The following is a 72089-nucleotide window of genomic DNA, read 5'->3' as shown; positions in this document are numbered from 1 at the left end:
CATCAAGTCATACCATGTAAACTGAGTTTATCTTGTTGGGCAGACTCTATATTTCTGAAGTTCCTTTATTTGAATAGCATGGCATAGAGAATCCGTAATTCTGAGAAGACAGTAGCTCAGAGCTGGGTGACTGGAGTGCCATATCTCTTCAGTAAGATATACACAAGGTAGAAAACCAAGTACATTAACAGGGGGTATGGCAGGAAAGGGTGCTGTCTTAACAAGATGGAGACTGCCTCCATGTGAGAGGGATAGAGAAGGACACACGCTGGCCCAGGGAGCAGGGGGAGACCCACCAATGGGAACAGAGCCTGCCATCTAGCAACAGCACAACCAATAACAACAGTTTTATGCAGGCAAGGCAGTGTAGCTACATTCCCTGAGAACCACACCACCCACAATGCATCGTTCATGTGACTCTGCAGTGAGAATGACAGCAAAGGTATCAAACTCATCTGCAGGGCCACATTATAAATGAGGGTAAAGCTGTCAGAGGACAGAACACTGACTCCCTTCAAACTTGTCCCTGCTTGGTGCTCCACATTCACTGTGCCACCTATCAACAGAGTTTACTGTTACTGCGCCCTCCTGTTGCTCATTACCCACTAAGGTGGTTGGCTTAACAGGGTTTAAAGGGGGGGGGGGGTTGAATGGCCTCCTAAAAGAAAAGTCCATAGACCATTATTAAAATGGACTTGGGGAAAATCCTCTGTTTATTTCTGGGCTATGCAGTATAAAATGTTTTGTACTTTTTTGGGGACCTTGCCAGGTATTTGTGACCTGGATTGGCCACTGTTGGAAACAGGATGCTGGACTTGATGGACCTTTGGTCTGTCCCACTATGGCAACACTTATGGACGTAACCTATTCAGGGCAGCTCAGCCATGTTATACCAGCTTGGCGTAAAATCCAGGGTGGAACCTCTGCTTCATGTTCTGAGTATTTTCTCTTTACTTTTCTTTGGAGCTGTGTCAGTCAGATATCATTGTGACCATACCAAAAAATCTCCCAAAAATCCCTTAATGAAAAACATGAAAACTGAATTCTAAATTAAAAAAAATATATATATATATCCATTAGACAGAGGTTGATATTTAGCATTTAGAGAACTGTTGTTTGCCTGAATAGTGCATTAAGGTTAAGTGTGCCTTGCGCTGGCAAGATAGCAGAAGGCACGATCATAATCATCATTTTACTCTACAGGTAATTGCACAAGCTGCATTTTTATGACCTTATCACAGGATCCTATTATATTTTAAGGAGTTATTTTAGATTTTGAAACCTTCCCACGAAAGGTCATTTCACAAATGCCCATCAACATTTTGATACTTGAAAAACAATAAATGCAAAATTAGAATAATTAAAAACACAAACAAACCATAATATTATTCTCTCTATTTCCGCATGCACTGGGGTATAAAGTTAATGTCATGTAAGCTTTTGTTACCAATGGGTTCTCCTGTCCGAGAATTAGATGATGTTTTCAAATGCAGCACAAATGCATGAAGTCCCTTCAAGAGTTTTATTTTTAGACAAGCGTTTTAACACATTTTCCTTGAATTTAGGGTACTCAGAAAGGAAAGGATGAATTTTGGTGATACAATAGAGAAGGAAATGACTGGTTTTAGCAGTCTCTTGGATATATTCAGAGAGAGAGAGAGAGAGAGAAGTAAAAGATAACCCCAAGGTTATGAGTTGATGAGAGAGGGAGGATGAGAGTGTTATCCATAGAGACAGAGAATGGGGGAAGAGGAGAGGTGGGTTTAGGAGGAAAGACAAGAAGCTTACTCTAGGTCAAGTTTACTTTCAGATGACATCCAGGCAGGAATGCCAGACAGGAAGGCTGATACTTGGGCCTGGATTCCCGCTGAGATTTCTGGTATGTGAGTCATCAGCATAAAGGTGATAGTGAAAACCATGGGATGAGATCAGAACACCAAGGAAAGAAGTATAGATGAAAAAAATGAAGAGGTCCCAAGACAGAGCCCTGGGATTTGTAGTATGGAGTGTCACCACAATTTGGGTTTCTGCTAGGTACTTGTGACCTGGCTTGGCCACTGTTTGGAAAATAGGATACTGGGCTAAATGGACCATTGGTCTGACCCAGTAAGGCTACTCTTATGTTCTAACACAATCCTGGTGGAGATCTGCTGGTAATTTACTGTTTGAACTGAAGATATTACCACTACAGAGAAATGGAGGATGAACTACATCTCTGCATCTAAGTATGTTTCACTTAAACATGAAAGGTTTCTTTGAGTTTAAGAACAGAAGATAATTTACATGCTGTGAAGGGCCCTTTTACTAAGCCGCATAGGTTAACGTGAGAGACCTTACCGCTAAGTCGATGGCTGGCGGTAAGGTGTCAGACCCAAAAAGGACGTGCGCCAATTTTTATTTTGCCGCATGTCCATTTTCAGCAAAAATGTTAAAAGGCTTTTTTCACAGGTGCACTGAAAAAGTCCATACACGCGCCTTCACTACCGCAGCCCATTTTTCAGCTTACCTTTGTAAATGCCTAATTTCTACGATATTTCCACTATTCATGATGTATTGTAAGCCACATTGAGCCTGCAAAGAGGTGGGAAAATGTGGGATACAAATGCAATAAATAAATAAATAAATACGTTTATATCAGTTTATAACCAGAAACACAAAAAGGAAAACATGCATATACCTAAATCTTCACTACCCAAGCTGCAAAGGACTAAAATATAAATCAACCTACGCATCCAGTTTCTCCTACATAAGCACGCAACTTTGGAATGCAGTACCAAACGTCTTGAAAACAATGCATGACCTAACAAACTTCTGGAAATATTAAAGACCAACTTGTTCAAAAAGGCATACCATAACGATCCAACTTAAACACCAGAACCACGTAACACAACAAAACCTATACTAGAACTGGACAAAACTCAACTCTTCTTCTTGATTACCTAATTTACTCTGTCACTCATGAACTCTAACGCAATACCACTCTGTATTTCTCATACCGGAATTGGCGATCGCCATAACGGTACTATGTAAGCCACATTGAGCCTGCAAATAGGTGGGAAAATGTGGGATACAAATGCAACAAGTAAATAAAATAAATATCAAATCACTTTGGGTATATGGACTCAATGTGGAAACTCAAACGCGTGAAACCATTCTTCCCGAGGGCTATATTTTGCAACCTGATACAATCAATGGTACTAAGCCACGCAGATTACTGCAATGGAATTTATGCGGGATGCAAAGAACAAATTATAAAGAAACTTCAGACCGCCCAGAACATGGCAGCCAGGCTTATATTTGGAAAAACAAGTTATGATAGCGCCAAACCCCTCCGAGAAAAACTGGACTGGCTCCCAGTCGAAGAACGCATTGCTTTTAAGGTCTGCACCATGGTTCATAAAATTACATACAGCAAAGCCCCAGGATTTATTTATTTTTTATTACATTTGTATCTTGTACTTTCCCACTCATGGCAGGCTCAATGTGGCTTATATGGGGCAATGGAGAGTTAAGTGACTTGCCCAGAGTCACAAGGAGCTGTCTGTGCCTGAGGGGGAATTGAACTCAGTTCCTCAGGACCAAAGTCCTCCACCCTAACCACTAGGCCACTCCTCCACACATGATAGACCTCATAGACCTACCAACCAGAAATACAACAAGATCAGCACAAACTTACCTAAATCTCCACTACCCAAGTACTAAAGGACTCAAATACAAATCAACTTATGCATCCAGCTTTTCTTACTTAAGCGCACAACTATGGAACGCTCTGCCAAAGATAATAAAAACAACGAACGACCACCTAAGTTTCCGGAAAGAACCCAACATAAAAACCTAAGTTCCTGCGACACTGCAAAACCAAAGACTGTAATGGACATACCTTAACCCTCATCCCCCCTACCTAACGTCCCCAATGTATCTACCAAACACAAACCTTCTTTTACCACAATAACACCTGTATTTGTTCATGCTGCAACTGGCGAACGCTGTTGCGGTACCATGTAAGTCACGTTGAGCCTGCAAATAGCTGGGAAAATGTGGGATACAAATGAAATAAATAAATAAATAAATAAATACTGTTGAAGCATTTAAGAGTCTGAGGTATGTTTCTAGAAAATTGGTCCAAAAAATCTTTTTTCTAGAAATATATGAATAGTGATTTAATGCTTTGAGGTATTGTTCACAAGGTCAACAGTATGTTCCTGCCAAATGAAAAAGTTCCACTAATAAACCAAAGCTGAACTGGCATATAAAAATAACATAGTAGATGACGGCAGAAAAAGACCTGCACGGTCCATCTAGTCTGCCCAACAAGATAACTCATATGTGCTACTTTTTGTGTATACCCTACTTTGATTTGTACCTGTGCTCTTCAGGGCACACACCGTATAAGTCTGCCCAGAACTATCCCCACCTCCCAACCACCAGCCCCGCCTCCCACCACCGGTTCTGGCACAGACCGTATAAGTCTGCCCAGCACTATCCCCACCTCCCAACCACCAGCCCCACCTCCCACCACCGGCTCTGGCACAGACCATATAAGTCTGCCCAGCACTATCCCTGCCTCCCACTATCCCCGCCTCCCACTGGTGGTTGGGAGGCGGGGATAGTGCTGGGCAGACTTATACGGTCTGTGCCAGAGCCGGTGGTGGGAGGCAGGGATGTTTAACTTATTCCTTAATAAATTTCACTATGTAGTTTGAAACCAGATAATCATTCTTACTGGCTATACCCTTTGACACAGCATCCCCTTTTTGACATAAAATTACTTAAACATCCAGATTTACAGTTTCATCCCTGTATAAGTAAATGTTAAAAACGTGTTTAATGTGCATTAAAAAATACATATTTCTGTTGTTGCCCACAACAGCGTACCTTTAACACATTTAAATGTGAAATTAGTGTAGCGTGTGGTTTAACGTACTGGCTGTATGAATGTATGCAAATAGACTCTCCTAATGACTCTCATTTTTGGTAAAGCAAATTAGACTTCTGTGCTTCACTGTACAAAACATTTCAGTTTGTATTTACCGTACTGACAATGTTGGCCTAACCCCTGCACAATACTGACAGGCTTCTTGTATTTTAGCTTAATCTAATTTTCATGAGCAGAAATTGCATCTAAAAGTAATGTAAAATTATAATTTGTTGTATGTCAAATAATAAAATGGCCTTTACATTCTCGACGACTTTGACCTTTGGAATCTGCGTTTTAATTAAATCCTTGCAAACTGAATGTAATGGGTGCAGCGCCCAAGATTATTTTAGGTAAATACATGTCATTTTGACTTTACAGTTCATTTTTTTATGCTTCTTTCTTTAGCCCTTGCTTTTTTTTTTTTAATTATGCAAAACTTTAGTGAAATTGGATGCATACAAAATGTTCTCCATCTCTTTCCCTCCCCCTTCTCTGACCCTAGTTTTTCAAGTAAGAGTAATCTGACACATTTGTTGGTAAGAAGTCCTACTCTGAGATTTATACTGATTTTTAAGGGTGCCACAAAGAAATCAACTTTCCCGAAGCTTGATTAATTTCTACCTGAAGCCTTTAGCTGAGGATATAAGAAATAATAATACTTCCTCATGTGTGACCAGGTGTTACCAGCAGAAGAAAGGAGGTTTTAATGCCCCTGTATAAGTCGTTGGTGAGGCCCCACCTGGAGTATTGTGTTCAGTTATGGAGGCCGTATCTTGCGAAGAATGTTAAAAAAAATGGAAGTGTTGCAAAGAAAAGCTACGAAAATGGTATGGGATTTGCATTACAAAACGTATGAGGAGAGACTTGTTGACCTGAACAGGTATACCCTGGAGGAAAGGAGAAACAGGGGTGATATGATACAGACGTTCAAATATTTGAAAGGTATTAATCTGCAAACGAACCTTTTCCGGAGATGGGAAGGCGGTAGAACGAGAGGACATGAAATGAGATTGAAGGGGGGGCAGACTCAAGAAAAATGTCAGGAAGTATTTTTTTCACGGAGAGAGTGGTGGATACTTGGAATGCTCTCCCGCGGGATGTGGTGGAGATGAAAACAGTAACGGAATTCAAAAATGCGTGGGATAAACATAAGGAATCCTGTTCAGAAGGAATGGATCCTCAGAAGCTTAGCGGAGATTGGGTGGCGGGACTAGTGGTTGGTAGGCAGGGCTAGTGCTGGGCAGACTTCTACGGTCTGTGCCCTGAAAATGGCAGATACAAATCAAGGTCAGGTATACACATAACGCACATATGAGTTTATCTTGTTGGGCAGACTGGATGGACCGTACAGGTCTTTCTCTGCCGTTACTACATTACTAAGTTACTATGCAGGTGTCATCCAAACTGTAGTACTGACAATCAGCTATACTTTGACGCTAACTTTGACGCCTGGCTTGCCTTCTTCCATGATCCTTCCTCCCCCTCTCTCATCCTTGGTGACTTTAATATTCCTGCTAATGATCCTTCCAACTCTTATATTTCCAAGTTACTCGCTTTAACATCCTCCTTTAATCTCCAACTATGCTCCACCTCCCTCACTCATCAAAATGGTCACTGTCTTGATCTCATCTTCTCTTCCAACTGTTTACCCTCTAGTTTCCTTGCCTCTGATCTTCCCTCCTCTGATCACCATCTTATAACTTTCACACTTAAATCTCCTCCCTCTCAGTCCCGTCCTATCTTATCTAATTTATCTAGGAATCTTCACGATATTGACCCTTCATCTCTATCCTCCCATGTTTCAAACCTCCTCTCTACTGTGGCACCATCCACGTCTGTCAACGAGGCTGTTTCTTCTTACAACAATACTCTATCCTCTGCCTTAGACACTCTTGCACCTTTGATGACCCGCCCTGTAAGGCGTACAAAACCCCAACCCTGGCTGACTTCCAATATCCGCTACCTACGTTCCTGTACCCGCTCCGCCGAACGCGTCTGGCGGAAATCTCGGGCCCTTGCTGACTTCCTACACTTTAAATTCATGCTGACCTCCTTCCAATCTGCTCTTTCACGTGCCAAACAGGATTATTATATCCAACTGACCAACTCTCTTGGCTCTAATCCTCGACTTCTCTTCACCACATTGAACTCTCTCCTCAAGGTGCCCCCTCCCCCAACTCCCCCATCATTATCTCCTCAGACCCTTGCTGAATTCTTTCACAACAAGGTTCAAAAGATAAACCTTGCTTTCTCTACCTCACCACCTCTCCCTCCACTAGTCCGTTCCCCTCTCTCTCCTTCCCCTCATTCCCTTTCCTCCTTTCCTGAAGTTACTATTGAGGAAACTACACTTCTCCTTTCTTCCTCAAAATGTACCACCTGTTCCTCTGATCCCATTCCCACCCACCTTCTTAATGCCATCTCTCCTACTCTTATTCCTTTTATCTGTCACATTCTCAACCTCTCACTTTCCACTGTGACTGTCCCTGCTGCCTTTAAACATGCTGTGGTCACACCTCTCCTTAAGAAGCCTTCACTCGACCCTACTTCTCCCTCTAATTACCGACCCATCTCCCTCCTTCCTTTTCTCTCCAAATTACTTGAGCGTGCTGTTCACCGCCGCTGCCTTGATTTTCTCTCCTCACATGCTATTCTTGACCCACTACAATCTGGTTTTCGCCCTCTCCACTCAACCGAAACTGCGCTTACTAAAGTCTCCAATGACCTATTACTGGCTAAATCCAGAGGTCAATATTCCATCCTCATTCTTCTTGATCTTTCCGCTGCTTTTGACACTGTCGATCACAGCATACTTCTCGATACCCTGCCCTCACTTGGATTCCAGGGCTTTGTCCTTTCCTGGTTCTCTTCCTACCTCTCCCTCCGCACCTTTAGTGTTCACTCTGGAGGATCCTCTTCTACTTCTATCCCTCTGCCTGTCGGCGTACCTCAGGGTTCTGTTCTTGGTCCCCTCCTCTTTTCTATCTACACTTCTTCCCTTGGTTCATTAATCTCATCCCATGGCTTTTCCTACCATCTCTATGCTGATGACTCCCAAATCTACCTTTCTACCCCTGATATCTTACCTTGCATCCAAACCAAAGTTTCAGCATGCTTGTCTGACATTGCTGTCTGGATGTCTCAACGCCACCTGAAATTAAATATGACCAAAACCGAGCTTCTCATTTTCCCCCCCAAACCCACCTCCCCGCTCCCCCCGTTTTCTATTTCTGTTGATGGCTCTCTCATTCTCCCTGTCTCCTCAGCTTGAAACCTTGGGGTCATCTTTGACTCCTCTCTCCTTCTCTGCTCATATCCAGCAGATTGCCAAGACCTGTCGTTTCTTTCTTTACAACATCCGTAAAATCCGCCCCTTTCTTTCCGAGCATTCTACCAAAACCCTCATCCACACCCTTGTCACCTCTCATTTAGACTACTGCAATCTGCTTCTTGCTGGCCTCCCACTTAGTCACCTCTCCCCCCTCCAGTCGGTTCAAAACTCTGCTGCCCGTCTCGTCTTCCGCCAGGGTCGCTTTACTCATACTACCCCTCTCCTCAAGACTCTTCACTGGCTCCCTATCCGTTTTCACATCCTGTTCAAACTTCTACTACTAACCTATAAATGTACTCACTCTGCTGCTCCCCAGTATCTCTCCACACTCGTCCTTCCCTACACCCCTTCCCGTGCACTCCGCTCCATGGATAAATCCTTCTTATCTGTTCCCTTCTCCACTACTGCCAACTCCAGACTTCGCGCCTTCTGTCTCGCTGCACCCTAAGCCTGGAATAAACTTCCTGAGCCCCTACGCCTTGCCCCATCCTTGGCCACCTTTAAATCTAGACTGAAAGCCCACCTCTTTAACATTGCTTTTGACTCTTAACCACTTGTAACCACTCACCTCCACCTACCTTCCTCTCTTCCTTCCCGTTCACATTAATTGATTTGATTTGCTTACTTCATTTTTTGTCTATTAGATTGTAAGCTCTTTGAGCAGGGACTGTCTTTCTTCTATGTTTGTGCAGTGCTGCATACGCCTTGTAGCGCTATAGAAATGCTAAATAGTAGTAGTAGTAGTAGTATACCTTCAGTGACAACACAAGGGGGATCTTTTACTAACAGCGGTAAGCCCACCGAGGTCTTACCATGCGGCAATCCGGAACTACCGCCAGCCCAACGTAGGTGCCGGCAATAGTTCCACCCCCAGCATGTGGCATTTCTGGACCTAGAAAAAATAGGTCCCTATTTTTACTGCAGCGGTTACCTGGTGGTAATTGGGCAATGCTGCGCACCTCAGTGTGTGGCGGTAACTGCTCCCTCCTACATAGCCACGCGGCAAGTGCAATCTTACCACATGGCCATTTCTTTTTTTTACCTTTTTACCTGCTGTGGTAAAAAGGGACTCAGCACAAGACAAAAAAAAAATGGCTACCACTGCTAGTGCAGGGCCCCTTTTATTGCATCTTAGTAAAAAGGCCCCAACATTCTTCAAAGAATTCAGATAAATTTCCAGAATATGCTAAGAGCTCTTACAGAAAAAGGAACATAATAACATAGTAACTGAAAGCAGACAAAGATCAGCATGTGCACCCAGTCAGCCTATAAAGGCAGTCCAGGATGTACCTGCACACCTTAGTAAAGAGGGCACTGAGGCTGATATTCACAGGGCACAATATTCGGCTACGGTGAACAATGTTTTGCTGGCCGCCACTAGCGTTGTATCAGGAAATTCAATGCCGTGCCACATCCAGAATGCAGCATCAAATTTGTGGGTATAAGTAGCCGGCAAAAACATGACCAGTTAAGTGCAATATTTGGCACGCAATCAGCTATGAAGAACCACATGGGCATAGGACTGTATTTTTCATGTGGTCCTATTTATGCAGTTATCTTAGTGAGGTAAGTGCCGAACATCAGTACTTAACTAAGGAGTCCATTTACTAAGCTGTGGCAAAAGGAGTCCTGCGCTAGCATGTGTTTTTGATGCGCGCTGACGTCCCCTTTTAATGCAGCGGGTAAAAGGCTGGACATTTTGGGGGAAAAGAAATGACCATTTCAGGGGGGGAGCACTTACTGTCATCCATCGAGGTGGCGGTAAGGCTCCCATGTTAACCTGGCGGTAACTGGATTACCACCAGGTAAGCACAAGTGCCACAAAAATACCCAGCATGCGCAACATGAGGGGAAGCAGCCGCAGGGCAGGCAATGTGGTGGAGAACAGCGCTGGTGGAAGGCTTCTGCTGGCAGGGCTTGGGGACCCCCGCTGGCCTGAAGCTGAACCCAGTTTGGAATCCTGTGTCTGCTCCTCCCTAGCCTCTAAGGGGTGCCTGGTGCCGGAGTCTGTCTCTCTCCTGCTCCAGTCGGGACCCGGGTGATTGCGTTATCGTGAAAGACTCTGGGGCTGGGGCCCCTTGGAGGCCGGGCCTGGGGGAATCTTGCCCCCATGCCCCTTGAATTTAATTGGGGTAATATGTCCCCTAAATCTACAGCTCTGCCTGGTTTTGCAGAGAGAACTCGGAGAAGGTTTTTACCAATTCCATCTGACCCCTATCATTTTGACCCTTCTACCTTCCATCCAGTACTCAGTAAATATGGACCAGCCATGTCACTGAGTAGTGGAGAAAACTTTAAGGCTGCCTGCTAAGATCTATCGACTCCGGCAAAGGCATGCACTTCGTTTGCCAGAGCAAAAGACAGTCAAGAGATATTAAGATCCAGTTACCCTTTTGTCATGCCTAAACCAGATCCCATTCATTGTTGGAGAATCCCTATAAGGAGAAATAAAGAGAGTGAGGAACAGATTCTTTTAAAGGATTTATTACTTACCAAAGCCAGGTTACATATGAAGCATGGATTATAAGAATATGGATATATATTCTTAGGGAAGATCTTTCTGACAGAGCAACACGCAGGTCTGGCTCTTGCCTCAGACTCTTCCGTACATATCAGCTGTCAGTCTTATTTATATTCTTTTGATTAACATAGGATTCTATGAGCTCCCCTAAAAAAAACTTGTTTTTACCCAGATGGCACAAGACTAACAGCAGATTTTGATATTTTTACTCTGGAAAAATTCCCCTCCTTTTTCCAGCAGACGGCCAACTGTCTTTGACCACAAATGTTTTTCCCTACTTCTGCTTTTCCCATTCACCTGGCACAAGGTTCTCCCCTGCTATTCCTGTGGTCAGAGCCTGGTTGCACCATTCTTAACTGTCAAATTGTTAACTCTTAGAAAATTCTGTTACAAACAGGCTCTTTTGATTTCAATTAGATTTTACTTGACCTATCTTTCCCAGCAGCCCTTTAGGCTGGGCCAAGCTCTTCCAGCAGGCCCCAAGCTGGGCAGCAGGCCTTAGGTTGTACCATTTTTCTACACCCCCCCCCCCCCCCCCATTGGCGACCCTGCTGTGTACAGCTAGAGCCCTGAAGGTGAACCAATTCATCACCCATCTGATGCAGAAGCTGCAGACTTCTAAGGGTGAGAGAATGGGATTTCTTCTATAGTTCAGGGGCACTAGTTACTTACTTGTCTTTAGCTTGCTAAGGATTGCTTATTCTCAGGAATATGGTCTATACCAGGCGTGTCCAATGTCAGCCCTCACCAGGTCAGGTTGTCAGGATTTCTTCCCCAATGAGTATGCATGAGATCTATTTGCATATAATGGAGGGGAAAATCCTGAAAACCCAACAGGGCTGTGTCCAGTGGTGTGGTGGGAAATTTTTTAACAGCGGGCTCTCTCTCCTGGTGTAGACATTCCTCTCTCCATCCCCCTCATGCGAGTATGCTAGGCATACCTTTGCTGACAGGGATGCCGAGCCCCACCAGCCTAATAACTGAACTGCTTCTGCTCCCTACTGCTTGTTTCTGACTCGGAGCAGCATGACGGGACTTCTCGTGAGCATTCGGTACAGTCCTAGTGGGTTCTGGGCAATCTTCAAAATATTTTCCATTTGAAAACTATTTTAAGGACTACAGCTAACAAGCACCCATTGGTTTTGTACCAGTGCAGATGGGTGGCAAATTGCCCTCCAAAAGCACAATTAAATATCATAAATATCAACAAGCCTTCTAATCCCCTAAACTTCTTGCAGTCTTAAACGCAAATCATGCAGTTCATTACGACTCCAGTGAGGAATCATAAAACCTCTCCCTTAAAGTATATTGTTTCCTCAATAACACCGTCCATCTTGTCTTCCCAATCCCACTGCCACATGCCACTTTTTCCCTCCCGCACTGCCAAATACCATTTTTTATTACACCGTCTTTTTTTCCACAATGCCTGTCTACACCAGAGGTGATAAATGCCAAAATTCTTAGGAGCTGGGGGGATGGGGCAGGGAGAAAGGAGACTAAGGGACAAAGTTATCAGTGTGGGCTACTGTTAAAATGGGTTATTAATAACAAGGTCTCATTCCACATAATGGGACCTTGGTAAAATAGCACAAGTTGAGGTAAAATAACCCTTTTTAATGATTGTCCACATTGATAATCCCCCCCCCCCCCCCCCCCCCCCCCATATCTTAAAGCATTTTTTAAACTCTCTTTCAATAATCTTCTAGCCCAGGGCACCATCTGAGTGGGTAGGGACTGGCACTCCACATCCTAAACCTCTGGAGATATATTGGGAAGGGAGAAAGCTAAGCATCAAGGCCATATCTTTGTGAATAGTTTAGCATGGTCAGATGAAAAATAAATAAAATCTTAGGATTACAAGATTTGAGTATTGTTACAGAATAGGCAATCAAACTGAAAGTTACAGCAGATGATTTTCCAAACCTCTTGGTAAAGAGTAAGGATTTTTTAAAATAATAATAATAATAATAACAATAATAAAAAGGCACATTAGCCAAAGTACTTTGTTCTATTTTGCAAGACCAGCAAAGAGGAGACTAATTCAGTTTTGCATTATACTGTATACTACTACTATAACGCTACTAGACATATGCAGTGCTGCACACTTGAATATGACGAGACAGTCCCGTAGCTTTATTTCAATATCAACCAATCAAAAAATAATTACAAACTACTAGTTAACAAGCGACCTTCAAATGACCTTACCATCTATGTTGCTAGATGGTGCTGAACTAGCTGCCCAAATGCCATCAAATATATTTAGCTATTCATCATATGTAGTCCAGTTAGACCTGTGGTGTCGACATGGCCTCACCTCGGCTTCTGGAGGTCTCGCACACAAGCATCTCAAACCTCAAAGAAAATAGTAATCCAGATGATAAATGCAGGCTCCTTGCCAATTGTTTATTGTATTTTCCCCGCTGCTGTGACCCCCTACCCCCAACCCCAAAAGAAACAATCCCACCAATACATGCAACACAGTTCAAAAACAAGAAAGTTAAACACATATCCCCAGCAAAATTTGAAAACAAAACTAATACCCCCAAAAAAAGGGGTGGGCCAGGTGGGAGCAAAATTATCAAATTTAACACCTCCATGTTCCCGCTCCACTACCCACCACCCCAGCCCTTCTTCACAGAATATCTCCTCAGCCTCAATGTTCCATTTCCTCCTTCCCACCTTCCCAGAGTTCCAATCACAACCCAGCTTCCATTTACCACTTCCTTCTCAGCACTCCTCCCAATGCCCCTAATTAAATTTTACATTAAGTTCCCTAAACTCCTCTTAAATGCATTTAACTTAATTCTAATTTCTTTTAATATAATTTTAATGTTATAACCAGCAGCTGCACATACATTAATTAATTAGCTTTACTTGGATCTCCCAATCCTGTTGTTAAATGCTTCCTTCTTACAACACGAATAAACTTTTAAACTAATTTTTGTGCCATTAATCCTCCTTTTTTTTTCATTTCACCCTTTCTCTCCACCCTATCCCCACATCATGAATGTACTACCCAGATGGCACATACTTCAGCTGGAGCAATGCTAATGTTCACATGGCCCTTGGGTAATTCCTCATGCTTCCTAAAATATTATTTCCCATACTTCGGGCATTTGTACATACTGCTTTGCAGACATTGTCCCCTTTTCCCATGTGTGTAGAGGTATTTAATGCTTCACTTGCCTAATAGCTCATACTTACCTGAGGGCTTTGATCACTGCCCCAATGATTCTAGTTTAAAGCCCTCTTCAGCAGGTTAGCCAGTCTGCGGCTGAAAACATTTCTTTCCTTCTTTGATAGATTGACACCATCATTGCTCAGTAGCCCTTTGAAAAGCATTCCATAGTCCTGGAAGCCAATATTACAACTACTACTACTACTTAACATTTCTAAAGCGCTACTAGGGTTACGCAGCACTGTACAATTTAACATAGAAGGACAGTCCCTGCTCAAAGAGCTTACAATCTAATGGACAAATATACAATCTAATGGACAATATACTCTTGACGACACCATCTGTGCTGCTATATATTTGTCTCCAAGATGTGAGGTTCTCTACGTTGGTCTTTATCCTTAATAGAAGAATTGACGAGAACACCACCTGTCTACTTCACCCTCCCTCCCAGAGCCATGAAGTCACTTGTGATATATTTGGAGGGGTATCTAGCAGTATCATTTATGCCAACATGGATGAGCAACATTAGATAATAGTCATTAGGCTTGATGAGTTTCAGCAAGCTCTCTGGAACAAGCACTTTGATCCAACAAAATTTGGTAATCAGCAGCAGTCATTTGTGTCACATTATATTTGAAAAATGTCAGGTAATACAGAATGCCACATTTCGAGGCATCAAATCATCAGACACAATATCTGATATATTTTTTTTTTTTTGCAGATGAATCAGTTTTTATACTGTGCCTAACCAGGTGGAATTCGACATGTGATGCAATAGCTAGACTGCTTAAGTTGAGCGATAAGCTGGCCAACATTTATGAAAAGCTGGGACTGCTGAAATTTAGTTGTGTGGAGTTGGAATTTTTGAAAGAATATGCAAGAGCTATGGAACCACTTGCATACTGTTTAGACGAATTACAAGAAGACTGTGAATGTTTCTATGGCATATTATTGTCAACTAAAAATATCAAAACCAGGTTTAAGCCAGGTTTACACCATTACTTCCTAGTAAGCCAGTGGGACTACTACAGAAAACCCAAATAAATAAGCATGAGGTATATTTGAATATAATGAAGGAGGCATATAAAAATACATCTGATGCATATTAAGTAATGCCACACTGAGAAAAGACCAAGGGTCCATCGAGCCCAGCATCCTGTCCACGACAGCAGCCAATCCAGGCCAAGGGCACCTGGCAAGCTTCCCAAACGTACAAACATTCTATACAATCAAGCCATTGTGACATCACTAATGAGGTTGGCTCTTATTGGTGGAATGAGCCACTATGACATCACAATAGGTTAAATCACTGCTCTATGTAATAAAAGTGAGCCAAGTAGAAGACATAAGTACATAAGTAATGCCACACTGGGAAAAGACCAAGGGTCCATCGAGCCCAGCATCCCATCCACGACAGCAGCCAATCCAGGCCAAGGGCACCTGGCAAGCTTCCCAAACGTACAAACATTCTATACAATCAAGCCATTGTGACATCACTAATGAGGTTGGCTCTTATTGGTGGAATGAGCCACTATGACATCACAATAGGTTAAATCACTGTTCTATGTAATACAAGTGAGCCAAGTAGAGGACATAAGTACATAAGTAATGCCACACTGGGAAAAGACCAAGGGTCCATCGAGCCCAGCATCCTGTCCACGACAGCAGCCAATCCAGGCCAAGGGCACCTGGCAAGCTTCCCAAACGTACAAACATTCTATACATGTTATTCCCGGAATTGTGGATTTTTCCCAAGTCCATTTAGTAGCGGTTTATGGACTTGTCCTTTAGGAAACCGTCTAACCCCTTTTTATATTATTGTCAACATCAGTTCAACTTTATTTTAAACTTAGGAAATTAGCTTTTGACAATTTTCAGTACTGTATTCCACCACTGAATGCTTTGTTGTCAAGAAACTATAACTCATTTCAATCATTTACTGGCCTTTGATCCAAATGACACGACTGATACAACTATCAGATATGCCATACTGGTCGCTATTTATTTATTTATTTGTTTGTTTGTTTCATTTGTATCCCACATTTTCCCACCTATTTGCAGGCTCAATGTGGCTTACATGGTAACCGCAACGGCATTCGCCAGTTGCGGTATGAACAAACACAGGTGTTATTGTGGTAAAAGAGGGTTCGTGTTTGGTAAATACATTGGGGAAGTTAGGGAGGGGGGATGAGGGTTAAGGTATGTCCATTACAGTCTTTGGTTTTGCAGTGTCACAGGCAGGGGCGTAGCCAGACTACAGATTTTGGGTGGGCCTAGGCAAGAAGTGGGTGGGCACCAAGTGTTCCCCCCCCCCAAAAAAAAAAAAACACAAAATCTCAGCAGGTGGGAAAACGCTTCTTTCCACCTTTTCAGTCTGCAAAAGGCATGTGCAGAAAACAGAACATGAGCAGGTGCTGGTATCATGGAGAGTACTGTTTTCATTACCATCAAGGGGAAGTCTTCAGCTGGCTGAGCTTGGGATCCCCACCAGCTACCACCAAATGTGTGCTACTGTTGGGTGGGCCTGAGCCCTAAGTTGTTGGGCCCTGGCCCACCCAGGCCCACCTGTGGCTACGCCACTGGTCACAGGAACTTAGGTTTTTATATTCCACAGCACATACTGAAGTAGATTCCTACAGAAAATAAAAAAAGAGAAGAGTTTACCCAATTGTTTATTGGCACTGTTGTGAGGGCTAATGGATCAGACAGCTAGTCTGTACAACTAGACTATGGTTACAATGGTCCAGCAGCAGAGGAGACCAGTAGCACTCCAAAAACTGTTCTATTTCTTTTTTTTTAAAATTCCAGACTATGAACTATCTTGTTGATCAAAATTCTGCAGTTGATAGTACGTATTCATTTCCTGCGATAAAGAAATTCTTCATTAAGGTCAGTACAATGCTCCCTTCATCAGCTCCAGTGGAATGACTCTTCAGTATGGCTGGGCAGATAGAAATTCCATGTCGTAACAGACTAACATACCACATGTTTGATAAACTGCTACTATTGCAACAAAACAAACTTTAGAACAATTTATTATGTTTCAAAAGACAATAATTTCTGATTTAAAATCATTTGTCGACTGATTTTGATTTGAAATCGCAACTGGCTTACTGATTTTGATTTCAAATTTACTTTGTATTTTAAAGATTTTGATTTCAAATCTTTGTCGAAATGATTGTACCCGACACTGCTGTAATTTACTTGTTGGAAAAGGATCATGGGCTAGATGGGTTCTTGGTCTGACCCAGTATGGCAATTCTTATATAACTTGAAGACTTTCCCCTTGATAAGAAATCTCTTACAAAGAGCAGTAGGTGCTAGGGACAATGTATAAAATTATACAGTCAAAGGTTTTTAGTGGTTCCTCTTTTGAACTGAATTTTCTTATTAAATCACCAGGCTTAATGGTCTAGTACTTATTTATCCACAGCAAATGATCTGCAAATGGGGAAATAATGTTCTTTGAAGATATCATATACCAATGTGACAGTGACAGTATCCTAAAATTATGTACTAATAGGACAATCTTGGTCAAACCTGAAGCACAGGAATACCCAGACAGTTCATTATCCATAAAAAGAGAGATCCATATAGGGGAAATTGTTGTCATATGTATATATAGGTAGAACTACATAAAATATTCATATTTGATTTGATTCGGCCCCAAATAGTGCTATTCGGCCGAATAGCGATTTAAATTTAAGTACAAATAATCCAGAGTTCTACTGTGCTAAATCCTACTGAATTAAACCTTCTGTTCTGATTTCACATTGCTTCTTTTATTATTTCATATGTTAAGGCTCAATGCCCATCACTCGTATTCGGCCGAATAATATTTTTCATTATTCATATTCTGCCAAATTGTAAAATATGTCATTTGCTACAGCTCTTATATAGTATTCTAGCATGCCAATGAAAATGTCCTAAATTCATGCCCTGATAGAACAATACCATTCAAATCCTAGCCACCACATTACCTCAACAATTTTTCATCCACAGAGATAGAACCATATAGAGCCGTTGAGCCCGTAAAAACGGGCTGGTATTGAGGTTTTCCTACCCCCGCGGTCACTACCGCTCCCCTCCCCCCCCGCGAAGTCGCCGCCGCCGCCGCCACCCCTCCACCTGGCCCGGGCCCTCTCTTTACTTTTGAACTTACACATCCATTCGCCGAACGCAGCAACGCACATCAGCTGAGCTGCCCCTTCCTTCTCTGCCTGTGTGTGTCCCGCCCTCGCTGACGTTACGTCACAGGAGGGCGGGGCCACAGGCAAAGAAGGAAGGGCTCAGTGCAGCTCAGCTGATGTGCGTTGCTGCGTTCGGCGAATGGATGTGTAAGTTCAGAAGGGAAGAGAGGGCCCGGGCCGGGTGGAGGGGTGGCGGCAGCAACCTCGGCGGCGCAGTTTCCTTCTCTGTCCCGCCCCCCCCCGTCATCACGTATTGACGTGGGGGCGAGACAGAGAGGGAAGTCTCTACTGCGCATTTGCGAGTGAGTCGGTCACTCGCCATTTATATGTTTGATTGTATACTGGGGTATCAGTGACAATGCCCTAAATTTACATACAATTGTGAACAAAACGTTTGAGGGTATATAGTTATGCTGTGCTCAATGGTCCTACAGGGCACTCATATATAGGATACGGGTTATGAGATTAAAACTCAAAGACATACTCCGACTCCAAATTGTACAGAATACAGTGTAAGCCACATTGAGCCTGCAAATAGGTGGGAAAATGTGGGGTACAAATGCAGCAAATAAATAAAATACTGCTATCAGGTTAATATGATCATATTACTCCTGTCTGAAAGCTGCCCACTAGCTCCCACTCACTCACTGTATCACTTCTAAACCTCTTCTATTGGTATTCAAAACAATGAACGCTGGAGAAGCTTTACACCTCTCACGTCATCTTCCCTAAAACTCCAGTTGAACCCTTAGATTTGCCCAACAAAACCAACTCACAACTCCCAGCTACCGCAAAATTATGCACGAGTGTATTAAATATTGTGCCTTTTCAGTTCATGGCCCCCTCCTGTGGAATGCCCTCCCATTTTCCCTTTGTCGCCTGTCTTTGCTAGCATAGTTTAAGATTGATCTTAAGACTTCCTATTCTAAGACACTTTCTGCTAATTTCTCTTTCACCAGTTTCTGCCATGGGACTGGTTCTAATCACACTTGGAGTACCCCTTTTGTTCTTTTCCTCCCTCTATCCTATCCAATTTTGTAGTTCTACCCCCTTACCTTTCCCCAATGTCCTGTCTGTGTTAAGTACTAGTTTTCAACCCATTCTCTGTCTTAGATTGTAAGCCACCCTGAAGTTACTCCATAGGTCAAGAAAGTAAGTTCTAAGTAAACTTGGAAAAATGAGAATATGTAAAGGTCCATCTGTGTCTGAAAATCTTATAATATATTGAGTGCATAACTGACAACCCCTTTTTCAAGTCACCATCTATTAAAGTCAATAGTACCAAATCCAGCACATTCACAACAGAAGATTCGTCTTCACCTGATGCCTGGATGATTCCATGACTGACTGAACCTGTTTTCCCCAATAGCCTTTGTTCCATGTTTGACATGTATGTCTGTTGTTGATACACATGTTTAAGCCAGGTTTACACCATTGCTTCCTAGTAAGCCAGTGGGACTACTAAACGATCAGGTTTACAGAAAACCCAAATAAATAAGCATGAGGTATATTTGAATATAATGAAGGTGGCATATAAAAATACATCTGATGCATATTCACTGTCAATTTCTTAGAAAAAAACTAGCTGGGTGTTCCGGAGGACTGTTTGAAATCTACTGACATAGACTATATGAAATAGATTGATAAACTGTAGAAAAATATTCTATATAGGTCTTTCATGAAAAAATAAATTCTCAATTTTTCCTTGTATAATTAACATAAGAACAGCTGTCTTGGGTCAGACCAGTGGTCCATCTAGCCCAGTATACCCTGCTTCCAACAGTGGCCAAACCAGATTATAAGCACCTGACAGAAACCCAATTAGTAACAACATTCCATGCTATGATTAATGTGCAGCACTGTAGTCAGCAGGATTTGAACCTGCCTAGAAAAACCCTAATGGATTTCAAGTCCGACACCTTAACTACTCAGCCTTGACTACCACCACCAGTTTAGTAGTCTTTCTGGCATTAGTTTTGTTGATTGCAACATGACAACATTAAACAGGAAGACAATCCTTATTCAAAGATGGAGCATATATGCCCAGGAAAAATACAATCAAATCTATAAAAATAATATGCTTGTTAACTTTCTGTGTCTATGAAAGTATACAGCAGTGGTCACAGGGTGGCAGTGTCCTATTATTATAAATGATACTGACACCTCTTGGCTACTCTACGTACTACAGTTTCTTGCGTTTTCTACTACTACTACTACTGCTACTATTTAGCATTTCTGTAGCGCTACAAGGCATACGCAGCACTGCACAAACATAGAAGAAAGACAGTCCCTGCTCAAAGAGCTTACAATCTAATAGACAAAAAATAAATAAAGTAAGCAAATCAAATCAATTAATGTGAACGGGAAGGAAGAGAGGAGGGTAGGTGGAGGCGAGTGGTTACAAGTGGTTACGAGTCAAAAGCAATGTTAAAGAGGTGGGCTTTCAGTCTAGATTTAAAGGTGGCCAAGGATAGAGCAAGACGTAGGGGCTCAGGAAGTTTATTCCAGGCGTAGGGTGCAGCGAGACAGAAGGCGCGAAGTCTGGAGTTGGCAGTAGTGGAGAAGGGAACAGATAAGAAGGATTTATCCATGGAGCGGAGTGCACGGGAAGGGGTGTAGGGAAGGACGAGTGTGGAGAGATACTGGGGAGCAGCAGAGTGAGTACATTTATAGGTTAGTAGAAGAAGTTTGAACAGGATGCAAAAACGGATAGGGATTAACACAAGATTTCTATCACAATGAGTAGGTTTGCAGGGAACAATGGTCAAAGGTTTTCATTAATCGATATTTTCAAGGAAAATGGGTCATACATGCCGGAAATTCAACTGCCTCAGTTTGGAAGCAGAATATGCTATTAGCCAGTGGAAAAAGATACAGATCAGAGATACAGTATATGCCGTTGTCATATATTGGATCAGTGGGCTTCACTGGCAGCATGGACCACATTCATGATGAGATTGAGGGCAAGATAGAAGGAAGCCACAAATGCGGAAGCTGAGATGGCAGTGGAAATTGGTTGCCTTTTGTGGTGAGGGAGAAAGGATTCAGGCCTTACCATAGCACTGAGAGATTTTTTATTAGCTTTATCAGATGATCATCTCATTTGAGCGGATTGAGGTTAGAACATAAGAGTGATTCAATTAGACCTCTTTATGACATTTGATATTGTTAAGCATCATATATTGCTCTAGTGATTAAAACATGCAGGTCTAGAGGCAAAGTGTTAGAATGGTTCAACTTAATTTTCCAGAACAAACAGCGGAGACTGAGATTGGAATGAAACAGTTGAATGTCCTGGTTTTGCTTTTTGGTTTTCACATGGGTTTGCTCTTTTTTAATTCCTATTTAATATTTATTTCAGACAACTCAGTGATATTAAGCTAATGAATGAGGTCTATCACTTTTCTTTTTTTTTTTTTTTTTTTGCTAATTACATCCATATTTTTTCCTTCTTTGAGAAAAAGAAAAAGAATACTGTGCTTTAGAGTGGTAACTGTTGAATTTCTGCTATTTCTCAATGGTTAAGTAAAATGAAGCTCAAACTAGAGGAATCACTCTTGGTGGAACCTGCGGTTCATTTTGTGATGGCCAAAAGACTACTACTCATCACAACTGTAGGTCATGATATGATGAATCAAATGCACTCATGTTTGCGCAAAACCCCTACGAGAGAAGCTACACTGGTTACCACATAAAGAACGCATCACGTTCAAAGTGTGTACCCTAGTACATAAAATCATCCATGGCGAGGCCCCAGCCTACATGTCAGACCTGGTAGACCTACCACCCAGGAATGCTAACAGATCATCTCGCACATTCCTTAATCTTCATTTCCCCAACTGTAAAGGCTTAAAATATAAACTAATGCACGCATCAGCCTTTTCCTATATGAGCACGCAACTCTGGAACGCATTGCCACGTAACCTAAAAGCGACCCATGAACTGACCAACTTCTGCAAACTACTAAAGATCCATCTCTTCGACAAGATATACCACAAAGATCAAAACATGTGATACTCCTACATATACCCAGAATTGTCAAGAATGTCTTTTGTTATATCACTATCATGTATTCCATTACCATGTAACCCATCATCCTACTGCAACACCAAATGTCCATTCTCTTCTCATTTCCACTATCCATAATGTATTGTAAGCCACATTGAGCCTGCAAAGAGGTGGGATAATGTGGGATACAAATGCAATGAATAATAATAATAATAATAATAATAATAATAATAATAATAATAATAAACCAGCACCAGCATTGAACATCTGGGGCTAATCGAGCATGCAGTGACAGCTGAAGCATATGCAAGGCCTGGTCAATATTCAGTAAGAGAACTTAAGACTATTATGTGGTCCCCAAATGAATATCGGCCAGGACCCATTTAACATAACAAAGTGCCCTCTAATTTTCTTATCTCCTACTGCTCTGGTCCTGATCCTTCCTCAGCAAGGCCTAGACCCCCCTTCTCACTGCCCTCAAGTAAGGTTTATATCACTGCCCTTCCCTCCCACTCCCTGGCAAGGTCTACACTCCTCCCACTCCCTCACAGATTCAAAACCCCGGCTCAACCACCCCTCATGGGCCTACCTAAATTCCCTGTTGGTCCAGTAGTGCAGTGGAAGCAGGAGAGAACTGAAGTACTACTGAAGTACCATGAGGTTACCGTGAGAGGTGTGGCAGTCATTTTGTAGAGGCAGCTGCTAAGGGCAGGAGTGAGTGGGGTTCAGTCCTGCCTCCATCACACCACTGGACTCACCAGGGAAATTAGGTAGGCCCAGATGCTCTATCTTAACTAGGGGGGGGGGGGGATGGGAGAAGATCTAGACTTGTACGAGTAGGGTGGAAGGGGTTTTCTAGCTTTTTTGGGGTGTGTGTAGACCTTGCCATAAGGGTGGAGGCGGAGCTAAGATGTCGTGCCCCTGTACCTTTACATGATGGAGGAGAGAGTGCTGCCTCCAAAATTGGGGTGCCCTGCCCAGTGTATCCTGTGATGTGCTAGGTGGGGCTTCACTACCATGTAAGGGAGAAACTCCATTATGTTGTAGTGAAACCCAGTGGCGTACCAAGGGGGAGGCGGTCCGCCCTGGGTGCACGCCGCTGGGGGGGTGCCGTGGCACGCGCCTGTCACCCTGTCTCCGAGTTTGCATGTGTTCACTGCTCCCTCTGCCCTGGAACATTCCTATTCCGGGGCAGAGGGAGCAGTGAACACATGCGAACTCGGAGGTGACAGGCGCGCGCCACGGCACCCCCCCCCCTCCCCAATGGCATGCACCCGGGAGGGGAGGGGGTTGCGCTGCACCCGGAGGGGGTGCATCGGCGATCCACCCCGGGTGTCAGCCAGCGTCGGAACGCCACTGGTGAAACCCTACCCAGCACATTCGAGGATGCACTGGGCAAGGTAGGGTGCCACCATTTTGGAGGCAGCACTGGACGGAGTGCTACTCCCTCCTCCATCATCTAAAGGAACATGGGGGATTTGGGGCATCTAGACCACCAGGTTTGGAGGGTGCTAGACCACCAGGTGGGGACTGGAGTTGGGGGGGTCATGGGTCAAGGCTCCTAGGGTAAAGGGGGTCAGGGTTGGGTCTATTGCTGGGGGGGAAGGCTGTGGCTCTTCTGTTAGGGGAATGGGGTCCTGCTGAAATGCAGATGCATGCTGGACAGGACTCCCCATGCTTCCCGAATGTTCTGTAAACCCTAATGCCAGCTTCAAGCTGGCATAGGGTTTACCCATGTACCAATGCACTAGTTTGGTGTGCTGCCCAATGAGCATCGGGGAGGAATACTGATGTCCCTGTTTAGCATGCATTTGCATGCTATTCACATTCAGATCTGGTGAAAGAGCTGTTACACACACTCACCAGCTCTGATCCTGCAAAGTAGGCAAATGTGGGCTGTAGTCCAGCGCTAATGACCTCTAGCACTTGTGTTTGCTTTTGATAATCTGGGCTTCAGTGAGTGAGTGTTGTTCCTAGGGACACCTGGCACTGTACCACTCATTCCCTCACACATTATTAAAAAAAAAGGTTTGGACAAATTCCTGCAACTGAATCAGTAGGAGAGAGGGAGGAGGAGAAGAGTTTGAGAGAAAGAAGGTTGAAGAGAGAGGGAATATGATAAAGAGAAGAAGAAAAAGAGAAGGGAGGGGTGGTGGAAAAAGGTAGAAAAGAGAGGAACTAGGAAAGATATTAGGAGAAATCTAGAGGTAGGAGCAGAAAAGGACAAAGGGAATAGGTAGTTGGGGGGAGAGGAGAGAGGTATATCAAGAAAAGTTCATTTGGCTGCAAATCTATTGCCGGTTTCAGCTACTAATATTAGAAATTAGCATCTTCCTTTTACATTTCTTCTCAAGTGCTGAAACAAAATGAGGTGAAGAAAATGCCAGTGGCTTTTGTCTTAGCAAAACAGTTTTGTGCTTAATGGGAATGTCAATGGAATAGAAGGTCAGATCAGGAGAAAGGTCTCCTGCTATAATATAAAATGTCAAAGCGAAGTTGAGACACTTATAAGAAATAAATGTTGTGAAGAAACTCAGACATTTGGCAGGAGACCATGTTATGACAGCTTGCCTTTCATTGCCTTTGGTAGAGCAAAAAAATGATTCAGATCAAGAACACAAAGAAATTCTGATTTGTCCTGTATTTTTTTTAAGTACTACAAAAACCATTACCTTGATTTCTTAATCCTTTATACACCAAGAAATACTGTATTTTCTCATTTCTAGGCAGTAAAATAGAATGAAAGCACACTTTTTCCTCTGATGAAAAAGGAAAAAATCAACTTTGGCTGGGATGGTAAAAGTGATGACATTTAGCATCGTTCAGCATTTATTGGGTTAGTTTCCTTTTCACTAATTTTATTTTTGACAGGCTAGTTCAGTATTAGTTCTTTCTTTTTGACTATGGTCTCTAAGGTCAAACTATCACACATCCCTAAATCAATAAAAGTCACCGAAAATTGCAAGCAGAATTTAATTGAATAATGAGCTAATTAGCACTAATAATTGGCTTTTAACAAGAAATTATTGGCACTAATGAGATGTAATTGGCAATGATGCCCCTAAATGTTACATGTGTCCTGTAAAAGGGGGCATGGAAATAGGAGGGTTATGGGCAGTTTGGGGTGGATCATGGGCATGATTTTTGGTTATACATGCAATTATAGAATAAGAGGGCTTCACACCTAAATTTAAGCATGGGTATTTGCACCATATTTTCGTTGGTGCAAATGGGCACACCTAAATTTAAGAGCGACACCCAGGACTTAAGTGCTATTCTATAAATTGCACCTAACTTTAGGCATGGCTTATAGAATAGCACTTATGCGTTTTTTTCAGAGCCGATGGTTTAGACACCAATTATAGAATTCACCCCACGGTCTGTACGCCTTACTACTACTACTTATCATTTCTATAGCGCTACTAGACGTACGCAGCGCTGTACACTTGAAGAGACAGTCCCTGCGCCACAGAGCTTACAATCTAATTAGGACAGACAAACAGGACAAACAAGAGCTAAGGACAAAGAGTAGCAAGATTCCGGAATCCCAAAGAGTAGCAAGATTCCGGAATCCCAAACCCTACTACTACCACTTATCATTTCTATAGCGCTACACACTTGAACATGAAGAGACAGTCCCTGCTCGAAGAGCTCTGAATATCTGCTTTTCCCAGGAGGGGGGGGGGCAGGGATGGAGGGAAGATTCACTGCATGTCCTGATCATTTCTATTTTTCTAAATGGGCAAAAAAACAAACAAACCCACACAGAACTAAAGCCGTTTTGGAGATCACATTGGTCCCCTTCAGATGTCATTCACACCCTAAGAAACTTGGCTTCTGGTTTAGCTAGCATACAAAAGTTAACCATGTATTTATGTATGTCTTTTATTTATTGAATGTATTTATTTTTATTGACTCTTACCATCTACTCTTACTGTAGTAATGGAACCAGTTGTTCCATTGGCATATGCCATGGACAGTAAAGTTATTGATACGTTAAAAGTCATTACTCATTATTGTATTTAAGAAGGCTTTTCTACTCCTTGTGCCTTTTTACTTCTTTATTTGGTCCTCAGCAGTCTCACTGTGTGTGTCTATTTCTGCATTTCTTTGTAGCTGTCTACATTTACAGTTATCTAGCTCCCTTGCCATGAACTCTCTATGGATGTGGGTACATTATGGAGCTTCTGAGATCTCGTGCAACTCAATGCAGTTACTTCTGTTCATTCTGAACAGAGGGAAGATGTTTCTTCAGGGCTCAAATTTCATCTCTTTCACTGGTCTTATCCCTCTTATAATTATCATGTACTTCCAACCAAAATATGGTTAACTGAAATAAAGTTATGGTTCTGAACTGTTTCTCCTCCTTCTTGTCAAACAGATCATTTAGGGTAGTCACTAGTTCTTCCACCGCTTCCCCTTACCCTCACACATGTGGTGTTCCTTAGGGATCGGTTCTGTCCCCTCTGCTCTTTAATCTTTTTCTAAGTCTGCTCGCCACACTAATCCTTCCCTACACCTCTTCCCGTGCACTCCGCTCCATGGATAAATCCTTCTTATCTGTTCCCTTCTCCACTACTGCCAACTCCAGACTTCGCGCCTTCTGTCTCACTGCACCCTACGCCTGGAATAAACTTCCTGAGCCCCTACGTCTTGCCCCATCCTTGGCCACCTTTAAATCTAGACTGAAAGCCCACCTCTTTAACATTGCTTTTGACTCGTAACCACTTGTAACCACTCGCCTCCACCTACCCTCCTCTCTTCCTTCCTGTCCACATTAATTGATTTGATTTGCTTACTTTATTTTTTGTCTATTAGATTGTAAGCTCTTTGAGCAGGGACTGTCTTTCTTCTATGTTTGTGCAGCGCTGCGTATGCCTTGTAGTGCTATAGAAATGCTAAATAGTAGTAGTAATAGTAGTAGTAGTAGTCGGCATAATGTTCCACTTCTATGCGGATAATATTTTCCTTCTCTTCCCAACCGATCCATACAACCCAAACTTAGGTCCACTGCAGGCTTGCTTCATACAAATATCGGTTTGGTTAAAATGACACAAATTGGTGTTGAACAAAGAAAAAATGGTCACATGTTGGTTCACTGGTGGTTCATTCGTTCCTTCTACCCCCCCCCCCCCCACCCCAATACTTTTTGATGAACCCATTGTCCCAGTCGACTCCTTCAAATACCTGGGTGTCATCCTGGATTCCCATTTAACATTTACCCCACAAATTTCTGCACTGTGCAAGGCTAGCTTCTTTTTCTTATGTCAACTTCAAACCCTTAAATTTTTTAAACAAAAAAACCCCTTATCTTGTTGCTCCGTATCTCGAGACTTGACTACTGTAATATAATTTATCTAGGCTGGTCACGTATCAACAACTTGAGTCTTCATTTACTACAGAACACAGCTGCTAAACTCATCCACCATGCCCACAAGTTCGATCACGTTTCCCTCCTGTTCCAAGAACTGTACTGGGTCCCAGTGGAAAAACATTTCCTTTTTAAACTATTGGCTCTTACATTTGAACCACACAGATTCAGTACAGCTGTCTATCTGTCCATTTTCACTATCCCATATTCTCCGGCACATTTGTTACATTCATTAAATGGCCATCGGTTAGTACTCTGTAGCCCGAAACAAGCCCGATTAGAATTTACCTGCCATTAACAGCAGCATGATCCGAGAGATATCTGGTAAAAGAATCATGGACAGCAGAAAAAAATGAGTAAATCTCTCTCTGTCCCATGAATAGTTACCATGCATATTACCTTGGGGGTTGGCCACTCCTCCACATACACCCAAACCATAAAATCTCAGTCTTGATCCTATTTTAAGGGCCCACTGGGCTGAACACTAATGTGTGCCTACTGCAGCATAAGAGAACTTACCGAGGGACACCCTGAGGTGTCCCACAGTAATTTTGCACTCTGTTCATGTACACCATACGCTAAAAAAGTGTTTTTTTTTTTCCACAGAGGGAGCATCATTGCCGTGTGCTAACTGATTAGCTTGTGATTAGCACGTGAGCCTTTCTTGCCTAGAAAATTAGGGCTCTGTTTACTAAGGGGCCCTTTTACAAAGGCACGTAAGCGCCTACACACGTCCAACATGCATCAAATTGGCACTACTACTCTGCTACCGTGTGCCCTGGGCGGTAATTCCATTCTTGGTGCACACTCAAAACAAGCGGTAGAAAATATGTTCTAATTTCTACCATGGGGCGCTTACCCAGCAGTAACTGGAAGTTGGCATGAGCTGGATGCTTACCGCCCAAATAGCTTGTGAGACCTTGAGGGGCATAATCGAATGGGGACGACCATCTCTAAGGGTGCCCATCTCTAAGGACATCCCCGTGAAGGGGCGGTGAAATCCGTATTATCGAAACAAGAAGAGCGTCCATCTTTCGTTTTGATAATACGGTCGGGGATGCCCAAATCCCAACATTTAGGTCGACCATAGAGATGGTTGTCCTTAGGTCGTCCTTAAAGATGGTTGTCCCCTGTTTTCGGTGATAATGGAAACTGAGGACACCCATCTCAGAAATGACCAAAGCCAAGCCATTTGGTAGTGGGAGGAGCCAGCATTTGTAGTGCACTGGTCCCCCTGACATTCCAGGACACCAACCGGGCACCCTAGGGGGCACTGCAGTGGACTTCATAAATAGCTCCCAGGTGTATAGCTCCCTTACCTTGGGTGCTGAGCCCATCCAACCCCCCCCCCCAAAAAAAAAAAAAAAAAAAAAAAAAAAAAACACTACCCACAACTGTACAAAACTACTATAGCCCTAAGGTGTGAAGGGGGGCACCTATATGTGGGTACAGTGGGTTTCGGGTGGGCTTTGAAGGGCTCACATTTACCACCACAAGTGTAACAGGTAGGGGGGATGGGCCTGGGTCCACCTGCCTGAAGTGCACTGCACCCACTAAAACTGCTTCAGGGACCTGCATACTGCTGTCAGGGAGCTGGGTATGACATTTGAGGCTGGCATAGAGGCTGGCAAAAAAAAAAAAATCATTTTTTTTTTAGTGGGAGGGGGGTTGGTGACCACTGGGGGAGTAAGGGGAGGTCATCCCCGATTCCCTCCGGTGGTCATCTGCTCAGTTCGGGCACCTTTTTGAGACTTGGTCGTGAAAAAAAATGGACCAAGTAAAGTCGGCCAAGTGCTCATCTAGGACGCCCCTTCTTTTTTCCATTATCAGCCAAGGACGCCCATCTGTTAAGCATGCCCCAGTCCCGCCTTCGCTACACCTTCGACCCGCCCCCGGGAACTTTGGTCGTCCCCGCGACGGAAAGCAGTTGAGGACGCCCAAAATCGGCTTTCGATTATGCCGATTTGGGCGACCCTGAGAGAAGGACGCCCATCTCCCGATTTGTGTCAAAAAATGGGCGTCCTTCTCTTTTGAAAATAAACCTACTTACCACTAAGTCAATGGGTGGTTTTAAGGTCTCAGGCTGAAAATAGACACACACTGGTTTTCATTTTGCCACACGTCCATTTTCCAGCACATTTTAAAAAAATCCCTTTTTTCTAGGTGCGCTCAGGAAATGGATCAGTGAGCATCCAAAATGCACACCTACACCAGTACAGGCCACTTTTGGGCACACCTTAGTAAAAGGGCCCCTAATCTACACTTTAGGCACACAAACATTTTAGCACATGCTAAAAATTAGTGCGGCTTAGTAAACATGGCCATAAGTGACGGTAAAGGCTCACGTACTAATCTTTTTTAATGGCCATGGCATTAGACCGTGAGCTAAATCAAAACAAAAGGGGGAGATCCCTACACATTAGTCAATCTACTTAAATATATCCACCAGGCCAGGGATACTCGTTCCAGTGTTTGACTTGCAAAATTATTAAGGAGCGATAGGAGGAAAAAAAGCCTCAAGAAGCTCCCAGCGTTATTAAACATCGGGAGCAGGACTGCTTCATCATCGGCTCAAAAAAAGCTCCTATTACGTGCAGAGGTTCCATGCTGTATGTTTAGATTTGTTGAGAGTGGAGACTGTTTTAAGTATAGTGTGTTTTTGCTTTGTTTGGTTTGTCATGAGCTGATTTTTATCCTCTTTCATGACAATTTTGTGACCGACAGACCTTGAAGCAGGCTGACGAAATGCTGGCCACCGTAGGTCACGGTCTCTACTTGTGGAAAAGGAAGCACTATATTAAGCTAAGTAAAAGCTGAAATTACTATCTTTATATATTTAGCAGTGAGCGCAAACATTACAAACTTGTTGGCCTTACATTAAGGAGCGTTACAGTGTTAATAGCAGGGCCGTAGCTATTACGGGGCTACGGGAGCCTGGACCCCTGTAGATTTGGCCCTGGACTCCCTGCCGATGACCCTCTCAACCCCACTCCCGCCGCCAACCCGCCATCGCTGTCTGCTACCTTTGCTGGCGGGGGACCCCAACCCCCGCCAGCCGAAGTCTTCTTCCTTCGTTTTGTTTCTAAGTCCGACGTCCTGCACGTACAATGTGCAGGACGTCAGACTCACAGAAACAGAACAAAGTCCTGCAGATTGCAATGCTTTGTTCTGTTTCTGTGAGTCTTACGTCCTGCACGTTGTACGCGCAAGACGTCAGACTCAGAAACAAAATGAACGAAGAAGAGGACCTCGGCTGGCAGGGGTTAGGGTTCCCCGCCAGCAAAGGTAGGCGATGGTAATGGCGGGAGGGGGGTCTAGAGGGTCGTCGGCAGGTGGGGGTCAAAGTTGTTGTTGGTGGTGCTGGAGGTGGTGGTGGGGGGTGTCAGCAATGGCGGCGGGGGGCAGCACTGGGGGGGGCTAAAATGTGCCCCCTCACCTCGGGCTCTGGACCCCCCTCCCGCTGAAGTCTGGCTATGCCCCTGGTTAATAGGAGGGTTTTTTTGAGCTGATGATGAAGCAGTCCTGCTCCCACTGTTTAATAACGCTGAGAGCTTCTTGAGGCATTTTTTCCTCCTATCGTTCCTTAATAATTTTGCAAGTCAGACCCTGGAACGAGTATCCCTGGTGGATATATTTATGAACATTAGACCGTGGCTATTAATGCCGGCTAAAATGAAAAATGGTCATTTTGTGGCTTTGGGAAGAAATAGTCTTAAAGTCCCTTTTACTAAGCAGCAGTAAGCCCGCCGCGGGCTTACCGCATGCCAACATGGGTGGTGGAGGTAGTTCCATTCCCAGCGTGCGGCATTTCCAGCGCTAGCAGAAATATTTGAAAAATATTTCCACAGTGATTACCGCTGGGATAGCGTTGGAGCCCCTACTGCCACCTCAATGGGTGGTGGTAAGTGCTCCACCCCCCTCCCCCCAACATGGCTGTGCGGCAAGTGCAAACTTACCGCACGCCCATTCCATTTTTGGCCATTTTTACCCGCTGCAGTAAAAGGGGCCCTGGAGCTTGACTAAAATGGCCACCACCGCTTGCACAGGGCCTGTTTTACTGCAGTTTAGTGAAAGGGCCCCTTAGCGTATGGGAAAGACCCACGCAAGGGTGCACTAAAGCCACCTTTTCGCACACATCTTAAAAAGGTAAATCTGTGGAGGAAAGCAAGGGCGTAGCCAGACATCCAATTTTGGGTGGGCCTGGGCCCAAGATGTGTGAGCAGAAGAACTCCGCCCTGTCCCACAAGTGATTTGGTCTCTCCCTCTCTCGCCTGCATGCCATATGATCTCTCAAACACCCCCTCCCCCATACCTTTTAAATAGCAGATTTTCACTGGCAGCAAGCAGCAAATAATACACACTGCTCATGTTGGCTCCACAGCCTTCCCTCTGATGCAACTTCCTGTTTCCGCATAGGCATCAGAGGGAAGGCTGGTATGCAGGAAGGACAGGAATTTTCGGCTCGTGGGGCTTGGGAATCCCTGCCAGACACTTCATAGGTGTGCTGCTGCTGGGTGGGCGGGCGGGCGGGCCTGAGCCCAAAGTAGGTGGCCCTGGGCCCACCCAGGCCCACCCTTGGCTACACCACTAAAGGAAAGAGAGAGAGAAAAAGATTTTGCAAAAGTTTCAAAGCTGTTTTTCCAGATCTTTGTTCCTCGGCCTTCACTCTCCTAAGTTTGCACTTTTCATTGTTTCAAATAAACATTCATCCACAGTGATATGGTCACTGTGGACTTCGCTATGTAGATAGGGCTAATATCCTGGTGCTATTGTAGCAGTAAAACATGTTACCTAATGTATCCAGCTGTTCTCCCTTCTTTATGATTTTAATTATTTTCTCTTTCTGCCTTATGTGGTGCAAATTGCTCAATTTATCTCTTGAAAATATTTTTATAGTTATTCTATTTAAATATATTTAAATCATGTGTTAATTGTGATCATGATGAACCTGTATGCCATTCTTTTAATTACAGCACTTTTGAAACAGGACTACAAAATTGAGAAACACTGTAATTTGCGTAGAAGTCACAAAGGAATGCCTAGATTAGTATTGAATCATTAGCAAATTACATTTAAAATGTTTATCCATTGTTGGTTGTCGCTGTAATGTGACATTTCAGACAATATCAGATGGCCATCCTCTGCCACATCCTAAAATCATTAACTTTAAGCTGTAATGCATTGTACTGCTTTTATAAGATTGTTCTTCACAAGTTAATGACTTTTTTAGCAATAGCTGTCGTCATTTCTGTACAACAAATAAATAGATACCATTGTATATATGAGTGGAACGCAATAAAAATTAATTCACCAATTATAAGAATACAAGGTTAGGAAGAGACCTCCAGAGGTCAATTTTTAGTGCATTCCATCCATCCAAGTCAGGATCTGAAAAAGAAAAAGGAAAGAAAAATTGAACACCAATAAGCAATAAAGTCCGAAAGGTATATGTTATTTATTGCTTTTAATTAACATGTCTTATATAATCTTACGAGGTCTTTTTACTAAGCTGTGGTAATCATTAATACATGCTTACTGCACCCAAAAATGCCCTACCATCGGGTAAGCTCAGGCAACCTGCGGTAATTTTTGGGATTAGCGTGCGCTACCCACACAAAAAATAAAGGGACCCTTTTACTAAGATGCACTGAAAAATGGCCTGCGCTGGTGTAGGCGTGTGTATTGGATGCACACAGGTCCATGCACTCTCCTGGCCGCATATTGCTTGCGCTTACTGAGTATTGCTACAGCTCCCAATTGTGGATCGCCTTGCCGTGAACTGTTCGAACCACTCTGGGCCATCTCCGCATCTGGATTTCCACCGTCCACCTTAGTCTCTCTTCCCTTTCCCTTTTCCTTCTTACCCTGTTCCTTCCCCCCTATCCAATGTAATAGTAATTGATTAATCTGTACATTGTAAGCCACTTTGAGTCTGCTTTATGTGGAAAAAAAGTGGGGTATAAATGTTCATAAATAAATAAATAAATAAATATATTTTTCAGCGTGTCTGCAAAAAAGGCCTTTTTTTTGCCGAAAATGGTCGTGCAGCAAAGTATAAAAATCAGCGCACGTCCATTTTGGGCCTGAGACCTTAACCCACCCATTGACTTAGCGGAAAGGTTGCACGCATTAACTGGGCGGTAATTGTCAGCGCGCATACATTGCTGATTACCGCGCATATTTTCTGCCGCGCATATCAGATGCACGTAAAAAATGGAATTGCTGCCCGGGGCGCGCAGTATCCGGGCAGTAGTTCCAAATTGACATGCGTTGGACGCGTGTAGGCGCCTACACTCCTTAGTTAAAGAGCCCCCCAAAATTTATATTTTAGCACTGGGGCAGAGAGTGGGCGTGCTTTGCACTTATCAGTTAGCACAGCTACAATGCTGCAACACTAAGGGGTCCTTTTACTAAGTTGCAGTAAAAGGGGCCCTGAATTAGCGGTGGTGGCCATTTTTGCTGTGCACCAGGGTCCGTTTTAATGCAGCGGGTAAAAAGCCCCCCTTCCCCCCCAAAATGGCCGTGCGGCAAGTTCGTACTTCCCGTCTGGCCATTTCTGAGGGAGCACTTACCCCCACCCCTTGAGGTGGCGGTAAGGGCTCCTGCACTAACCAAGCAGTAACCGGGCAGCGCTGATTACCACCAGGTAACTGCCCTCGGTGTGGGACCTAGTGTAACTGATTGGGTAAAATATTGGTTGAATGGTAGGAGACAGAGGGTGGTGGTAAATGGAGCTTGCGAACAAAAGGATGTCATCAGTGGAGTACCGCAGGGATCGGTCCTAGGGCCGGCTCTTTTTAACGTCTTTGTGAGCGATATTGCAGAAGGGCTGTCTGGTAAGGTCTGTCTCTTTGCGGATGATACTAAACTCTGCAACAGGGTGGACACCCTGGAGGGTGTGAATGGCATGAGGAAGGACCTAGCGAAGCAAGAGGAATGGACCGATATTTGGCAACTAAGGTTTAATCCCAAAAAATGCAGGATCATGCACTTCGGTAGCAAAACTCCAAGGGAACGGTACAGTATAGGGGGTGTAGTGCTTCAGTTTGCGAAGGAAAAGCGGGACTTGGGGGTGATTGTGTCTGACGACCTTAAAGCTTTCAAACAGGTAGAAAAAGCGACGGCCAAAGCCAGAAGGATGCTTGGGTGCATAAAGAGAGGCATGACCAGCAGGAAAAAGGAGGTGATAGTGCCGTTGTATACGTCTCAGGTGAGGCCTCATTTGGAGTACTGCGTGCAGTTCTGGAGACCGCACCTACGGAAAGATATAAACAGGATGGAGTCGGTCCAGAGGGCGGCTGCGAAATTAGTAAGCGGTCTTGAATGCAAAAATTATAGGGACAGGCTTATGAACCTCAACATGTACAGTATACGCTGGAAGAGAGGAGGGAGAGAGGAGACATGATAGAAACGTTTAAATATCTCAAGGGCATTTACACGTTTTTCAAATGAAAGAGAGCTCTGAAATAAGGGGGCACATGACTAAGTTAAGAGGGAATAGGCTTAGGAGTAACCTAAGGAAGTATTATTTCACAGAAAGGGTGGTGGAGGCGTGGAATGGCCTCCCGGTGGAGGTGGTGGAGTCGAGGACTGTTCCAGAATTTAAACAGGCATGGGATAAGCATGTGGGATCGCTTAGGAAAAGGAAGAGTTAGGGGTTACAGAGGATGGGCAGACTGGATGGGTCATATGGCCTTTATCTGCCGTCATGTTTCTATGTTTCTATTCCACCAATGCCTAAGAGCCAACCTCATCAGTGATGTCACAATGGCTCAATTGTCCCATTCTTGGCTTACTTTCCCCCATTAGTGTGAAGAGTTTCAGTCTCTGGTAACCAGAGCTCATATTGTGATGTCATAATGGGAATAGGCTTAGGAGTAACCTAAGGAAGTATTATTTCACAGAAAGGGTGGTGGAGGCGTGGAATGGCCTCCCGGTGGAGGTGGTGGAGTCGAGGACTGTTCCAGAATTTTAAAAGGCATGGGATAAGCATGTGGGATCGCTGAGGAACAGGAAGAATTAGGGGTTACAGAGGATGGGCAGACTGGATGGGTCATATGGCCTTTATCTGCCGTCATGTTTCTATGTTTCTATTCCACCAATGCCTAAGAGCCAACCTCATCAGTGATGTCACAATGGCTCAATTGTCCTATTCTTGGCTTACTTTCCCCCCTTAGTGTGAAGAGTTTCAGTCTCTGGTAACCAGAGCTCATATTGTGATGTCATAATGGGAATAGGCTTAGGAATAATCTAAGGAAGTATTATTTCACAGAAAGGGTGGTGGAGGCGTGGAATGGCCTCCCGGTGGAGGACTGTGTCAGAATTTTAAAAGACATGGGATAGGCATGTGGGATCGCTTAGGAACAGGAAGAATTAGGGGCTACAGAGGATGGGCAGACTGGATGGGTCATGTGGCCTTTATCTGCCGTCATATGTCTATGTTTCTATGTAATCCCCTGTGGAAATATTTTTCCAATACTTCTGCTAGTGCTGGAAATGCTATGCACTGGGGGTTGAATTACCACCAGCGCCTGCATTGGGCCAGCGGTAGTTACGGATTGCCACGCGGCAACCCTTTAGCAAAAGGGCCCCTAACCGATTACCACATGGTTAGCGCATGAGCCCTTACTGCCTAAAATATAGGTGGCAATAGTAGCACATGCTCTAATGGTCACATGACAGAAAAATCAGCCATTTTACCCCCACAGTAAAAATTTATCGTTTATTTATTTTCTATACCATTTCTTAATTGCGTACACAAACCAGAACGGTTTACATTTCTTTAAAAATACACAAAACTTTAAAATAACCTACAGGAACTCCATTTCTTTGACAGGAAAGCACGGCAAACCAACAGCATCCATTCTGAGAATAAAAACAACAATAAAACAATCAATTCATAACAAATTTAGATGAACAAACATGTGGAGGGGCATAATTGAACGAAAACGTCTATCTCCATGGGCGTTTATCTCCGAGAACGGGTCCGTGAAGGGGCGGACCGAACCGTATTTTCGAAAAAAATAGACGTCCATGTTTTATTCGACAATTTGTGAGCTGGGCGTTTTTGTTTTTCAGTGATAATGGAAAATGAAAGCGCCCAGCTCAAAAATGAATAAATCCAAGGCATTTGTTCGTGGGAGGGGCCAGGAGTCGTAGTGCACTGGTCCCCCTCACATGCCAGAATACCAACCGGGCACCCTAGGGGGCACTTTTACAAAAACAAAAAAAAGGTAAAAGAGCTCCCAGGTGCATAGCACCCTTCCCTTGTGTGTTGAGCCCCCCAAATCCCCCTCAAAACCCACTGCCCACAAGTCTACACCATTATTATAGCCCTAAGGGGTGAAGGGGGGCACCTACATGTGGGTACAGTGGGTTTGGGGGGTTGGACGACTAATAAGCATTAAGCAGCACAATTGTAACAGGTAGGGGGGGTGAGCCTGGGTCCACCTGCCTGAAGTCCACTGCACCCCCTAACAACTGCTCCAGTGACCTGCATACTGCTGCCAGGGAGGTGGGTATGACATTTGAGGGTGAAAATAAAAAGTTGTGAAACATCATTTTTTGTGGTGGGAGGGAGTTAGTGACCACTGGGGGAGTCAGGGGAGGTCATCCCCGATTCCCTCTGGAGGTAATCTGGTCATTTAGGGCACTTTTTGGGGCCTTATTCATCAAAAAACAGGGTCCAGGAAAAGTGCCCTAAATTCTAGCTACAAACGCATACTTTTTTTCCATTATCGGCGAAAGGCGCCCATCTCTCCTCGGCCGATAACCACACCCCAGTTCCACCTTCGCCACGCCTCCGACATGCCCCCGTCAACTTTGTATGCTTCCGCGATGGAGTGCAGTTGAAAACGTCCAAAATCGCCTTTCCATTATACCGATTTATTCGTTTTTGTGAGATAAACGTCTATCTCCCGATTTGGGTCGAAATCTAGGCGTTTTTCTCTTTCAATTATAAGGTGTATAGTTTTTTCTGCATATACATTCTGCCCCTGTTTCCCTTTCTTTCATCCCAGATTACTTTCAAACGTATTTTGGAATAGGTATGTTTTTAGAAGTTTACGAAACTTAACATACGACTCTTCTAATCTGATCATTTTTGGAAGGCAATTCCAGAGAGCAGGAGCTACATAGAAAAATGCTGAAAGTCTAGTAGATTCCCATCTAGCCTTTTTTGGTGATGGAATTATTAACCTGTTCTCATTTAATGACCTTAGCAGGTTGAAATGACTCACATAAGGACACACTAAGGCCACTTCTTACTGTAGTTTGGTAAAAGGGCACCTGAGCAAGGTAAACCTGAAAGTGGATGAAACTTAGGTGTCTTTTTACTAAGTTATGACACATGGAGGGGCATTTTCGAAATGGACGGCCAAGTTGCGATTTGGACGTCCTTGCAAAAGGGCAAAATCCAGGGGCGGGGAAACCTGTATTTTTGAAAAAAGATGGATGCCCATCTTTCGTTTCGAAAATACCGTCAGAGACGTCCAATTCCTTAAATTTGGATGTCCCTAGATTTGCACGTCCCTAGACATGGACGTTTCGGCGATTTTCAAAACCAAAGACGTCCATGTCAAAAATGTCCTAATGCAAGCCATTTGGTCATGGGAGGAGACAGCATTTGTAGTGCACTGGTCCCCCTGACATGCCAGGACACCGACCGGGCACCCTAGGGGGCACTACAGTGGACTTCATAAATTGCTCCCAGGTACATAGCTCACTTACCTTGTGTGCTGAGCCCCCCCCCCAAAAAAAAAAAAAAAAAACCAAAACCCACTACCCACAACTCTACAACACTACCATAGCCCTTATGGGTGAAGGGGGGCACCTATATGTGAGTACAGTGGGTTTCTGGTGGGTTTTGGAGGGCTCACTGTTTCCTCCACAAATGTAACAGGTAGGGGGGATATGGGCCTGGGTCCGCCTGTCTGAAGTGCACTGCAGTACCCACTAAAACTGTTCCTGGGACCTGCATACGCTGTCATGGACCTGAGTATGACATCTGTGGCTGACATAGAGACTGGCATGACATATTTTTAAAGATGTTTTTTGAGGGTGGGAGGGGGTTAGTGACCACTGGGGGAGTAACAGGAGGTCATCTCTGATTCTCTCTGGTGATCATCTGGTCATTTTGGGCACCTTTTTGTGCTTTAGTCGTAAGAAAAACAGGTCCGGGTGAAAACATCCAAGTGTTCGTCAGGGACGTCCTTCTTTTTTTCGATTATGGGTCAAGGACGTCCAAGTGTTAGGCACGCCCAAGTCCCACCTTCGCTATGCCTCCGACATGCCACCTTGAACTCTGGCCATCCTTGCGACGGAGTGCAGTTGGAGACGTCCAAAATCGGGTTTCAATTATACCGATTTGGATGTCCCTGGGAGAAAGACGTCCATCTTCTGATTTATGTCGAAAGATGGATGTCCATCTCTTTTGAAAATGAGCCCCAAAGTGGCATTGGTGCATCCTTGTGTGTGGTTTTTCCCAGATGCTAAGGCCATTTTTATCACAGTCATAAAATGGTGGATTTTGTATCTTCGATATTAAATGGTCATGTGCTAATGTTGCCATTAAATAAAATTAAGCACTATCGCCATCCATTTTGTAGGCAGTAAGGGCTAATGCGGTAATTCTGCGGTAACCAGTTAGTATAACAGTTACGTAGCTGCACTATGTCGTGCAGGAGTGCCTACTCTCTGCCCCATGATATGTTCCCTCCCCAAAACAGTTTTTAAATATTTTTTTAGTTCGCGGTTAATGCCTGCAGATGCGGCAGTTGATGCAAGATCCTTGTGTACATCCCTGTGATAAAATTACACCCATAGAATCCACTGTCCTAAATTTGGTTTCATAATCAGAAATCGTGTGATTTTCTCAGGCAATTAGCACCCTAGAAATGTATGAGATGAGTTGCTTAGGTTTCAATTTTCTGGGAGAAAGAAATACTACAGGATACAACAACCCTCCCTACAAAACAAAGCACGCAAACTAAGGTATGGCAGGAGACAAAGTATTATTGAATAAATCCTGCAGTTGAAAAAAAAAACTGTTAACATTACGATTTGGGCTAATTTCTTTTCAGAGAGTTCTTTTGATATTCATCAAATCCTAAGCTCAGAAGTTCTAGCAGCATTGATTGTCCCAGAAAACCAGCAGATCCATATTCATGCATCATTGTTTGTGGGTTTTGCTGTCCACAGTGGGATTGCTTTAACCTTTCCTGTTTTGTGTCTGCTAAAAAAAATATCATGACTTGAAACAATCTGTAAACAAATAAACAAAGACAGTCTAAAGTTTCTCTGAAGCCAGATGAATGCTTTGAAGAACGTTCCCTCAGGTGCCCCTTCTTTCCCTGTGTTGGATTCATTATTTTTCCAACTCGGTTATTTCTTCAAAGGTTAAAAAGAAGCTGCAGCACATTGGAATCTAAAAAGTTGGAGTCACTGTAACTGGTTAAGATTGACTTTGAGGCTAGCAGAGAATGCAATTTGAATTTTGTATATTTGAATTTTACAATTCTACAAATAGCACACCTCAATAACATGATACTTATTTACAGTGCGTTTTTTCCTAGCAAAAAAGGTGCCGGTACTCAAATGCCAGGCCACCCTTCAGGGGTGGGGTGATCACTGAGGGACCCACCCCACAATAGCCAGGCCCCCTGCAACCCATCACAGAATCTAGGACAAGGCAGAATTTGTGTGTAGAGCCTGAGCTCTTTCATTAAAACTTGGGGACCATGGGTCAATTTTAGCAGACAATGGAAGAGGTGCAGGCACTCAGTACCCCCCAAGTACCCCCTCAAAAAAAGCCCTGCTTATTTAAATATAAAGCAGAGCACTCATGGCCAAAGTGACCCAGGTTCTTTGTAGGTTCTGACGCATTTTATTGGACTAGCCTAAGAATTATCCAAAGATGCTGGTTTAGAGATCTGGTTCTGTAATTAGTAATGCGTTTTGACCCATAGTAACATAGTAACATAGTAGATGACGGCAGAAAAAGACCTGCACGGTTCATCTAGTCTGCCCAACAAGATAAACTCACATGTGCTACTTCTTGTGTATACCTTACCTTGATTTGTATCTGCCATTTTCAGGACACAGACCGTAGAAGTCTTGCCCAGAACTAGCCCCACCACCCAAACACCAGCCCCGCCTCCCAATCTCGGCTAAGCTTCTGAGGATCCATTTCTTCTGCACAGGATTCCTTTATGTTTATCCCACGCATGCTTGAATTCCGCTACCGTTTTCATCTCCACCACCTCCCGCGGGAGGGCATTCCAAGTATCTACCACTCTCTCCGTGAAAAAATACTTCCTGACATTTTTCTTGAGTCTGCCCCCCTTCAATCTCATATCATGTCCCCTCATTCTACCGCCCTCCCATCTCTGGAAAAGGTTCGTTTGCGGATTAATACCTTTCAAATATTTGAACGTCTGTATCATATCACCTCTGTTTCTCCTTTCCTCCAGGGTATACATGTTCAGGTCCGCAAGTCTCTCCTCATACGTCTTATAACGCAAATCCCATACCATTCTCGTAGCTTTTCTTTGCACCGCTTCCATTTTTTTTACATCCTTAGCAAGGTACGGCCTCCAGAACTGAACACAATACTACAGGTGGAGCCTATGAAAAATAAAAGCTTCACTCACACCAGACCACTCTCAGTCCGCCCCTGCATAACACCCTTCAAAGTAATGCAAAAAACTTATATATATATATATATATATATATATATTTTTTTTTTAAACTCTATAAAACACACAAACAATGCTAAAAGCATGACATTTTAGGCTATTCAAGCAGGGGTTCTCAACCCAGTCCTTGGGACACACCTAACCTGTCAGGTTTTCAGGATACCCAAAATAAATATGCATGAGACAGATTTGCATAGAATGGAGGATGTACATGTACATTTATCTCATGCATATTCATTTTAAGATATCCTGAAAACCTGGGGTTGAGAACCCCTGAACTAAAAGGAAGTGTTTGATATTTATAGCTCCAATGAGGTAACGATTCCCCTTAAGTTAACTCTTTTGAGACAAGAATCTTCTGGGTAAACGAGAAGAACTGTAAAAAAACAATCTTGTTGAATTGAAGAATTATATACAACAGTCTAAGTTGTGCTGTAATAGCCATAAGATGTGCCGTTTCTCAGTAAGGACGTGCACCCTGGAGTGTGTTACAGCACTGATTAAATGACTTCCAGGATTTCCCTGAGCTGTCTCTAAAAGCAGAGAAGTTTGGAAGTGCACTTTCATACCCTAATATCTACATTTGTCATGAGGAGGGAATACTCAGAAGATAATCATGCTTGTCCTTTAATCCATAACATTTTATTGTAATGCAGCATTCGTGAAGGACATGATGTTTATCTGTTTATCACGGACACCCCTGAGTACTTTGTGAACATGGTTAACGACTGAATGAAGCGCTTGAGAATTGTTATAATGTCTGTTCAAAGCATATTGAACACTTTTTCTCTCATTTAAATGCTAAGCAGAGATTCTTTTTTTTTTTTTTTTTTTGCTGCTATAATTGTTTTCCTAATTTGACTTTAAAATTTTGTGATGCCGTGCTGGTGCTTTGGTAAGCGCGGCATGCAGCAAGAAACTAACCTGATAAATCAGATATGCATCACCTTGGCTCTGGAGGGTAGCAAACAGGTCTGGTTTTCTGGGGTAACTAGGCCTTGTAAATTATCCTGGGATTCAGATCAAATTTATGTGAATATACTCAATGAATATATAGTGTGTTTGAGAAGCTTGAAGACCAGAGTTATGGTCTAAATCAACAGATTGCAGTTTTAATCCCACTTTATTCAAAACGTTGATGAAAGAAATGCACTTGCAGTGCTTTTGTTGTAAGAATCAGTGGATTTACAGCAATAATTAAGAATGGCTTGTCATTGCATGAAGTCACTGTATGCAGCCTAGGAAAGAAAGTATAGCAGCTGAGCTTGGAAGGTTTCGGGGAACTTGACATTACATTTGTTGCAAACAGCAAAAAGAGAGTAAAAGTCACAGATTAAGTAAATAGAATTCCCTCCTACTAAGGCTTCTGGGAAATGCAGTCTCAGAGGCAGTCTTCACAGGAAGTGACTATTAGAGGGTTTGCTGTGCAGCATAAATAGATTCTTCGACCATTCCTAGGGGCATAGATTTGTGAGAAGGAAGTAAGGCTTTGGTGTGAAGGACAGTTTTACATCAAAGTGACCTCATTCGGTATGAGGAGAGGGGCAATGAAGCACAGGAAAAGAAAAGAAGCTAATGAACCGATGCTCAGAACCTGATGCCAGTGCTAGAGCTGATTAGCACTGGACTAGTACTGGTGTTATTCTGTGCAGAATGTTCAGAGGGTTCTAGCATGGAACACAACATGCATGGCAATGATTAGTGCAAATAGTATTATACATGTAGGTCATTTCCTAATTCCCCTCTCCCCTCCAGTTTTCAGAGAACAGCACACAGGAGTGGAGGAGTGGCCTAGTGGTTAGAGCACTGGTCTTGCATTCCAGAGGTGGTCCTTTCAAATCCCACTGCTGCGCCTTGTGATCTTGGGCAAGTCACTTAACTAGGGTTACCATACGTCCAGATTTACCCAGACATGTCCTCTTTTTGAGGACATGTCCGGGCATCCGGACGGGTTTTGGCCAGCCTGCCCATTTGTCCGGATTTCTGGACAAATGGGCGGGCTGACTTGCGGGCGGGCACTGGACCTCCCCTCCCCTTACTCACGATCTTCCCTGATGGTCTAGTGACTTCGGGGCAGGAAAGAGCCCCCTCTTTCCTGCCCTGCGTGCTGCTCTGCATCCTATGAGCGGGCTGACGCTGACGTGCGGGAGGGTGGCGGACCTCCCCTCCCCTTACTCACGATCTTCCCTGGTGGTCTAGTGACTTCGGGGCAGGAAATAGCCCCCTCTTTCCTGCCCTGCGTGCTGCTCTGCATTCTATGGGCAGGCTGATGCTGACGTGCGGGGGGTGGCGGACCTCCCCTCCCCTTACTCACGATCTTCCCTGGTGGTCTAGTGACTTTGGGCAGGAAAGAGCCCCCTCTTTCCTGCCCTGCACGCTGCTCTGCATCCTGCACGCTGCCTGTGACGGTCTCGGCGAGATTCAAAATGGCCGCCAAGAATTGAAGTCTTGCGAGGCCGCTTAAATTCTCGGTGGCCATTTTGAATCTTGCTGAGACCATCACAGGCAGCATGCCAGCATACAGGATGCAGAGCAGCGCGCAGGGCAGGAAAGAGGGGGCTCTTTCCTGCCCCGAAGAAGTCACTAGACCACCAGGGAAGATAGTAAGGGGAGAGGTGGTGATGGGGCCGGGGGGAGGGGAGGTGAGGATGTGAGGGGTGACCAGGGGGAGGAAAAATGTGACAGGGGGGCGGCGTGAGGTGCGACAAGGGGCGGGGCGAGGTGTGACAAGGGGTGGGGAGTGTCACTTTTACTAAACAGGAACTGGGTTTGTGAGCCCTTGGGCCACTGCCGAGGAGCAGCAGTGGCAGGCAAAACCACCCCACACCAGAAGCAAGGCAGAACAGACGTACCGGCAAATCCAGGCAAGGTCTCTAGGCAGTCAGCCAGCAAACAGAGGACAGGTCCAGGCAACAGTTCAAAAGGCAGGCGGCAAGCAAAGCAAAGTCCAGATCCAGGCAAAGATTCAATAGGCAGGCGGCAACAAAGCAAAGTCCAGGTCCAGGCAAAGATTCAATAGGCAGGCAGCAAACAAAGCAAAGTCCAGGTCCAGGCAAAGGTTCAAAAGACAGGAAACCAGCAAAAACAGAATCAGGTCCAGACAAAGTCTCTCAGGCAGAAGTGCACCAGCACCCACATACCAGGGCCTAAGACGCAATGCAAAGGCAACCGACTGCAGTCTCTAGGTGATTAATAAAGCCCATCCACACCTGAGGTGCAGCTGCAGCAAATCTGAGTAACCATGGAGGCTGTTCCCACAGGAGATCTCTAATGACCAAATATGGGCTTCCTTCCTGTCCTCGTTACTCCAAGATGGCTTCCTATGATATGATCTATCCAAGATGGCTGTACCCCTTGAGCTATCCAAGATGGCTATGACTCTTGAGCCATCCAAGATGTCTGCCTCCATTGATCCAACCCAGATGACGGCTGCCAGAGATAGGAAACCGAAACAGATCTTCCCAAAGACAGAACTACCCCAGAAAGGATAGGCAGAAGCCAGCTCAGAAGCTGACCCCCAGAAATCAGGGAGAGACTGTGAGGGGTCACGACCACAGACGTGACAGGGAGAGGGTGTGAAAGGGGCAGGGCGAGGGTGTGAACTGTAGCGGTGCATGGGCGGGGCAAGTGTCCTCTTTTTTTTAAGGACAAAAAATGGTAACCCTACACTTAACCCTCCATTGCCTCAGGTACAAACTTAGATTGTGAGCCCTCCTGGGACAGAGAAATATCCAGTGTACCTGAATGTAACTCTCCTTGAACTACTATTGAAAAAGGTGTGAGCAAAATCTAAATAAATAAAACAAAGCCACCCTTTTTGCTGGAAACCTAACACCAACACAGAGCTGGCATTGGGGTGCCTAAAGAGAGAATTTCCCATGATTTTCTCCTTAAAATCGTCCAGTTCTGATTGAATTTGGAAACAGAAGGAAGCCTCTAAGCGCTGGAAGTAAAAAAAAACACAGGTATGCAAGTCCAAGCAAAGCACTACTACTACTACTACTACTTAACATTTCTAGAGTGCTACTAGGGTTACGCAGTGCTGTACAAATTAACAATTAAGGATGGTCCCTGCTCAGAAGAGCTTACAATCTAAAGGACGAAATGTCAAGTTGGGGTAGTTAAGATTTCCTGAGAAGAGGTGTAGTGATTAGGTGCCGAAGGCGACATTGAAGAGGTGGGCTTCGAGCATTGATTTGAAGATGGGTAGGGAGGGGGGCCGGCGTATGGGCTCAGGGAGTTTGTTCCAGGCATGGGGTGAGGCGAGACAGAAAGGGCGGAGCCTGGAGTTGGAGGTGGTGGAGAAGGGTACTGACAGGAGGGATTTGTCTTGAGAGCGGAGGTTACAGGTAGGGACGTAAGGGGAGATGAGGGTAGAGAGGTAAGGAGGGGCTGCAGATCAAGTGCATTTGTAGGTGAGTAAGAGAAGCTTGAACTGTTGCAGTAGTCAAGGCGAGAGGTAATGAGAGAGTGGATGAGAGTTCGGGTGGTGTGCTCGGAGAGGAAGGGGCGAATTTTGCTAATGTTATAGAGGAAGAAGCGACAGGTCTTGGCTATCTGCTGGATATGCGCAGAGAAGGAGAGGGAGGAGTCGAAGATGACACCGAGGTTGCGGGCAGATGAGACGGGGACGATGAGGGTGTTATCAACTGAGATGGAGAGTGAAGGGAGGGGGAAGTGGGTTTAGGTGGGAAAACAATAAGTTCAGTCTTAGACATGTTCAGTTTCAGGTGGCGGTTGGACATCCAGGCAGCAATGTCGGATAAGCAGGCCGATACTTTGGCCTGGGTTTCCGCAGTGATTTCTGGTGTGGAGAGATAAAGCTGGGTGTCGTCAGCATAAAGATGATAGTGGAAACCATGAGAAGAGATCAGGAAGCCTAGGGAAGAGGTGTAGATTGAAAAAAGAAGGGGCCCAAGGACAGATCCCTGAGGAACTCCAACAGAGAGCGGGATAGGGAAGGAGGACGAACCATGAGAGTGTACTCTGAAGGTACGATGGGAGAGATAAGAGGAGAACCAGGAGAGAACAGAGCCCTGGAACCCAAAGGAGGACAGTGTGTCAAGAAGTAGGTTGTGATTGACAGTGTCAAAAGCGGCGGAGAGGTCGAGGAGGATGAGGATGGAGTAGTGACCTTTGTTTTTTAATTTATTTATTTATATATTTTTACATTTACATTCCATCATAAATGTATGAAATACAGAAAATATAATAATCCAAACAAATAATTAATAGGAAATAATTCTCTACATCCTTTGTCCACATGTCAAAAAGAGATCCAAGTACTAGGAAAAAATAATACAGCAATAAAAAAAAGTATAATACTGAAAGTTTCAGAACAGACATAACCCTGACAGCCTACATTATAGCATATATCTCACTGGGAGGCAGTTAAGGATTTACCAACACTTTCTTGTGCCTCAATAAATTGTAACAGTTTTAAGGGTTCAAAAAAAACATAATTATTTTCATTTAATGACACTAAGCATCTACTTGGAAATTTTAAATGGAAAACCGCTCCAAGCTTGAGAGTTCTAGTCTTATAAGACAGGAATTCTCTTCTTTTTTTCTGAGTGTCTCTAGCTAGGTCTGGAAAAATCTGTACTCTTGAACCCAGAAATTCCGTGTTTATATGGCGAAAGTAAGTCCGGAAAACGTTGTTTCTATCCATTTCTAGTGCAAAAGTTACTAGAAGTGTAGTCCGTTCAGTCACTATGTCCAAGGAACTTTCCAGGAAATGAGTTAAATCTAGGTCCGGCGCAGCCTGAGATTGTCCAGCAATATTCTTTATTCCAGTAATATATTGGGCCCTAGCGACAGGTGGAAAAGCCGTCGCTGGGATCCCCAATACCTCTATAAAGTATTTCCTCAGCATGTCCAAAGGGGCAATTAAAGGAGATTTCGGAAAATTAATAAATCTCAGGTTGTTCCTGCGGCTTTGATTTTCTAAGTAAACAATTTTACGTGAAAAAATGTCTCGTTCCCTGACAAGAGTGGCTGATAAGTTTTGAGATTTAGTCAATTCAACCTCCAAATTCTGAACTCTTTCAGCCATAATATTTTGCTTTTCTTTTAAATCAGTTATTTCACCCCCAAACGAGTTGGAAATAGTTTGTAAGGAAGTGTGGATACCTTGAATTGCGTCCCAGAGCGCTTCGAGCGTTATTACAGCCGGTTTAACTTTTCCTCGGTGCCCTTCAGGAGTCATCTCGCCCGCTAGAGACGAAGAGAGCACTTCTTCCGCACTAAAACTAGTTGGCGTCGAAAATACTACGGGAGCTCCCAGCACAGGTGCCAGGGGCGGCGTTCCACCAATCGCTCCGGTCTCCTGTGCCTCCGTAGCATTCGCAGTAGCTCCCGGACAGGGAGGGGCTGTAGTCGGGGGAGGACTCAACGATACCCCCTCAATGCTATGGTCCGCTTGAAAAAAAACGGACCCTGCAGAATCAGGTTGTCGCTCACGGAGGACCTTCACTCCATAAGATTCCAAGACGGTCTGGCACTCAGCAGGGTTCACAGCTACGCTCGGGGAGGTAAGAGCTTTAGCTTTCCCCTTTCGCTTTCCCATAGTTTGATTAGAGAAGCTGGCGTTCGATCGACTGGAAGTTCAGGAGCTCTGATCCTCACGTCCTTTCAAGACGCCATCTTGGATCGGAGTAGTGACCTTTGGATTTGGCGAGGAACAGGTCATTGCACACTTTAGATAGTGCCGTTTCTGTCGAGTGTAGGGGGCAAAAGTCTGATTGAAGCAGATTGAGGATGGCATGAGAGGAGAGAAAATCAATGCAGCGGCTGTGAACGGCGCGTTCAAGTATCTTGGAGAGGAAGGGTAGGAGGGAAATGGGGCGGTAGTTGGAGGGACAGGTAGGGTCAAGTGATGGTTTTTTGAGGAGTGGAGTGACCACAGCATGCTTGAAGGTGTCTGGGACGCAGTGGAGAGAGAGAGGTTGAGGATGTGACAGATGGTGGGGGTGATAGTAGGAGTGATGGTGTTAAGTAAGTTAGTGGGGATGGGGTCTGAGGAACAGGTGGTGGCTTTCGAGGAGGAGAGGAGATGGGCGGTTTCCTCTTCGGTGATAGCAGGAAAAGAGGAGAAGGAGGCCTGGGTAGGTTGGTTGAGAGAGTGGGATATAGGCTGAAGAGGAGGAGAAGGTTTAGTGGTGAATTCGAGGTTGATCTTCTGGACCTTGTCACGGAAGTAGTGGGCCAGTGATTGAGGAGAGAGTGAAGCAAAAAATGAAAGCACACATTGGCAGCTGTTTTCTGCTTTTAAATATAAGGCTTCAGTAAAAAAAAAAAAAAATTAAAGGCTTATATCTAAAAAGTGCAGAGGAACAGCACCAATGTATGTTTCACTTCCGCGTTTACCTGTCTCATGTGTTGGAATGTATTGTATTTTTACATGCATTGCCTGTCACCTATTATTTCTCTGTGATTACTCTGTGACCTCTGATGTGAATTACTTAGAGAGGTCACACAGCTATGCAACTTCCTGTGGGGGTTAGACACAGCAGATGCAGCACATGCAGCACATGGAGCACATGGAGCTCATGATCTCTCCTAACCTGAGAGGATCTATGGTGGTGTGAGCATCCATTGCCATCTAAGCACATGGAAGGAGCTGATAATACAAATGTATAGTAATATGTATATATAAGCCTGTCTGATTATAATCTAACTACAAACTGTGAGTAAACAGATGTTTTGTTACTTCAACTTTAAAGTGACTCAGCAGTGAATTATTCAGGGGTGAATGAGAGAGAGATGAAGAAAGAAATTAACATTTCTAAAGCTGAAGCTGTGTGTACTAAAATCTGCTAATTATTTACTACAAATAATCCAACAAAAGGGTTATGGGCCCAGGGTCCAGGAATTGAAAAAGAAGAGAAATATTACCAGGCAGAAAAAAAGCCACATTTTTCTCAAGTTTAAAGGAAAGATTCAGTCTGTCTCTCTCTCCCCCCACACAGCAGACAGAAGGCTAAGAAAATGGCTGAGGGAAGAAATTCACCATTTTTCTATTCTCTCAAGGTGCCTAGATTAACTGAGTTTAATTATCAGCAGTGGGAATTAAGATTCATATGTCTCCTTCGAGCAAAAGGATTAAATATATGCTTAGACCAAGACAGAACAGCTGAAAATATGGCTGAATGGGACAATGCAAACTATTATGTGAAGTGCATGCTTTTGGAAGCTCTCTCAGAGAAACAAGCCATATTAGTGGAGGGAAAAGATACACCAAAGGACATTTTATATAAACTGAGAACTATGTATGCAACTACATATGCAAAGCAGCAACCAATTTGGCTGGCAGAGTTGAATGAAACCAAATTAAGGGATAAAAGTAAATGTAATGATCACATTATGCATCTTATGTCTTCATTTCAAAAGTTAGAACTTTCTGGAATTCCCATGTGTGATGCATTGAAAAGAGCATTTCTTTTTACCTCACTATCAAAGAAGTTTGATGTTTTTAGGTCTGTAAATGAGGCCATTGAAGGGCAATCTTTTGAACAGGCAACATCAAAACTAAGGCAGGAATGCATAGTAAATGATTCTGAGGAGATGTGTTCTCAAAGTCAGTCAGAGAGAAATGAAACAAATTTCTTGGCAAAGAACAGAGGAAGGCGGAGCTATGGGAAAACTCCACCCAAGGGCAAGCTGATTTGCTACTCATGTGGAAAGGAGGGACATGTATCTAAATGGTGTAAGGAAACACAAAACACTCCCTCTAGCTCACCTAAGCCAATGGAACTAAAGAATTTTCAAACCAGGAAATGTATGAAGGACAAAGATAAACACAAGGGTTTTCTAATGGCAGAAAAATCTTTGACTATGGTAAATAATAATTCAAATGAAAGTACTTGGATTTTGGATTCGGGGAGCACATGCCATTTAACCAATTCTAAAGATTTCTTTCAGGAAATGTGTCCAGAGGAAGGTATTCTTAAAACTGCAAACGCAGGGACTGCTAAGATCCAAGCAAAAGGTATTGGATTCTTAAAATGCAAAGTGTCTAATGAAGTTAAAGAAATTCCTGTAAGTGATGTCTTGTATATTCCCCAAGCAGTTTGTAATATGCTTAGTGTATCTACATTAGATAAGAAGGGATTTGTGATTCATTTTGAAAACAGTAAGTGCACAATCTCTAAAAATGATGAAGTGTATGTTGAAGCTTTTATGCATAATGATGTTTATAAACTGAGCATTTCAGGTGAAGCCTCACATATGGCGCAAGTAAGGAAGAATGCTGGTAAAATGGAGAAATGCATAGACTGTGTTACTCAAAAAGGTGTGAGACCCTCATTTCCTGCATACACAGGAAATAGGAGTAATAAAGTGCTGGACTTAATACACAGTGACTTATGTGGACCGTTTAATATCCCATCATTGGGAAATAACAGATTTGTGCTAATATTCTTGGATGATTTCTCTAGATATTGTGTGGCCTATTTGCTGAAAGAGAAAAGTCAAGTCACAGACATGCTGAAGAAATACGTAGCCATGGTGAGCAATAAATTTGAAAGAAAACCAAAGGTTCTTCAGACCGACAATGGTGGTGAGTTCACTTCACAAAGCATGCGCACATTTCTAGAACAAGAAGGCATTCAACATATCACAACAGTAGCTTATACACCAGAGCAAAATTCTGTTGCAGAGAGAAAATTTAGGTCACTTGTGGAAATGACCAGATGTATGCTGTCAGATAGCAATCTCCCTAAAAGACTATGGGGGGAAGCAATTCTCACAGCAGTGTACCTACAAAACAGAATGCCAACTAAAGGCGCTGAGCGCACACCACATGAGACATGGCATGGTAGGAAGCCAAACCTGTCACACATAAGGACATTTGGAAGTACAGCATATGCTCATATACCAAAGCAAAGAAGGCATAAGCTGGATTCCACAACAGAAAGGGGCATTTTAGTTGGCTATGCTCCAGGACACAAAGGATATAGAATTTTGAATCTGAAAACTGGCATTGTTGGCATAAGACATGTTACATATTTTGATGAAAACAAAAGGGTTGATAAAGGCTGGATTATCCCAGATGAGCCTTATCATCCAGAATATGAAACTAGAACCATAATAGACATGCCAGTGTATATAAATGCCATACCAAGGCAGATGTCTGAAAGCAACTCACCTGTATCTAACGAGGAACAGGCAGAGGAAGCAGACACAGAAAGGATCATTGAAGAAGACAGTACAGTTGGAGAAGGGGAATCAATTGGAGAAGAACTCTCAGATTTAGAGGATGCGGAAAGGTCAGACCAACCTGTTGTCAGACGCTCATCCAGGGAAAACAAAGGTGTTCCACCCCCAAGACTGTCTTACCTAACAAAGTCAGCAGAAGCTCAAGAGCCCTTAACATGGGATGAGATTGAGAAAATGCCAGCAGAAGAAGCTGCTGAATGGCATAAAGCTGCACAAGAAGAAATTGATGCATTGGATAAAAATAATACTTGGATTCTTACAAAATTACCTCCTGGCAAGAAAGCTATAGGATGCAAATGGGTATTCAAGTTAAAAAGGAATGCACAAGGAAAAGTGGAAAGGTATAAAGCAAGATTAGTCGCAAAGGGATATCTTCAAAAATATGGAGAAGATTTTGATGAAGTGTTTGCACCTGTAGTGAAACACACGACAATCAGAACACTTCTGAGCATTGCAGTCTCAAAAGGCATGCAAGTCAACCACATTGATGTGAAAACAGCATTTCTTCACGGAGATATAACTGAAGACTTGTACATGGAACAGCCAACAGGTTTCATAAATACAAAACAAAGACAGCTAGTGTGTAAATTAAACAAAGGTCTTTATGGATTAAAGCAAAGTGCAAAATGTTGGAATGAAAAATTGCATGAAATATTGACAAATTTAGGATTTAAGCAAGGTGAAGCAGATAAATGTTTGTACACTAGGTGCACAAATGGACAATATGCATACATTTTAGCTTTTGTTGATGATCTGCTCATTGCAAGCAAAAGTGAGCAAGAGTACAAGGACATTGTAAAGTGTTTAAACCACAATGTTGAGATAAAAGAACTTGGAAATGTGTCATACTATCTTGGTATAGAAATTGAGAAACAAAATGATGGTTCTTATCTTCTAAGCCAGAAGCAGAAAATAAATGAGCTTATTGAAAGTTTAGGTATGCAAGATGCCCAAGTTGTAAGCACTCCCATGATCACTGATTTTCTGAAGGATGAAACAGTAAGAGAACCTTTACCAGATAACATCCAATATAGATCAGCCATAGGTAAGCTTTTATATCTAGCTACCACATACAGGGCTGATATAGCAAATGCAGTAGGAATTTTGAGCAGAAGGGTCAGCTCACCTACCAAATCAGATTGGACTGCAGTTAAAAGGATGGTAAGGTATTTAAAGGGTACCATTGATTGTAAATTAAAGATTTCAGCCAATAGTAATCCAAAACTAATATGTTACTGTGATTCAGATTGGGCAGGGGATCATTCTGATTATAAATCCACAAGTGGATATGTGTTTATGTATGGAAATGTACAAATTTCATGGGCCAGTCATAAACAAAGTATTGTGAGTCTGTCTTCTACAGAAGCTGAATACGTGGCCGCATCGGAAGCGTGCAGAGAACTGATGTGGATTGAAAAACTTTTGCTGGATTTCGGAATAGCTGAAAAGAGACCAATCCAGATAATGGAAGATAATCAGAGCTGCATCCGACTGTCACAGAATGACAAGGTTCAGTCACGCACCAAGCACATCGCAACGAAATACCACAACGTGCGAGAGTTGGCAAAAGAAGGGGTCATCAGTCTACACTATTGTCACACCAGTGAGATGACAGCTGACATCATGACCAAACCGTTACCCAGAGAACATTTTGTGAATCTGCGTATAAAGCTTGGACTTTGTATGAATAAATAATTGCATGACAGTTATGCATGAGAAGGGGTTTGTTGGAATGTATTGTATTTTTACATGCATTGCCTGTCACCTATTATTTCTCTGTGATTACTCTGTGACCTCTGATGTGAATTACTTAGAGAGGTCACACAGCTATGCAACTTCCTGTGGGGGTTAGACACAGCAGATGCAGCACATGCAGCACATGGAGCACATGGAGCTCATGATCTCTCCTAACCTGAGAGGATCTATGGTGGTGTGAGCATCCATTGCCATCTAAGCACATGGAAGGAGCTGATAATACAAATGTATAGTAATATGTATATATAAGCCTGTCTGATTATAATCTAACTACAAACTGTGAGTAAACAGATGTTTTGTTACTTCAACTTTAAAGTGACTCAGCAGTGAATTATTCAGGGGTGAATGAGAGAGAGATGAAGAAAGAAATTAACATTTCTAAAGCTGAAGCTGTGTGTACTAAAATCTGCTAATTATTTACTACAAATAATCCAACATCATGCGCACAAGACCTGTAATTACCACAAAACATAGGCACATTCCTCCCCCTTACTTTAGGTCTCACAGTACGCATATTATTTGCATGCAATTAGTGTTGAGCATAGGGGAGCTATTTTTCTGCATTGCTCCTGGGCTGTTCACGGGCACTGTTCGCCATAGGACTGGAGTTCTGAGCATCAGTCCATAAGTGTGCAGTGCTATGCCTGTTCCAGTCTAAGATTTGTAGCTAGAGGAAGCTACAACAAGTGTAGCAGCCTACTTGTCTCTTTAAATGTCTCTTTCCGATACTTCCGGTTATGCAGTGAGCGAAGCGGCAGCAGCTGTCTGAAGCTCCGGGAACCCCCGCTCCAAATCGGGTAAATAAATAGTCACATCGCATACAAAGTGCCCTCCATCGAGAACCTAAGTGACTGGCTGCATGGACAAGTTCGTTCATAAATCCCCCACTGAAATGGCGCAGAAAACCGGCACAAAAACGAGGGGAAAAGTTGGAGGCGGAGAAAACAAAATGGCGGACGGCTCCGCGCTAGCGGCGCCGTCATTCACGGAGATGCAGCTGGAACAGCTAACAGCAGCGGTGGTTCGTGCCATGGATCCGCGCTGGGACGCACTGTCCAAACGCCTGGAGGCTATTCAAACTGGGCTCGATGGACTGGAGACTAGAACGGGAGACCTTGAGGTGAGAGTGGCGGCGCTCGAAGATGACACCCGTGCACAAGGCCCCGATATTGCCCAACTGCAGCAACAGCTGGCGGAACATGCTGCTAAGCTGGAAGATTTAGAAAACAGGTCCAGGTGGAACAACATAAGGATAGTGGGGATCCCAGAGCGGATACAGGATAGAAACTTATCAGACTGGCTAGAGAACTGGCTTTCAAAAGAGCTAGCCCTAACTGACTCCACAGGCCACTTGGTTATCGAGAGGGCCCACAGAGTAGGGCGCCGAATGGAAAATTCCCAGCGCCCCAGAGTGGTGGTGGCAAAACTCATGAACTTTCGGCATAAAGTGGAAATACTACAAGGATTCCGCCAGAAAAGAGAGTCTTTACGCTTTGAAGGGCAGAAGATAATGATTTTTCAAGACTTCTCTCAGAAAGTACAAGAGCAGAGACGGGCGTTCCACCCGCTTTGTGCGGAATTGGCACAAAAGAATGTAAAGTTTGCGTTGATGTATCCCGCGCAATTGAAGATACGACATCAGGACACGTGGAAGCACTTTCAAACTGTAGCAGAGGCGCGGGCCTTTGCAACTGACCAAAAACTTGGTAAAAAGCCATAAGTGATATCTCTGGAGGGCTGAAGAAAAAGAAACAGCAACATATGATTGGATTAAAAGGTGACTGGAAATAATTTTGATTGTTTGGAGGAGAGTGGGGAATCCCTCTGCAAAATCCGGAATACCAGATCCGTAAGTAGCTTACGGAACAGGAAGGGGTAGAAGAGAGAAGGGAGACCGAAGGAAGGGGTAGGTGATGGGGGAAGGGGGGAGAACTCGTCCATGTATTGGTATAGTAGAGAGGGAACCTGGTTATGGGTAAGAAGAAGTCGATGTAAAAGGGGGGAAATACAAAGCAAAAGACTGAGGTGGCATGGTTGGCTTAGGGGAACAGTAAAAACTATGATAATACATAGAATAGCCCAAGTGATAAAAATCCTGGGTGGGGATGAGAGCAAATTAAAAAGAAAACCCAGAGAGGGTGCCAACCCATTTTATATTAAACAAACAGCATCATGCCGGTCAGATTAGTGTCCTGGAACGTGGGAGGCATTAGTTCACCCATAAAAAGATCTAAAATACTGACGGAATTAAAGCGACACAAAGCAGACATAGTGTGCCTACAAGAGACCCGACTCACGGAGATAGAGCATGCTAAATTAAAGAGGTCCTGGGTAGGGGAGAGCTTTGCGGCGACTCCACAAGGTAGGAGAGGAGGAGTAGTGGTATTGTTCCGGAAGGGGCTAAATTATAAAGCTCAATTGTTGGCTAAAGGGGTACAAGGGAACTATATAATTTTGCAAGTGTGGTTACAAGGCGTTGAATTCATCTTGGTAGGAATATATGGACCAACGACACATGACCCACAGTTTTATAAAACAATTATAGGTCACTGTTTGGGGAATCACAATAAACAAATGGTTATAATGGGAGATCTTAACATGGTAGCAGATCCCGAGATTGACTGCACTAACCCCACATCTCAGCATTATGCGGGATATAGAGTACAGGAATTTCAAGCCCTCTCTCAGGCTCTTGACCTCATAGATGTTTGGAGAACATTACATCCTGGGGAAAAGGATTTTACACACAGGTCCAGAGCTCACGGCACATTAGCCCGATTAGACTACATTTTAGTAGAACGCACAATGTTCCCTCAGGTAAGAACTGCAACTATTGGTCCCGAGGTGATTTCCGACCATGCGTTAGTATGGATAGATTTAGAAGTGTCGGCCAACGGGAGGGGAGGGAGGGGATGGCGATTCCCAGCTCACCTGGCCACGGACCCCCAATTTCAAAAGCATTTAAAAGAAAAATGGGAGGACTATGCAGAGAATAATAAAGTACATGCACATAACCAACCCATATTGTTTTGGTCTGCCTCGAAGGCAGTACTAAGGGGGGAAATTATTGCCTTCTGTAGCCTTAAGCGGAAGATAAGAGCACAAGCCATACTAAATTTGGAGGAGCAAATGAAGAGAGCCAAACAAAAACACATACATCACCCAACCCGAGTTACGCTAGAAAACTTGAAGGCTGCGCAAGTGGCACTTAATTCACTTTTACATGAGAGAGAGAGCAAATCCGCACTGTATTACAAATATAAGTTGCAGAGATTCGGGAACCGACCAGGGAGACCCTTCTCGGTCCTGAAGGAGGAATTTGCATTGCCAGATACAGAGTTTTTTTATTATGCTCAGTTAAAGCATTATGTGACATCATTAAGTTGGGAACATTTAGCAGAGGACGTTCAGGAAGAACTTTCGGCAGCCCTTTCACTGGAGTCACAACAGAAAGTGCCTCTATCCTTTTATCATAAGCACATCAGAGATACAATGCCAGAACCAAATTATAAAAAATTGGAGGCTGACTGGCAACAAGACTTGAAAGTTAACATAACGACAGAAACAATTAAGACATTTGTCTTGACCATTCCCAAACGCTCTGTCTGGGTGGGACACTGGGAACAACAGTATAAATTTGTTTTCCGTCTTTATATACCACCCCGAAGAGCTTTTTATATGGGACTCTCGCCATGGGGAGAGTGCCCCAAATGTGGATCAGAAGGCGCAACATTGGGCCACATGTTTTGGTCCTGTAAAGGAATCCACAAATTTTGGAAAGATTTGGTACAGAATATAGCTACATTATGGCAGAAGAAGTGGGAATGTGAACCAATGTTATTATTCGGTCATTTAAGAATTAGACACCCGATTCCAAAAGGATACAAAAACTTCATCAATAAAACTATTGTGGTCGCCAGACAAGTTATATTGAAAGAATGGCTGACGCACAAATATCCCACAGTGACACAGTGGCGAACACAGATGATACACTTGATGCGTATGGAACGAGTTGGAATCAAGGACATGAACTCGAGTGCAGGGGAAGAATTACAACAGATATGGTCCCCTTTCTGGAACACTTTGTCAGCTCCGGCCAGGAGTTACCTATTGAACTTATAGAGACTTAAAATAGAGGACGAGAGGGAGGGAGGGTTAGGGAGGGGGAAGGGGATGGGGAGGGATGATATTTGGGGGAGGGAGGGGCTAAAGGGGTAGGTAGAGAGAAGGTGGGAGTGGGGAGGGTGAAAGGGGGGAAGGGGTTTTGACAAAGTCAAATAGGTAATACAAACTATGTTGTGAAGTTACATTATCTTTATTGGAATAACAACACTGGTATGTGACATAGGGAGGGAGGAAGGGAGAAAATGAAAATGATAAGAATATCTACAACTGTGTTTATCTGTGGATATAGTCGTTCGACTGTTTTTGGGTTTTACGCAATATGTTGACTAATGTTAAATTTAAGTCGATGTACATCAATAAAAAAGATTTAAACATAAATGTCTCTTTCCATTCGAAGCCAACTGTGAAGTAAGGAGAGGATCTTTTGTTTTGTTAACAAGAAGCATGCATAGAGGTTTTCTAGAGTTAGAAAGGATAATCTCACACAGAAATACTAAATCATATGCATTGTGCGTGTGACACATGTGATTGGAGGGATCTATGCACACATACATTGAACCATTCCATGCACACATTCTAAAGGTTTAGAACAATGGCACTAAGGTCACAGGGTTCCCCAGGCCCCACATTCAAAGAAGACAGGAGTGACGAGACTCTGAGTAGTGGAGCTGAGTGTGCGGAGGGGGGGTACAAACTCTAAAGAAGGGGAGGAAGAGAGGGATGTGACTGGAACCAGAAGGGAGACATTTGATGTGGAGTGATTCAACAAAGGGTTGTTGGTTGGGAGGGGTGTTGGCTAATTGAAGTCAGTGGAGGTTTGCTGGGGGAGGGGTGCAGGTGACCAAGGTGAAGGGGATTTGCTGGAAAATGAAGATGAAGGCTAAAGAAAATGAAGTGCTTAGAGGGGGAGGCAGGAGTGTGATTAGATTCATATCTTAAATGCAGCTGAAGAGTTCCTGTGCTTCAGCCTTCAATCTCACTCACCGGGATTCTGGCAATTCATCTGTGTCATTGAAACAGAAGAAAATATTGTTGGTATGGACCCCTAAGCAGTGGCATAGCCAAGGGTGGGCCTGGATGGGCCCAGGCCCACCCACTTTGGAGTCAGGTCCACCCAGTAGCAGCACACCTATGATGTGGCTGGCAGGGGCAGGGATCAGTGGCGTTCCTGGGGGGGGGGCGGTGGGTGCGGTCCGCCCCGGGTGCACGCCGCCGGGGGGGGGGTGCCAAGCGCGCCTGCCCTCCGTAGTTCCATGCTTCTTCTCTGCCCCTGAACAGGTTACTACCTGTTCCGGGGCAGAGAAGAAGCATGGAACAACGGAGGACAGGCATGCGCGGCACCCCCCTCCCCCCCGGCGGCGTGCACCCGGCGGGGGGGGGGGGCCTTTGCAGGGGTGTCCTTTCACCGGGGGGGGGTCCACGCTGCATTGGGGGGGGCGCTGCACCCGGGGGGCAGGGCGAATCGGCGATCCGCCCCGGGTGCCAGCCCCCCTAGGAACGCCACTGGCAGGGATCCCTAAGCCTCACCAGCCAAAAACTCCTAACTGTCCTTCCTGCATACCTTGTAAATAGCAGATCTTCGCCTGCAGTGAGCAGCGACTGATACATACTATTCGCACCAGCCCCACAGCCTTCCCATTTATGCGGAAACAGGAAGTTGCATCAGAGGGAAGGCTGTGGGGCCAACATGAGCAGTGTGTATTAGTTGCTGCATGTGACGGAGAGAGGATGTTTGAGAGACCAAATGGCATGCAGGCGAGAGAGGAAGAGACCAAATCACTTGTGGGACAGGGCAAAGTTATTCTGCCCACCCATCCTGGGCCCAGGCCCACCCAAAATTGGGTGTCTGGCTACGCCCCTGCCCCTAAGGTCCACCTAGTCTGTCATGTTTCATACTTGGTATAATGTCCTAGATTTCAGTTGAGCTCTGGTTTTACTTTAACTCTTTACATAGTCAGACAACTGCGTGCCCACTATAACCTAGAGAAAAGATACCCAAGATATGGGCTGCACACTAAGTTGTTTTCTTGTATTCATGACTAATTCAGGTAGATTCTTGTGGACCAGACCTACTAGGAGAAGGGAGGAAGGAGACTCTGTTTTGTTTCTACAGGGAAAATGGTTCTTGCACCTTCTCCAAATTATTTGCACCTGGAAGATACTAAGGAAGAGATTGCACTGAACTGCACCTCTCCATTAAGTGGCAGGAGTTTAAATTTGAGGCTTCCAACTGAATAATTCACAAAAAGCCCAGGGAAGAGGCTCTAGCACAGAAGATTCCTGACTTGATTGCGCATGGACCTCCTTATTCACTTCATATCCCTGAACTTCAAGGGTTGCTTGGATGGACCTCATGGCTCTCTCATTCTGAAGTCATGTCCTTCTACCTCCTGTCTGAGCTCCTTCTTAATTTCATTAGCAGACCTGTAAGCTCCAACAATATCCACCATGTATACTAACTATAGTATGCCAGTATTCTTCATAAAGGCACTTTCCAAGGTCATTTAGAGGGTCTTTTAAGCTTAGCTCAAGTTATATACAGCAGGGCCCATTTTATTCCTATGGACCCTGCTGAAGATAACTCAAGCTAAACCTTTATAAAACACCCCCCTTAGTGGGCTACTGATGAATTGTCACTGAAGATCTGAGTACTCATTCCCCTACGTATTCATGACAATGAGTTTATTCTATGCACTGTTCCCCACTTTGAGTAAATTTTAGAAATGACGGTTAGAAATCAGATAGATACATTATCTAAAGGGGTGGGGACACCTATTTTTCTGCCTGCATTCTACAGTTTTTCTGTAATTATGAATTTATTTTCAGGAGTGATTAACGGGTACAGGACCTGCCTTTTTACTCTGATGTTACCCCCCCCCCCCCCCCCCCACACACACACACACACCCACAGCAGTTTGGAGGTATTGCTAGATGCTATATTTCAACAATCAAAACACGTTTAGTGACAGTGAGCTCTACCTTCATGTCACAGTGTGCTAAGTCAGCACTCAATGGCCTACTCAACTCATATTGTCATTTTTATGCCAAAGTGAGTAGCAGCACATGATCACCTGACATACCAAAAATAAGGCTGCCAACATTTTGTGGATTCATGTCCCGCCCTCATTTTTTCCATTGCCACAGTCAATACCATCTCTGACCCCAACCTCCCACCCCTTGCCCCATAGACCTCTATTTTGTGCTGGTCCATCCCAAGGTTCAATCACGCTAGTAACATAGTAACATAGTAGATGACGGCAGAAAAAGACCTGCATGGTCCATCCAGTCTGCCCAAGACAAACTCATATGTGTATACCTTACCTTGAATTGAATTTGTACCTGTCCTTTTCAGGGCACAGACCATATAAGTCTGCCCAGCAGTATTTCCCGCCTCCCAACCACCAGTCCCGCCTCCCATCACCGGCTCTGGTACAGACCGTATAAGTCTGCCCAGCACTATCCCCGCCTCCCAACCACAAGTCCAGCCTCCCATCACCGGCTCTGGCACAGACCGTATAAGTCTGCCCAGCACTATCCCCGCCTCCCAACCACCAGTCCCGCCTCCCATCACCGGCTCTGGTACAGACCGTATAAGTCTGCCCAGCACTATCCCCGCCTCCCAACCACCAGTCCAGCCTCCCACCACCGGCTCTGGCACAGACCGTATAAGTCTGCCCAGCACTATCCCCGCCTCCCAACCACCAGTCCCGCCTCCCATCACCGGCTCTGGTACAGACCGTATAAGTCTGCCCAGCACTATCCCCGCCTCCCAACCACCAGTCCAGCCTCCCACCACCAGCTCTGGCACAGACCGTATAAGTCTGCCCAGCACTATCCCCGCCTCCCAACCACCAGTCCCGCCTCCCATCACCGGCTCTGGTACAGACCGTATAAGTCTGCCCTCCCCTATCCTCGCCTCTCAACCACCAACCCCTCTTCCCCCCACCTGCTCCGCCACCCAATTTCAGCTAGCATCAGCTTATTTTTTTATTGCCATGCATTTATATCCTACCATAGCCCACATATATTTATTCACAGCAGATTACAATGTAATATGTACAGTAAGGCAAGTAATACAAGATCATGTGACTACAATGATCAGCATTAATACAAGCTGAAACAATATTAATGCTGATCATTGTAGTCACTATGAACCTATTGTGGCAGCTAACAACGGCATGGCTTTGTTTAGGCTTGTCGTGGTGTGTTTTGTCTCCCTGCTTTTGAACATCGCTTTCAGACAGATTTTTGGTGGTGAGCTCTCCTGATCCCTTGCTTTTGAAGTGCATGTTCTAACGGGCCGTTTCAGAAAGTTCCCAAAGAGCTGCAGGAAGTCAGCTCTGTGTTTTTTTTTTTTTTTTTAAATAAATAATGGAATTACGTTAGGCATATTTTCAAAGCACTTAGCCTTCCAAAGTTCCATAGGTTTCTATGGAACTTTGGAAGGCTAAGTGCTTTGAAAATATGTTTAAAAATTTGTCTCCCTCAGCAGCTTATCTAACAGCACTTCTGTGTTATTATTTGGTAATATTGTTATGGGTAATGATGTTGAAAACAGTGTATATAGACTTATACGGTCTGTGCCAGAGCCGGTGGTTGGGAGGAGGGGCTGGTGGTTGGGAGGCGGGGATAGTGCTGGGCAGACTTATACGGTCTGTGCCCTGAAGAGCACAGGTACAAATCAAAGTAGAGTATACACAAAATTAGCACATATGAGTTATCTTGTTGGGCAGACTGGATGGACCGTGCAGGTCTTTTTCTGCCGTCATCTACTATGTTACTATGTAATAAATAAAAACTACAAAGAACTTTAATGCAGAAAAGCAATTGCAACAGGTAGGCTTTTTACAAAGTTGTGTTAGGCGCTATGCACGTTCATTGTGCACCTAAACGAAACTACCACCAGGATACCACACCTCCCTGGTAGTAATTTTAGATTTGATACACGCCCATAGCGACTGGATGATGTATTTATTTACTAGTAAAAAAAGGCCCATTTCAGTCAAAGGAAATGGGTGCTAGCAAGGTTTTCTTCCCCCCCCCCCCCCCCCAGTTCCAGACCCCTCCATCACTCCCCCAGTTCCAGACCCCTCCATCAGTCCCCCCTCCAGCTCCACACCCCCCACGCATTTCCAGAACCCCCATCACTCCCCCCGCCAGGTCCAGAGCCCCAGCATTCCCCCAGTTCCAGACCCCCATCGCTTCCCCCACAGTTCCAGACCCCCCTATCACTCCCCCCCCAGTTGCAGACCCCCCCCCATCACTGGCCCCTCCAGTTGCAGACCCCCCTCCCTCATTCAATCCAAATTCCAGACCCCCCTCCGTGTTCCAGACCCCTCCCTCCCGCTGTCCGAATTCGAGACCCCACCTCCATGGCTTCCTCTCACCGATTTTTAGACCCCCTCCCTCGCAGTTCCTGTCACGAGCGTCTGGAGTCCTTGTTCCCTCCGCCAAACCGCCCCAGCCGCTGTGGCTAACCTGTGCTGGCGGGGGACCTGTCCCCAACCCCCGCCAGCCGGCCAAAGTCTCCCCTTCTCGGCGGCGCGCAATGGAGGAAAATGCAGTGAAGTTGGACTCACAGTCACTCAGTTTGTGCTCGTGCGTCTAGTGGAATAGCAACATTCCATGTAGAATCTCAATAGTAGCAACATTCCATATAGAATCTCCAATAGTATCTATTTTATTTTTGTTACATTTGTACCCTGCGCTTTCCCACTCATGGGCAGGCTCAATGCGGCTTACATGGGACAATGGAGGGTTAAGTGACTTGCCCAGAGTCACAAGGAGCCGCCTGTGCCTGAAGTGGGAATCCAACTCAGTTCCTCAGTTCCCCAGGACCAAAGTCCACCACCCTAGCCACTAGGCCACTCCTCCACCTAGACTTGCAGTAACAAGTTATGAGGTCTTTCCCCCCTGTTTTCTTTTCTTTTACATTGTGATTTCAGGGGTGTTTAACACATCTAGAATTTGTACTGACATTTATATCCCACATTATCCCAAACAATTTTGAGTTCAATGTGGCTTACAATAAACAGTATAGGCAGTGGCGTAGGAAGGGTGGGGCGGTGGGGTGGTCCGCCCTGGGTGCACGCGCTGGGGGGGGGGTGTCGGCTCGCTGGTTCCCTGCTCTTTCTGCCCCGGAACAGGTTACTTCCTGTTACGGGGCAGAGAAAGCAGGGAAGCAGCAGAGCCGACGCAGCTCCCAGTGACGTGCACTGGGGGCGGATCGGCCCTCCCGCCTGCCCTCCCCCCCGCTGAAAGGTAGGGTGCGTTTCGGGGGGGGGAGCACTCCGGAGGGGGGGTGCCGTGCCCTGCACCCGGGGGGGGGGGGGAGTGCGCAGCGGCGACCCACCCCGGGTGTCAAGCACCCTCGCTACGGCACTGAGTATAGGATACATAACAAAGAATAATGTATAAGAAAGTAATTTGTTGTAAGAATCCAATTAGTATCATAAACATACTGGGATAGCTATGGATGTTAAACATTTAGAAAATCTATTATGAATGAGAAATTGTATATGAAGCAATGAGAAAGTTAATGGTAAATAGAGTAATAACCAATTCAGGTAATAATTCGTTGTTTGAGATATGGTTGTTCTTTGAGAGGGTTTGTTTGAATAGGAACGCTTTGAGGATTTTGCAGAATCTATTTCTGTATATTTCTTATTTTGGGTGCTAAGAAGTTCCTCCACTTGGTTCCTAGGTAAGTGAAGTCAGCAGAGTGGACAGTTTTGTAGATCACTTTTTCGCAATTTGGGAGGTGTAGTCTGAGATAGTTTCTTGCCTCATATTTAGTGTTTCTTTGAGGTACGTTTATTAATGGTACCATATACTCTGGAACTGTGCCATTTAGTATTTGAAAGGTCTCATTAACATAATTATCAATTCTTTTAGCAGTTATTATCACTTAAAATTAGCTGGCAACCTTGATGAAACTCAGGTAAGCCAATTCTTAAAACCTTCTGCCAGTGGCCAGCTAATGCAGGAATATAATGCATGCAAATCTGTACGAAACAACATGCCTGACAGAGATGGCTGCAAATTGTATTTAAATATAGTGTCTTAATGATGTCATTTGCTATGCATTTCCAATGCTCAGAGAACAGCGCGCAAACAAACTCTGTTCTTACAGCTGGCAAAATAATGCCAGCTTGGAGCTGGCAGTGGAAGGTTGGAAGAGAGGATTTCCTTTGATTTCCAGTTTAAAATCTACTGGGTTTTGATATCTTTTGGAAATGGAAGAAAGCCTGTGCAAGCCTGTAAGCACCAATGCTGAGAAACAAATGTATGAAAGTTTCAACAAACCTGAAAGTGAAAGCACATGTGGAGGGGCATAATTGAACGAAAACGTCTATCTCCATGGGCGTTTATCTCTGAGAATGGGTCCGTGAAGGGGCAGACCGAACCATATTTTGGAAAAAAATAGACGCCCATGTTTTATTCGACAATTTGTGAGCTGGGCGTTTTTGTTTTTCAGTGATAATGGAAAATGAAAGTGCCCAGCTCAAAAACGAATAAATGCAAGGCATTTGTTCGTGGGAGGGGCCAGGAGTCGTAGTGCACTGGTCCCCCTCACATGCCAGGACACCAACCTAGGGGGCACTTTTACAAAAACAAAAAAAAAGGTAAAAGAGCTCCCAGGTGCATAGCACCCTTCCCTTGTGTGTTGAGCCCCCCAAATCCCCCTCAAAACCCACTGCCCACAAGTCTACACCATTACTATAGCCCTAAGGGGTGAAGGGGGGCACCTACATGTGGGTACAGTGGGTTTGGGGGGGTTGGACGACTAAGCATTAAGCAGCACAATTGTAACAGGTAGGGGGAGATGGGCCTGGGTCCACCTGCCTGAAGTCCACTGCACCCCCTAACAACTGCTCCAGGGACCTGCATACTGCTGCCAGGGAGGTGGGTATGACATTTGAGGGTGAAAATAAAAAGTTGTGAAACATCATTTTTTGTGGGTGGGAGGGGGTTAGTGACCACTGGGGGAGTCAGGGGAGGTCATCCCCGATTCCCTCTGGGGGTAATCTGGTCATTTAGGGCACTTTTTGGGGCCTTATTCGTGAAAAAACAGGGTCCAGGAAAAGTGCCCTAAATTCTAGCTACAAACGCATACTTTTTTTCCATTATCGGCGAAAGGCGCTCATCTCTCCTCGGCCGATAACCACGCCCCAGTCCCGCCTTCACCACGCCTCCGACACGCCCCCATCAACTTTGTACGCTTCCGCGATGGAGTGCAGTTGAAAACGTCCAAGTTCGGCTTTCGATTATACCGCATTATTCGTTTTTGGGAGATAAACGCCTATCTCCCGATTTAGGTCGCAATATAGGCGTTTTTGTCTTTCGATTATAAGCTGGATTGGCACCTGTTGTTTTTTTTTTTGTTTTTTTTTGCTTAAATATAAGTCTTCCACATTTAAAAAAAGAAAAGCTTATATTTAAAGGTGCAGAAGAGCAGTACCAATGTGAGCTTTACAGTTGTGTTTGCCTGGTGCATGTGCATGATCCTCCTTGCTTTCACTTTTACAGTAAGCATATAATTTATATATAATTTTATTTTAGCATCATTGGAGAGCTGGTTAGATAGTTAACCAATTAAGTTACACACATTGTTATAGAATGTGTTTCCATTTCCATGCAGAAATTAAAGTGCAGTATATATTGAATCCGGCAGTTAATGTGTAATTAAACTCTGGAATTTGTTGCCAGAGAATGTGATAAATGCAGTTAGGTTAGCAGGGTTTAAACAAATTGGACAACTTCCTAAAAGAAAGGTCCATAAGCCATTACTAAGTTGGATGAGAAAATCTACTGCATCTTGGATAAGCAGCATAACATCTGTTTTGGGATCTTGGCAGGTACTTGTGACCTGGATTGGCTACTGTTGGAAACAGGATAATGGGCTTGATGGACTTTAAATCTGTCTTAGTGTGGAGATTCTTATATACTGTGAGGTTCTAGCCTTTTGTCCAACTCAGCTTTTCAAAATACTGGATTTGGCCACTAAATTGTTCTTCTGAGTAATTACTTGGGAAAACTAAGTAGACAAATTCCACTGAATTTCATCAATGGTTTCCTACAAGGTTTGAAAATTAAACTCTTGAAGTCAATTTAGGAAACTAGCAGTAGAGGAGTGTGGTAGCCGTGTTAGTCCACTCTTAAGGTTCTCAATAGAAATCAAACAAAATAAAACATGGAAAAGAAAATAAGATGATACCTTTTTTATTGGACATAACTTGATACATTTCTTGATTAGCTTTCGAAGGTTGCCCTTCTTCGAAAAAGGGCAACCTTCGAAAGCTAATCAAGAAATGTATTAAATTATGTCCAATAAAAAAGGTATCATCTTATTTTCTTTTCCATGTTTTATTTTGTTTGATTTCTATTGGGAAACTAGCAGGAAACTACCAAAAGCTGTGAAAAACCACGTACGATCACCTCCAATTCATGAAAAAAAACCTAAAAACTCACCTGTTTCAAAAGGCATACCCTACCGACCCAACATAAATGCCTGAACTATGCAACACTACAGTTCGTAATGATCACCACACAATTCCTTCTGTTCTTGTTCTCCTTCAAGTGGTCCCACCAAATGAACATTTTCCTACCATAACTTAACTTAGTATTTGTATTTGTTTACTCCGGATTCTACCAACACCTCTCCAGCATCATGTAAGCCACATTGAGCCTACAAACAGGTGGGAAAATGTGGGGTACAAATGTAACAAATAAATAAATTATTTATGTGTATAAATGGTACCTATTCTTTCTAAAATTGCCTTCCTAATAATTTCTCCACATAATAAATGTAAACCATTTTGGTTGTATCTCGGAAATGTGGTATATCAAATCCATGACCCTATATTTAAAGAGGAATACGCCTTTGTGTAATGCTATTAGAGCCCTTTTACTAAAGCATGTAGTGCCTATCCAGCTTATTTTCGAAGGAGATCGCCGGCCATCTTCCGACACAAATCATGAGATGGCTGGCCATCTCCTAAAGCCGGTCAAATCGGTATAATCGAAAGCCGATTTTGGTCGGCTCCAACTGCTTTCCGTCGCAGAGCCGGCCAAAGGTTCTGGGGGCGTGTCGGAAGGGTAGCGAAGGCGGGACAGGGGCGTGCCGGGGCGTGCTTAAGAGATGGGTGCCCTCGGCTGATAATGGAAAAAAGAAGGGCGCCCCTAGCGAGAATTTGGTCCACTTTATTTGGTCCCTTTTTTCAGGTCCAAGTCCCAAAAAAGTGCCCGAACTGATCAGGTGACCACCGGAGGGAATCGGGGATCACCTCCCCTGACTCCCCCAGTGGTCACTAACCCCCCCCCCCTCAAAAAAACAACTTTAAAAACTTTTTTTTGCCAGCCTCTATGCCAGACTCAAATGTCATACTCAGGTCCATCGCAGCAGTATACAGGTCCCTGGAGCAGTTTTAGTGGATGCAGTGGACTTCAGGCAGGTGGACCCAGGCCCCCCCCCACCTGTTACACTTGTGGTGGTAAATGGGAGCCCTCTAACCCCCCCCAAAACCCACTGTACCCACATGTAGGTGCCCCCCTTCACCCATGACGGCTATGGTAATGGTGTAGAGTTGTGGGGAATGGGGTTTGGGGGGGGGGGGTTGGGCGGCTCAGCACCCAAAGTAAGGGAGCTATGCACTTGGGAGCTATTTTTATTTTTTAGAAGTGCCCCTAGGGTGCTCAGTTGGTATCCTGCCATGTGAGGGGAACCAGTGCACTACAAATGCTGGCCCCTCCTACAACCAAATGCCTTGGATTTGGCGGGGTTTGAGATGGCCGGCCTCGGTTTCCATTATGGGCAAAAACCGAGGCCGGCCATCTCAAACCCGGCCATCTCTAACATTTGGGCGACCCCAACCATATTATCGAAACATAAGATGGCAGGCCATCTCGTTTCAAAAATACAGTCGTCCCCGCCCCTTCGCGGCACCATCTTTGGAGATGGCCGCCCCCGTTCGAAAATGCCTCTCCATGCGCATCCAACGCATGTCAATTTGGAACTACCGCCTGGTTCCCGCGTACCATGGGCGGTAAATTCAATTTTTTTTACATGCGACTGATATGCACGTCCAAAAATATTTTTTATTTTCTGCTGTGTGGCGCTAACCGGGTGGTAATTAGCAGTGTATGTGCGTTGACGATTACCATTAACACGTGAAACCTTACTGCTAAGTCAATGGGTGGCAGTAAGGTCTCAGGCCCAAAATGGATGCGCGCCAATTTTTATTTTGCCACACGTCCATTTTTGGCCAAAAACGGCATTTTTATTTTTGCAGGCGTGCTGAAAAATGGACCTTTGCGCATCCAATACATGCGCTTACAACAGCACAGGCCATTTTTGTCGCACCTTAGTAAAAGGACCCATTAGTATGCGCTGCCCTATTGGTTTAAATTAGTATTTAAAAGCAGAATGCACGTATTTCTTTTTCTTACACCTTCAGAAGTTTCTTTGTTTAGGTACTGTAATTGCTTTCTCTCTGTTTTAAATAAAGGCACGGCTAACATTTAAGAGGATATTTTGAAATATTTCCTTACCAGTGAATGCATTACTGTGATTTATGCTGTTCACTGATAAGAAACAATAAAATGGACACAGCACTCAAGAAATCTGAAATAATTAACATTTGGTCAACCAAAACCTGCTGTTTTTATTTACATTATACATCTTCTGTTCTTAGGGTGACCATTTGTTTTCACATACCTCATGCAGACAGCACAACTGTTCAACTCAAATAATACCTTTGCCGGCCAGTAAGGATGATAACAGGTCTCCTTTAAGATTTACTTTCAACGCCAAAGGGGGCCACTGTAGTAGTGCAGAACATTTTCCTTCCTTCCTTGATTATGCTGCCACCACCTTCTTAGACAGATGATTTTGAATGCAAGCCGCCTATGCTGCAACCTCCTCCCTTCTCCACACACAAATACACACCATTTGTTTAAATATAATAAAATGAAACCTCACATCTGTTTCTGCGATATTCTCTTGGGAAAAAAATATATAATGTTCAAAGAGCAGAGTGAAGCAAAATGTTTTTAGCATGCTGACTACGAGGCAGATCAGATATGGCTGGCCGTCCTATCGCATTTATTATTCAGAATATTGTATGAGCAGGATAACCATCACAATTTACACTTGGTAGTATAAGTCTGGAGTTATGACTTCTCTGAGCAGATTGATGGCACTGTCTAATTTATTTAACATCCCCACTTGATGCGAAAGAGTGACCTATCAACCCCGGCATGCTTATCGGTATTGCAGAAGCTGAATCCAGACAGAATCCCAGACACTGCAGTAGGAGAGCAAACATTTTTGCCCATGGAAAGAATTCAAATATTTTCAAAGATCATATGAAAACCAGGTGTTGGGCAGCAATGCACAAAACAAAACCACTGATTGGTTATGTGGGTCTGATGATGTAACTGTAAGTATCAGAAAACAGGCAGGCAAATGATTCACAAGATCCAGCACGGAAAATAACAGAGCAGACCGCAAGGGTAAAAAAAAAAAATCCAGTTTATTCACTGCTTAAAACAATAAATAAATACATAGTTAAAAGCCTGATATGACCATGTTTTGCTCTTTCAAGGGCTGTATCAGGTGCTTGCAAGAATACCCAGAGGTGTAGTTCCATTGTTTCTCCTACTGGTAAAAGTAGCTTCTCTCTCAGAACAGGAGAGAGAAACTACTTTTACCAGCAGCTGAAACAGTGGAACTATACTTCTGGGTAGTCTTGCTAGTCCCTGACACAGCATGAGAGGGCAAAACAGCCATGTCGGGCTTTTAAATATTATTTATGGACCCTTTTACTAAAGCATGTAGGCACTTACATGCTTCCAATGCATGCCAAATTGGAACTACCGCCCAGCTACCGTGTGCCCTGGGCGGTAATTCCATTTTTGACATGCACCCAAAACACGCGGTAGAAAATACAGTGCAATCCGCTTAAGTGCAAGGGTCTGGGACCAAAGAAATACATGCACTTAACCGTTGTGACCCAAAGAAGCTTGACATCTGATAAACATATGTATAGTACTGTTTATTATATGTACAGTATACAGTCTCCGTTAACTGACGTTATAGAGTCTCCGTTACCTGACGTTAGGCTTACTTGAAGTAATCAGTCATATAAGCACATAAGCATCGCAATGCTGGGACAGACCAAGGGTCCATCGAGCCCAGCACCCTGTCACCGACAGCGGCCAAAAGAACAAGCAATTTTCCCGCCCTTCCTAGAAATAGTGTATTATTCCCTCGCCCATTCAATAACATTCTATGGCCTTTTCCTCCAGGAAGCCGTTCAACCTTTTTTTGAAGTCCGCTAAGTTAACCGCCTTAACCACTTTTTCTGGCAGCGAATTCCAGAGTTTAACTACGCATTGAGTGAAGAAAAATTTCCTCTGATTCATTTTAAATTTACCACACTGCAGTTTCGTCGAATGCCCCCTTGTCCTAGTATTTTTGGAAAGCGTAAACAGACGCTCCACATTGACCCGTTCCATTTCACTCATTATCCAATAGACCTCAATCATATATCTCCTCAGCCGCCTTTTCTCCAAGATGAAAAGCCCCAGCCTCTTCAGCCTTTCCTCATAGTGAAGCCTTCCCATCCCCTGTATCATCTTTGTCGCACTTCTCTGCACCTTTTCCAATTCCACTATATCCTTTTTGAGGTGCGGCGACCAGAATTGAACACAATACATGAGGTGCAGTCGCACCATGGAGCGATACAATGGCAGAATAACAGCCTTATTTTTGTTTTCAATCCCATTCCTAATGATACCCACCATTCTATTTGCTTTCCTAGCCGCAGCAGCACATTGAGCAGAAGGTTTCAACGTATCATCAATGATGACACCTAGATCCCTTTCTTGGTCCGTGACTCCCAACACTGAACCTTGCATGATGTAGTTATAGTTTGGGTTCTTCTTTCCCACATGCATCACTTTGCACTTGTTCACATTAAACGTCATCTGCCATCTAGACGCCTATTTTCCCAGTCTCGTAAGGTCCTCTTGTAGTTTTTCACAATCTTCATGCGATTTGACGACTTTGAATAACTTTGTGTCATCGGCAAATTTGATTACCTCACTAGTTACCCCCATCTCTAGGTCATTTATAAAAATGTTAAAAAGCAGAGGTCCCAGCACAGATCCCTGAGGGACCCCACTAATTACCCTTCTCCATTGCGAATATTGACCTTTTAATCCTACTCTTTGTTTCCTAGCTTTCAACCAGTTTTTAATCCACAGTAAGACACTACCTCCGATCCCATGTCCCTCTAATTTCCTCTGTAGTCTTTCATGAGGGACTTTATCAAACGCCTTGAAATATCAACCGGCTCACCTTTGTCCACATGTTTGTTTACTCTTCAAAGAAATGCAGCAGATTGGTGAGGCAAGACTTCCCTTCACTAAATCCATGTTGTCTTTGCCCCATTAGTCCATGCTTTTGAATGTGCTCTGTAATTCTGCTCTTGATAATAGTCTCTACCATTTTGCCCGGCACCGACGTCAGACTCACTGGTCTATAACTTCCCGGGTCTCCTCTGGAACCTTTTTAAAATATTGGTGTTACATTGGCCACCCTCCAATTTTCCAGTACCACACTCGATTTTAAAGATAAATTACAAATCAATAACAGTAGCTCTGCCAGCTCATTTTTTAGTTCTATCAGTACCCTGGGGTGAATAATATTCGGTCTAGGAGATTTGCTACTCTTCAGTTTGCAGAACTGCTCCATTACGTCTTCCAGGTTTACAGAT

The 72089-nt window shown here is 44.1% G+C and overlaps 1 long non-coding RNA gene across 1 annotated transcript; it reads right to left on the bottom strand.

Moving 5' to 3' along the window:
- Nucleotides 1-32812: 32812 nt before the first annotated feature.
- Nucleotides 32813-39676, bottom strand: LOC115461835. Its single transcript, XR_003940780.1, has 3 exons — nucleotides 39575-39676; nucleotides 36332-36382; nucleotides 32813-32905 (listed from the first exon to the last, which is right to left on the bottom strand). It is a non-coding gene; the product is annotated as an uncharacterized LOC115461835 (long non-coding RNA).
- Nucleotides 39677-72089: the final 32413 nt, after the last annotated feature.

The sequence above is a fragment of the Microcaecilia unicolor genome, chromosome 2 (genome assembly GCF_901765095.1).
Source record: "Microcaecilia unicolor chromosome 2, aMicUni1.1, whole genome shotgun sequence".
Lineage (NCBI taxonomy): Eukaryota > Metazoa > Chordata > Amphibia > Gymnophiona > Siphonopidae > Microcaecilia > Microcaecilia unicolor.
Note: the sequence above shows the minus strand (reverse complement) of the source record. Positions and strands in the feature narration are given on the sequence as shown.